Raw genomic sequence first — 72089 nt, forward strand, 5'->3', positions numbered from 1 at the left:
TTGTTTGTCAACATTTTGTTGAGGATTTTGGCATCTATATTAATCATGAGTGTCGGCTGGAAGTTTTCTTTTTTCGTTATGTCTTTACTTGATTTTGGGATTAGGATGATGTTGGCTTCATAAAAAGAGTTTGAAGTCTTCTGTTTTCTTGGCATTTCTGGAATAGTCTGTGAAGGATAGGGATTAGTTCTTCCTTAAATGATTCTCCACTGTGAAACTGTGAGACAGTAAGTGAAACTGTCTGGTCTAAAGCTTATGTGTGTCAGGAGTTTTTTGATTACTGCTTCAATTTCATCAGCTGTCATTGGTCTGTTCAGGCTTCCTGCTTCTTCTTCATTGAGTTTTGGAAGATTACATTTCTCTAGAAATTTGTCCATTTCATGTAGGTTTTCAAATTTCCTGGCATATAGTTCTCTGTAGTAATTTTTTACAATCCTTTGTATTTCTGTGGTATCAGTTGCAATGTCTTATCTTTCATTTCTGACTGTGTTTATTTAGATTATCTATCTTTTTTCTTTATTTTATTTTATTTCCTTTCATTTTTTATTATTTTAAGCATATTTTATTAATTATGCCATTACACTTGTTCTATTTCCCCCCTTCATTCCCCTCCACCCTGCACACCCTGTCCCCCACCGTTCCCCCCTTTAGTTTATGTCCACGTGTCTCAAGTTCTTTAGATTCTATATTTTCCATGCTATTCTTGCCTTCCCCCTGTCTATTTTCTACCTACAGTCTATGCTACTTATTCTCTGTACCTTCTCCCCCATTCTCCTTCTCCCACTCCCCTGTTGCTAACCATCCATGTCATCTCCATTTCTATGGTTCCGCTCCTTATATCTAGCTGTCCTCTTAGTTTGCTTTCGTTTTAGGTGTGGTTCTTAATAACTGTGAGTTTGCTGTCCTTTCACTGTTCACCTTTTTTATCTTCTTTTTCTTAGATAAGTCCCTTTAACATTTCATATCATAAGGGCTTGGTGATGATGAACTCCTTGAATTTGATCTTATCTGAGAAGCACTTTATCTGCCCTTCCATTCTGAATTAAAGCTTTGCTGGATAGAGCCATCTTGGTTGTAGGTCTTTGGTTTTCATGACTTGGAATACTTCTTCTCAGCCCCTTCTTGCCTGTAAGGTTTCTTTTGAGAAATCCGCTGACAGTCTGATGGGGACTCCTTTGTAGATGACCGTCCCCTTATCTCTTGCTGCTTCTATGATTCCCTCCTTCATTTTAATCTTGGCTAATATAATGATGATGTGCCTTGGTGTGTTCCTTCTTAGGTCCAACTTCTTTGGGACTCTCTGAGCTTCCTGGATTTTCTGGAAGTCTATTTCCTTTCCCACATTGGGGAAGTTCTCCTTTATTATTTGCTCAAATAAGTTTTCCACTGGTGGCTGTTCCCTTCCCCCTTCTGGTACACCTATAATTCGGATGTTGGAGCATTTAAAGATGTCCTGGAGGTTCCTAAGCATCTCCTAATTTTTTTTGAATTCTTGTTTCTTCATCCTTTCCTGTTTGGTTATTTTTTTCCTCTTTCTGGTCCACTCCTTTGATTTGAGTTTGTTTTCTTTCAATTAATATTGTTTTTTTGTGTATTTTCCTTCATTTCAATTAGTTTAGCCTTCATATGTTCCTCTAATTTGTGGCTAAAATCAACCAGTTCTGTGAGCATCCTGATCACTAGTGTTTTGAACTGTGCATTTGAAAATTTGGCTATTTCTTCATCACTTAGATTTATCGGCTTAGGGGCTCTGAGTTGTTCTTGAGCCATGTTTTGATCTGTTTGTGCCTGTTACATATGAGGAGTGGAGCCTTAGTTGTTCACCAGGGTAGGGCCACCCAGGTCGCTGGTTTGTGATGCTGTATATGGGGGTGGGGTCAGAGAGGGACAATGCTGGTTCCCTCTGCCACTTCCTGCCAATGTGGCCTGCACAGTCTGTCTCACTGCTAGCTTCTTCACTGGCTTATCTGTGTGCAAATGTGTGACTGTGATCAGCCTTCAGTGGGTTCATCACCTTGTGCCCTCAGTGGGCCCAATGCCTTGAGCCCTCAGTGGGTCCGCTTGCTTCTCCACACCTGGGATCCACCCATGGCTGCTGGCACACCTGAGTTGCGAGCCCAGGTTGGTTCAGTGGATCATTCCTGCCCAACCCTGCTCTGCTGCTGGCTCTGCCCCTCTTACCGGTTTGGCTGAAGGGTTCGTTGTTGTCTGACTTCCATGTAGTTCAATTTTCTGCGGTTTTGGCTGCATTTTTGTTGCTAAAACTTTGTTGTTTTTAAACTTGGTTGTGGGAGAAGGTGTAGTGCTTCCCCCTACACCTCCGTCTTTACGGAAGTCCTCTCTTTTTTCTTTATGAGCCTGTTTAAAGGCTTGTCAATTTATTTATCTTTTCCAAACACCAGCTCTGGATTCATTCATTCTTAGAATTGTGCTTTGAGTCTCTATGTCATTTAATTTTGCTCTGGTCTTGGCTATTTTTTTTCTCCTGCTTGCTCTGGGCTATCTTTGTTTTTGTTTCTCTGATTTCTGTAGGGTTATGGTTAGATTGTTCATTTGAAATGTTTCTATATTTTTAGGTAGTCCTTTATCACTATGAACTTTACTATCACAGCTCACTTTGCTGTGTCCCATAAGTTTTGGATTATTGTGAATTTATTTGCATTTGTTTCCAGAAAAATTTTCATTTCTCTCTTGATCTCATTCTTGAAACATTCATTGTTTAATGGCACACGATTCAATCTCCATGACTTTGAGCATCTTGAGTTTTTTCCCTTGAGGTTTGTTTCTAGTTTCAGTCCCTTGTGGTCAGAGAAAGTGCTTGATATAATTTCAATTTTTTAAAATTTGTTGAGGCTTGTTTTGTGTCTTATCATGCAGTCTATCTTAAATGTTCTATATGTATTTGAAAATAATGTATATTTTGCTTCTTTGGGATGTTAGGCTCTATATGTAACAGTTAAGTTGATTTGATTTAGGACATTGTTTAATGCCACAATGTGTTTGTTCATATTTTATTTGTAAGATCTATCCATTTTTGGCAGTGGGGTGTTAAAATCCCATATTATAATAGTGTTGATCTCTATCTTTCTTGAAGTCCTCTGAGATTTTCCTTGTGTATTTGGGTACTTGTATGTTGGTTGCATATATGTTTATCATGTTTATGTCTTCTTCATGGATTTGTTCCTTGAGTTTTATGGAATAATCTTCTAGGTATCTTTTTATGGCCTTTGTTTTGAAGTCTATTTTGTCAGATATAAGTATTTCTGCCCTGGCTTTTCTTTCCTGTACATTTGCTTGTAATATTTTTCCCAGCCCTTCATTTTCAGTCTGTGTAGGTATTTTGTTCTCAGATGGGTCTCTTGTCGGCAGGATATGTGTGGGTTATGTTTTTTTTTAATTTTTTTATTGATTATGCTGTAACAGTTGTTCTATTCCTCCCTTCATTCCCTGCCACCCTACCGCCCGTACCCACCATTACCCCACCTTTAGTTTATGACCATGTGTCTCAAGTCCTTTAGATTCTATATTTCCCATGCTATTCTTGCCTCCCGTCTATTTTCTATCTACTGTCTACGCTACTTATTTTCTGTACCTTCTCCCCCTTTCTCCTCCTCCCACTCCCCTGTTGCTAACCCTTCTTGAGATCTTTATTTCTATGTTTCCACTCCTGACCTAGCTGTCCTTTTAGTTTGCTTTTGTTTTAGGTGTGATTGCTAATAACTGTGAGTTTGTTGTCCTTTCACTGTTCATGTTTCTTTAACTTCTTTTTCTTAGATAAGTCCCTTTAACATTTCATATAATAAGGGCTTGGTGATGATGAACTCCTTGAATTTGATCTTATCTGAGAAGCACTTTATCTGTCCTTCCATTCTAAATGAAAGTTTTGCTGGATAGAGCAATCTTGGTTGTAGGTCTTTGGATTTCATGACTTGGAATACCTCTTTCCAGCCCCTTCTTGCCTGTAAGGTCTCTTTTGAGAAATCTGCTAACAGTCTGATGGGGACTGCTTTGTAGGTGACTGTCCCCTTAGCTCTTGCTGCTTCTAGGATTCTCTCCTTCATTTTAATTTTGGCTAATATAATGATGATGTGCCTTGGTGTGTTTCTTCTTGTGTCCAACTTCTTTGGTACTCTCTGAGCTTCCTGGATTTCCTGGAAGTCTATTTCCTTTGGCAGATTGGGGAAATTCTCCTTTATTATTTGTTCAAATAAGTTTTCCACTGGTGGCTGTTCCTTTCCCCCTTCTGGTACCCCTATAATTCGGATGTTGGAGCATTTAAAGATGTCCTGGAGGTTCCTAAGACTCTCCTCATTTCTTTGAATTCTTGCTTCTTGACTCTTTTCTGTTTGGCCATTATTTGCTTTTTTCTGGTCCACTCCATTGATTTGAGTCCCAGTTTCCTTTTCATTGCTATTGGTGCCCTGTGCAATTCCATTCATTTCAATTAGTTTTGCCTTCATATATTTGTTTAATTTGTGGATATAATCAACCAGTTCTGTGAGGATCCTGATCACCAGTGTTTTAAACTGTGTGTATGAGAGTTTTGCTATTTCTCCATCGCCTGGATTTATGGGCTCTGGGGCTTTGAGATCTTCTTGAGCTATTTTTGGTCTGTTCGCGCCTTTTAAGTGTGAGGAATGGAGCCTTGGACTCCCAGGTCACTGGGTTGTGATGCTGTATGTGCGGGCGTGGTCAAAGCAGGGAAATGGCGGCACCCTCTGCTGTTTTGCATGGCTGGGTGAAGAGCAGAGCCTTAGGTGGTTCACCAGGGCCGGGCCACTCAGAGTCGCTGGGTTATGAAGCTGTATGTGGAGGTGGGGTCAGAGCAGGGAAATGGCAGCGCCCTCCCTGCCGCTTGCTGCGGGGACCTGCTGGGTCCCGGTCAAATCGCCCACTCCCTCACTTGTCTCTCCGCAGAAATGCACCACCACAGTCAACCTGCAGCCCTGCTCCCTTGCTGTTTCCCCGAGGTGGCTCACTTGGTCGCTTGCTCGGTCTCTCACTAGGTCCAACCCTGCGCCTGGATTCCGCGCACCTGAGTCCGTCTGACCGAGTTTTTCTGTGCAACCCTGCTCCACCAGCTGCTGGTTTCGCCCCTTACCGGTCAGACTGAAGAATTTGTTGTTAACAGAATTCCGAAAAGTTCAATTTTCTGTGTTCTGGCTGTGTTTTCTGTTGCTAATATTTAGTTGTCTCTAAACTTGGTTGTGTGAAAAGGCACGGATATCCACCTATGCCTCCATCTTGGCGGAAGTTGGGTTATGTTTTCTTATACAATCAGCTACTCTATATATTTTGACTGGAACATTTAATCCATTAACATTTGGTAGGTTCCCCCCCCCCTTTGTTCCTTTTTTTCACTTTTGTACCTGTCTTTCTCTCTCTTTCACTTCTTTCATTTTTCTTATTATGGTAGTCCCTTTAGCAAATCTTGTAGGACTGGCTTGGTGCAGATGTATTCTTTCAGACTTCTTTTGTCTGTGAAACTCCTTATTTCACTTTCCACTGTAATTGAGAGCCTCCCTGGGTAGAGTAATCTTGCTCGCAGTGTTTTGTTTTTCATCACTTGGTGTATTTCTTGTCATTCTCTCCTGCAATGGAGTGTTTTTGTTGAGAAATCAGCTTCTAGGTTTATTGGAGACCCTTTGTATGTCACTTCTTGTTTCTCTCTTGTTGCTTTTATAATTCTTTCTTTGTTCTTAATACTTGGCATTTTAATTATGATTTGTCTTGGAGTTGGTGTCTTTGGGTTCATTTTGATTCGGATTCTCTGTGCTTCCCAAAATTGCATACTTTTTTCCATCTCCAGGTTTGGAAAGTTTTCTGTCATTACTTTACAAAGAGGGTTTCTGTTCCTTGTTCCTTTTCTGATACTTCTATAATTCAAATGCTGTTACATTTCATGTTGTCTTGGAGTTCCCTTATAATATCTTCATATTTTTTAGTCTTTTTTTGTGCAGCTTCTCTACCTGGGTGTTTCTTTCCACCTTGTCTTTCAGCTCACTAATTTGGTTCTCTGCTTCATCCAGATTGCTTGTAATTTCTTCTAGTGTGTTTTTTTTATTTCCAAGATTTTATTGTTCATTTCTTTCTGGTTTTTGTTTGTAGTTCCTATTTTCTTTTTCATAATGTTGTAATTGAGAGCCTCACTGGGTAGAGTAATCTAGTTCTCACTCAGTTTCTTATAGTTGTATGTGAGCTACTTGAGCATCCTTATAACCATTGTTTTGAATTCTATATCTGATAGTTTGCTTACCTCCATTTCATTAGCTCTTTTAGTGGGGAGTCATTTATTCCTTTTGATTCCATGTTCTGTTTTTGTCTTTCCATTTTAGGTGACTATTTTTATTTGTTTCTGCACTTCCTGATGTTTCACTTTGCTAGCTGTCTTTGTAGGGTGAATTTCTATGGTAGGAATATGGGATTCAGTGGTGTGGTCTTTTTGATCTTGTCTGGAAGCTCTAGGTTTGCCTTTTCTTCTTTTTGTGTGGGCTTTCTTGTTGTACTTGGGTTTTTAACTTTTGGTGGTTCCTTTGTTGGTGGGTGCTTTCTTCCAGTGGATATGCTGGTGTTCATAGCTCCCATCTATTCTTGCATGTGATCAGTGGTGTTCACAGCTCCCATCTATTCTTGTATGTGATCAGTAGCAGGATGTAGGCAAAATGGATTAAGACAGCAGGAGAGTATTCAATGGGACTGAAAGTACCAAGAAGTAGAGAAGAGACAGGAGATCCTTTGGATAAGTATAGCATTAACCATGTTTTTTCACCCAACTGGCCACTTTTTATAAAAGATCAAAGAGATGTAAGACTCTTATTAGAGGGAAGGAGGATTATGAGCTGAATCCAGAAAATGGAGTGTTTGTGTAAGGTATGATGATGATACATAGTGAGAGTAAAGGATAGAAAGTAGGCATAGTGTGAGAGAGAATAGTAATAACACTACAACAGTAATAAAGCTCAATTAACCGCAACAGTAATAAAGCTCAGGAATAAAGTGAAATGGGCTAAGATCAGGGAGGGGGTGCTGTGTAGTGTTTACAATTGTAGGAAACAACAATTATTTACAATAGTACTGTAACAACAAAATTATGACAAGACATATATGATTTGGATAACAAGAATAGAAAATATACAAGGAAGTGTAGTGTGTTATTGGAACATAAGTAAGCTGAAAGAAAAAAAATTAAAATACAATATGAAAGAGAGAATAAGGTAAACCAATCAAACAATGCAATTAAACAGTGAAATAAAATGAAGAAAACTAAACAGAAAGAAGAGAAATAATAAAAATACCAATTAAATAAAAGACGTAAAAATAGTGAAAACATGGTAATACAAATAAACAACAAAATGCTAGTTCTATGGGATAGCCAAGTGAAATTTGTCTCAATGTCTCAGTTTTGGGAGTGAGCCTCATGATTCCCCCCTTTGGGCCTGTCTCTTACCCTTTCACAGCTGCAGGTCTTATTGTCTCACTTGGGGGAAGAAAAAAAAAAGAGAGAGGAAAGAAAAAATAAGCCCCCTGCTGACTTTAAACCCATTGAACATGTTCTGCTTGTCTTCCTGGATGTCACATGAAGAGGGGAGCTGGGCTTCATTTTTCTCTCTTCCTATGATTTTTTGAGGATGGGGGCCTGTGCATTTAATCTACTAGTTGCATTGATATCCCTGTGGTACCCCTCCTCCTTGCTCTTTTCAAGCCCATTGTGGCCAGAGCATACTGCTGGGCAAGCAGCTCCAGTCAGCTTCCAGGTATGTGGCCCCACTCAGTCTCTTGGCAAGTGGTGCTGTGGACAAGCACAGGCAAGTGACTCAAATCAGCCTCAGTGCAAGTGCAGTGAATCAGCTGCCTGGCAAGCTGCCCAAGTCAAATGGGGATTCATGGCTCAAATTCTGCTGTCACGTGAGTGGCCCAAGCCAAGTGCATGGGCACAGCTTGCATCACCCTCAGGGGCAAGCCAGCCACTGTGTAAGATTTGCTTCCAAAGCACTTGCGAGCCCCCCCTTTTTTTTCTCGAGTAAAAGCCTTTTGTTTAAGCCCACCATTCTTAACAAGTATTCAGCTCTTCACACAGCCCAACTTTCTAACCAAACTAGAGACTATACAGGTTATGGTTCAACGCAGCATAACTCTTCTCCCTTCTCCAGATGTCACCTGGCTCCCCAATTTTCTGGTAATGACCTAACCAGTGTCTATAGTTCCAGCGGGTGTACACTTCTTCTGTGTGTCTCCCAATTCATCTCTATTTCCCCAGCAACTTCCAGCATCCAGGTCCCTCCTGGTACCAGGCTTCCCTCCCTGCTCTGGTAGTGGGGTCCTGGTGATCTAGCTTTCCTCCAAGTATCCTGTGGTGCCGGGCAGGGGGCCATGGCAACCTAGGACCCTGAGCAGATCCCAGGCACCTTAGCATCCCAACACAATCTCCTCACTATTTTTCAATGTTCTCTACAATTTTTGCCCTCCAAACTTCATATAAGCTGGGATTCTGTTGGCTGTTCACTCTGTTCCTCAGAAGATTGGCTAGGTGTTCAAGCTGGGTACAGGGAGAACTGGACTCTGCTCTCTCCTACCTCACCACCATCTTCCCAGAATTGGTTAATGATTCTTTTCTTATTTTTGGTGTTAGTTCTAGTTTTTTTTTTAATTCTTAATTTTATTCATTTGTGTTCTTCTTTTGGCCAGATGAATCTTATTAAAGGTTTGTCAGTTGTATTTATAATTGGATATAACCATCCTTTCTAGTTATTGTTTTTTCTATTTTTAAATTTTATTAATTTTATCACAGATTTTTTAAATGATTTTTCTTTTTTTTATTTTTATTGATCATGCCATTACAGTTGTTCTATCCCCCTTCATTCCCCTCCACCCTGCAAACCCCCTCCCCCACCATTCCCCCCCTTTTGTTTATGTATATGTGTCACAAGTTCTTTAGATTCTATATTTCCCATACTATTCTTGCCCTACCCCTGTCTATTTTCTACCTACTGTCTGTGCTACTTATTCTCTGTACCTTCTCCCCTCTTCTCCTCCTCCCACTCCCCTGTTGCTAACCCTCCTTGAGATCTTCATTTCATGGTTCCACTCCTTGGATTTAGCTGTCCTCTTAGTTTGCTTTTGTTTTAGGTGTGGTTCTTAATAACTTTGAGTTTGCTGTCCTTTCACTGTTCACCTTTTTTATCTTCTTTTTCTTAGATAAGTTCCTTTAACATTTCATATAATAAGGGCTCGGTGATGATGAATTACTTGAATTTGATCTTATCTTAGAAGCACTTTATCTGCCCTTCCATTCTAAATGAAAGCTTTGCTGGATAGAGCAATCTTGGATGTAGGTCTTTGGATTTAAGGACTTGGAATACTTCTTTCCAGCCCCTTCTTGCTTGTAAGGGTTTTTTTTGAGAAAGAAGCTGACAGTCTGATGGGAACTCCTTTGTAGGTGACTGTCTCCTTGTCTCTTGCTGCTTCTAGGATTCTCTCCTTCATTTTAATCTTGGCTAAGGTAATTATATGTGCCTCGGTGTGTTCTTTCTTGGGTCCAACTTCTTTGGGACTCTCTGAGCTTCCTGGATTTCCTGGAAGTCTATCCTTTGCCAGATTCAGGAAGTTCTCCTGTGTTATTTGTTCAAATAAGTTTTCTACTTGCTCTTCCTTTTCCCCTTATGGTACCCCAATAATTCGGATGTTGGAACATTTAAAGATGTTCTGGAGATTCCTAAGTCTCTCCTCATTTTTTGACTTCTTGTTTCTTCATCCTTTTCTGCTTCGTCATTTTTTCTTCCTTCTTGTCCACTCCCTTGATTTGATTCTCAGTTTTCTTTCCATCAGTATTGGTTTCCTGTGCATTTCCATTCATTTAAATTAGTTTAGCCTTCATTTGTTCCTCTAATTTGTGACTAAACCCAACCAGTTCTGTGAGCATCCTGATCACCAGTGTTTTGAACTGTGCATCTGATAGGTTGGCTATCTCTTTATTGCTTAGAAGTATTGGATCTGGGGATTTTAGCTGTTCTTCATCTTGAGCCATAATATTTTGGCCTGATCACATCTGTTATGTATGAGGGGTGGAGCCTTAGGTGTTCCCCAGGGTGGGGCAACCCAGTTGCTGAGTTGTGACACTGTATGTGGAGGTGTGGGCAGGGGGGCAATGACATTTGTTTCACCCTCTATCTCAGATTTCTGTCCCCTCTTGCTGGGGTTCAACCTCATCAGGGTTCAGGGTCCCTGAAGGATGGACAGCGCAGACGAATGAAGAGTCAGACACCCGATTGGATGCTGAAGAACAGCTAGCCTCTGTGGGACTGACTGAATTCATAGAGTTTGAGTTAGGCTTTTTTTAAAATAGAAATTGTTATATAACATTAAAGGAACAGGTGCATGTCATGATTAGTTAAGCAGAAAAAAACAATACAGAGGTAACCAGGGAAAGTACAAGAATTTCCATAGTTTCAGTTATGTTAAACAAAAGTTGTTTTGACCAGGAGAGCCATTAATTAGACCATTTGAAATAGCTCTACGTACAGAGTTTGAATGTCTCATTGTTTATTAAAGGTCTTAGAATTTGGCATGGGGCAAAAAGTACGCTAGATTGAGCAGAGGTTAGAAAATTCATTATAAGGCCTTTGTGATGTCTAACTTAGCTATCTATCTTTCTGTTCAAAATGTTTCTCTATGTACTATGGACTCTAACTCCTTGGTAATTGTTTCTACATATTTAGTTTGTGGTATCTAACAAGTTTTTTCTGTTTCTTTGCCTGCTTAATTCTGATTAATATATATTCCTGTTCAAGGTAAAGGAGGAGCTATTACTCCAACACCTTTTAGACATTTAGAGGCTATTTCATTAGAGGAAACTTTGTTCTCTGGTCAAGAAATTATTTTGTACAACTTCATTGAAATTATGCTAATCAATGAACCTGAAATACAAGAGTCTAACAATTTCACCACCTTTTGATCAGCAAAACAAACTTGTAAGGAGAGATAGACAGGAAATCCAGCCACAGTTGCCTCTGCCTTGCAGATGCATCTCAACAGTCCTGACCTTGTCAAGGGACGGTTGCTGGCCAGCTCCCAACACCCTCTGCTGCTTCCTGCAAGCAAACCAGGCCCCCCTGTTGCCAGCTCCCAGGTGTGTGGGCCTGTGCACCTTCCAGTACCCTGTGGGTCTCTCCAACAAACTCTGTGTGAGCCTGGGAGCTTCTCCCGGCACCTCAACTCTGAAATTCTTTTCAATTAGTGCCTTTAGGCTTTAATTTCCATTGCCGGGGCCCTAGTTTGCGTGGTCTGTCTCACTGCTCACTCCTTCACCTGGTTTATCTGAGTGTGAATGTATGACCACGGTCAGCAGCCACCTTGTACCCCCACTGGGTCTGCCTGTTGCCACCCCATGCCTGGGATCTGCCATCTGCCGCCTGTGTTCCTGGGATGGTCCAGCCACCACCACTTTTTCTTGCTGGGACCCCTCTCCACTGGCCACTGACTCAGCCCCTCTTACTGGTCTGAATGAATGGTTCTTTTTTTTTTTGGACTTCCGTACAGTTTAATTTTCTGTGTTTTGGCTGCATTTTTGTTTCCAAAACTTTGTTGTCTTTAAACTTGGTTGTGCAAGGAGGCACAATGTTTCCACCTATTCCTCCATCTTGGCTGGAAGTCTCATCACTGATTTTTAATGTTTCTTCTTCTTTTTTTAGTTTTTGTTTGCTTTTCTTAGTCTGTTTTTCTTTTTTATTGTATTTTTTATTAATTTTATTTAGTTATTTTTCAAGTACAGTTTTTGTCTATTTCTCCCATCCCAGCCCCTCCCCCCCCACCAGGTGTTAGTCTGTTTTTCTTACTGGTACATTTAAATTGTTTCACTGGGATTTTTAAAAATCTCGTGATAGGCCTGTATAGCTGTAATGATTTTTTTTTTGATGACTGTATGTTGCATTTCATGTTTAGTAGTGTTATCTTTACATTCTTTTGTCTCAAGAAAAAAATTTAAAGTTTTTCTCGTCTTTGATATATTGGTTGTTTAGAAGAGAGATTTATAAATTTTCTCATAATTTTTGTTTGTTTTACTTATAGTTGAATTTTAGTTACTTAACACTTTTCAAAAACAAGATTTATATAATTTTAAATTTTTGGGTCTTGTTTTCTGATGTTGTAAGTCATCTACTTTGAAAAGATTCCATGTGCACTAGGGAAAACATTAAAAGTGCAGTTTGCGGATGAAGTGTTCTAAAAATATCTATCAAGGCAAACTGATTTAACATGGCTGTTAAGGTCAGTATTTTCATATTAACTTTTTTAAACACAATATTTTAAAATAAAAATACTTTTTCCATACTTAACTACAAAAATATCACTTTATGATAATTGCTGTGTAACTCTCAATATTACTGATAAGGAATCGAAAAGGAAAGTTTTCTGCTTAAATGTCACATCACTTATTTGTGGCAATTTCAGATTTGAACCTGAAACTCTCTGTTCCTTATGCATCCACATCATCAGAAAGAAAATTCAGTGAGGGGGAGAGGAAGCTGAAGAAAATGGGGAGCGTTTATCATGTGTTCTCATCAGTTTTTACAACAGAACTCCCACAGAGCCTGGCCTTGTGTCCTCTGTATCACATGGGTTAGTGATGGTGAATTTGAGGGTGAAGGGCACCAGGACAGGGCAGGCAGTTTTACTGGAAAGAACAGAAGGTCCATACTTTAAGGCAGGATTGAGTTACAGTTAAGTTTATTCCGGTATCTCCACACTGAGAACTCTGGGTAATTCACCCATAACAATGCTTTTGGAAATATGATGCCTTCCTATTGGGCACACATATCACACACTTTTTATGTTCCTATGATTTATCATTCTCGTCAGCATTTAAAAATGTTTACAGATGCAGAGAAGACTATGACAATAACATGTGTGACATGTGCAAAAGAGACTTCAAGTAATTTCTAATATGACTAACATTCTGACTAAAACTTAGGTTCACGTTTGTGTCTGCATCTTTCACTGTGTTATGCTAAGTGTTATAGAAAGATCTCTCAGATAGCAGGTGTATTAAATGCACAGTTGTATGAATGAAATTCATTCAAAATGATTTCACGTATCTGAGTGGGCCTGAAATTTCTCTGATGCTGCCAGAGTTCTCTCTCTAGTCTGACACACCAAGAACAAAAACCAATACCTGATATATAGGACCTCACATTTTGACAGATTTATTTCCATGAGCTTCTCCAAAATCAAAATGGCCATAGGCCAGTGAGAAAGAACAAGAGGACTTGTCATAGGGCAGTGGAAATTCACAAGATGAGCAAACACAGCAGGTCCAGCAGTATAGTTTTCAAGTCTAAAAATCAAGGAACCATCTGCTATGAACAATCCAATTAAATTTACAAAATCTATACAAGGTTTATTTTCTACCATCCACTTTATTGAAGCCCAGAGAGGTGAGGGGATATTCCAAAGACAGAAGCTTGAGGTTGACAGTGTCACTTATGTTCAGGAGAGAAACAGTACTCACCTAGTGACAAGTGTGTCCAAATTATTTTAGGAAGTTTTGAATGTCGGATAAGGGAACAGGTAGGTAGTCATGGAAATAATGGTTCTGTATGGGAGGATCTTATTGTAGACACTACAGAAAACTTTGTTTTATGCTTTCTGGTTGGGCTTCCAAATGTCAGCCTCCTCCAGGGACAAGCTGGCATTGTCTTTACAATAAGAGAAACAAGATGAAACATAATATTGGTAATATCACCAGGAATCACCTAGAGAACCAAGATCGAGTGCTCATCTACAAATATCCAATTGTGGTGGGATAGGAAAGTCCAAGTTAAAAACAAAAAAAAATCTGACTTTTAAAAGAACAATTTGAAATTACTTAGTTGGGTGTATTATTCAATTGTTCCCTTCAAGGCATTTTGTTACCTGAAGAAAACACACCTAGCTGTGACATTTTCATTACCACTATCTGACAGTGGCCAATTTCTTACATCCAGCCTGACTTTCAATGTATCATTCTATTAAATTTAAACCATCCTATACTGGATGGTGTGGCTCAGTGGATTGAGTGCTGGCCTGTAGACTAAAAGGTCACTGGATCAATTCCCAGTAAGGGCACATGCTTGGGTTGCAGGTCAGGTCCCCAGTTGGGGGCATGCAAGAGGCTACAGATCTATATATCTCTCTCACATTGATATTTCTCTTCCACTTTCTCCCTTTATTTTTTTTCTTTCTAAAAATAAAATATTTAAAAATACATTTAAATTTAAAAAATAAAATTAATTTAAACCAACCTTGTGTTCAGGCCATTCAGTTCTATCACAGTGGTTCTTGAAGTGCACTTGTTTCAGTGATACTTTGTTACCTGTTGGATATTTAACAGAAAAACCAATTTCCTCTTTCATGGGTCATCATTTTAGATTTTTCCCTAAAAATGGGTTATCTCTCTTCCTGAAATCTTTAAGTATGTCACTTTTCTAAATTTGAAATCTCCATAATTAGAGAATCAAAATTCAGTTTAAAGTAAAACAATAAACAAGCAGTTTATTCATTTAAAATCAACAAGATTCTCACTGTGTATGTTGTCCCTGTGTACTCTCTCCAAATTGGGGACAATGACATTCACCATATTCTTTCCCTCCATGTTAGAGCTAGATCAAGCTTCAGACCTTAAAGGGAATATTGTTCATCCAGACTTTAGAGGGTTCCCAATTCTGGCATGTAAAATGACAAGAAGCCAAATGAAATCTCTATAGAAATATTTTTATTTCTATAATTAGGTTGACTTCCATTATTTTTCAAAGTTGGGGGGGATACTCAGATTTGGTAGCATGTGGAAAAATCCATCAACTATTTATTTTATGTAATGGGAAATTTTGAAACCATAGAGAGGAAGAAAGCACTGATACTTGTAAAAATGTGGGTGGATCTGGAGAACCCTGTGCTACACAAAATGTGCCCAGTCATTGAAGATGATGGAAAGTACATTTCCATTTTTATGAAATATCAAGTAATATCAAAACATGGATGGAGACAGAGGATTGGGTGGTCTGAAGATGGGTGCTGGGGAGAGAGTGGTGATGGTGGTGAGGTCTAGGGTGGGGTAGAATGGGTTGGGGTGGGATGCAAGGGAAGAAGAAGAGAATAAGGGAAAGAGAACATCAAAGAAGCTACTTAATTAATAACATTGGGTATGGTATTATTCTCAGTGTTTTGTTGTTGTTTTAAATTTGTTTTCTCTTCCTGGAACACACAAAAAATAACCTGTGTGACCCTGGCTGGTGTAGCTCAGTGGATTGAACATGGGTCTGTGAACCAAAGGATCGTGGTTCAATTTCCTGTAACAGCACATGCCTGAGTTGCAGGCCAGTTCCCAGCAGGGGATGCACAAGAGACAAGCATACATTGATATTCCTCTCCCTCTCTCTTTTCCTTCCCCTATAAAAAGATAAATAAATAAAATCTTTAAAAAACTAAAAAAATAACCTGTGTGGAGTTAAACAAGTATCAGCTGCCACTTCAACACTGGCATTTGGCAGAAAATATAAATAAAGGCAGGAGAAGGAATGGGAAGAAATCATGTATTTACATTTCTGCCTCGATATTCTGAAAGTGATGTCACCTCAATTTTCATGTACATGAAATTTATATTTATAATATTTCTGCATTAATTTAAATAATGTGCATAAATGAAAACAATGACAACTGCTCTTATGAGCACCTACTATAAACCTCTAAACTGCCTGCCACTCATAGCTGCATATTGCACACTCTCATCACCCCTCCTTCCATATGTCCTTTCCCTGCTTGTCTTTATCCTCACCCCTCCATATCTCCTGCCATTCTCAGCCCAGCCATGTATATAGGGAAGTGATCCACGTTGCAATGGCAAATGTAGCTCAACCCTGGTTGAGAAAACCAACAGGTATGGGGTGGCACACAGGAGCCAGGCCCACAGATTGGATTTCCTGTGGGGAACCAGGCCTACATTATATCCAGGCTGCTTTTAGGCTTACTTTTGCTAAAACCCCATCACCCTACATTAAGGCAGAAAGTGTTTAATGTATATCTTTGAGGTAACTTCCTAAAATCTGTGCTAAACAGTTCCAAGGATGGAGTGTAATCAGTTCAACCACTTTTTTCTTGCATTTGTAATATCATTTTCTTTGTTATCTGTAAAAAGTAATCCCCTAAAGAAAATCTCAGCATAATTAATGAGGACCTTCCTTGATGTAATGCTCCCAGAAAGCAATACATGCCTGTCCAGGCAAGGGTTGGGGCTCTTTCTCTCTCAGAGTGGTTGTGCTGTCTCTTTTCTTCATAGGACTTTTGCATTCCATGTGAATTTGTTCATCACTTCCACAACACCACAGACACTGCTGGTTGGAGTCCACATCACATGTGGTCGATCCTTTTTTTTCTGTAGAAGCTATAAAATTGGCCTCCTGTTGATGGGGACTGACTACCAAGCTGCATACTGAGCCCTCCAGGTTGGACACATGGCCAACCACTCAGCACCTAGGTTTCCTTGCATGCAGTGCAGCAAACGGTGGCTTTAGAAACTTTATTCACTCTTTTCCTCTCTCTTCCTTCCTCTCTCTGTTCTCTCTCCTTTCTCCCTTTATTTTCTGTTCCAAACCCCCTGGGACTAAGATGTTCACCAAGTTAAGAAATGACTCCTCCTAAGTGCTTCTACACTGTGAACATAAGGCCATCTGGTGAACTTGGAAATGTTACAAATGGCTCTCACCAAGGGCAGGCAGTTCCCAGGCCAATTTAGAAATATCCTTGAAGGAACAAGACAAGGATGTCCACTTTCATCACTTCTATTCAATATAGTTTTGGAAGTTTTAGCCACAATGATCAGGCAAGAAAAGGAAATAAAAGGCATCCAAATAGGAAAGGAGAAAACAAAACTGTCATTGTTTGCAGATAACATGATAGTGTACATGGAAAATCCTATAGACTCTACCCAAAAATTGCTCAAACTAATTAATGAAGTTTATAAAACAGTTGGGTACAAAGTCAATATCCAGAAATCAAAGGCATTTTTGTATACCAACAATGAAACAGTAGAAGCAGAAATCAAGAAAAAAAGTCCCATTTGATATAACAAAAGAAAAATAAAATACCTAGGGATAAACCTAACTGAGGAGGTAAAAGACTTGAACTTAGAAAGCTACACAACACTGAAGAAAGAAATCAAGGAAGACACAAACAAATGAAAACATATACCTTGTTCATGGATTGGAAGAACTAACATCATCAAAATGTCCATACTACCCAAAGAAATATACAGATTCAATGCAATACCTATTAAAGTACCAATGGCATATTTCACAGACATAGAAGAAACACTTCAAAAATTTGTACGAAATCATAAATGACCCTGAATAGCACCTGCTATTTTGAGAAAGAACAAAGTAGGAGGAATCACAATAACTGATATCAAATTGTATTACAAGGTCACTGTAATCAAAACAGCCTTGTACTGGCGAGCCCAGAAATCAACCCAACTGTCTACAGTCAATTAATATTCAACAAAAGGGGCAGTAACATAAAATGAAGTAAAGAAAGCCTCTTCAACAAATGGTCTTGGGAGACCTAGACAGCTACGTGCAAAAAAAAATGATACTTGAGCACCAACTTACACCATACACCAAAATAAATTCAAGATGGATAAAAGACTTAAATATAAGCCATGACACCATTAAAGTCCAAGAGGAGAATATTGGCAAGAAAATGTCAAATATTCCATGCAGCAACATTTTTTACTGATATGTCCCCTAGAGCAAGGAATATAAAGGAAGGAATAAACAAATGGGATCTCATCAAAATAAAAAGCTTCTGCATGGCTAAAGAAAACAGTATTAAATTAAAAAGACAACCAACTGCATGGGAAAACATATTTGCCAATGATACCTCAGACAAAGGTTTAATCTCCAAAATATACAAAGAACTTACATGGCTCCACTCTAAGAAGATAAATAACCCAATTAAAAAATGGGAAACGGGCTCGAATAGAAACTTCTCCAAAGAGGACATACAGAGGATCCAGAGACACATGAAAAGATGCTCAGTATCGCTAGCTATCAGAGAGATGCAAATTAGAACCACAACGAGATACCAGTTTACACTGGTCAGAATGCCCATCATAAACAAAGCAACAAACAACAAATGTTGGAGAGGGTGTGGGGAAAAGGGGTCCTTAGTTCACTGTTGGTGGGACTGCAGACTGGTACAACCATTATGGAAAACAGTATGAAATTTTCTCAGAAAAAGAAAAATCGACCTGCCTTTTTTTTTTAAGATTTTTATTTATTTATCTTTAGAGGGGAAGGGAAGGAGAGAGGGAGAGAAACATCAATGTATGGTTGCCTTTCGTGCATCCCCTGCTGGGAACTGGCCTGCAACCCAGGTATGTGCCCTGACTGGGAATCGAACCGCGATTGTCTGGTTCACAGGCCCATGCTCAATCCAGCGAGCTACACCAGCTAAGGCTTTGACCTGTCTTTTGACCCAGCAATTCCACTGCTAGGATTATATCCCAAGAATCCTAAAACATCAATTTCAAAGAACCTATGCACCACAATGTTCATAGCAGCACAATTTACAATAGCCAAGAGTTGGAAGCAACCTAGGTGCCCATCAATAAATGAATGGATCAAAAAATTGTGGTACATATACACAATGGAATTCTATGCAGCAGAGAGAAAGAAGGAGCTACTACCCTTTGCAACAACATGAATGGAACTGGAAAGCATTATGCTGAGTGAAATAGGCCCGGTGGTGAAAGACAAATACCATATGATCTCACCTTTAACAGGAAGCTAAACAATAAAACAAACAAGCAAGCAGAAAAAAAAAGACACTGCAATAGAGAACAAGGGGGCAGTGACCAGAGGGGAGAGGGAAGGAAGTTAAGGGGGAGGGATTTGGAGGAACAAATAGGAAGGACACAGGGACGAGAACTAAGGGGGGTGGAAATGGGAGGGAGGTGGGGAGCAAGGGGAGGCTGGGATGGGAAAATAGACAAAAAACTGTACTTGAAAAATAACTAAATAAAATTTTTTAAAAAAGGAAAAAATAAAATAAAATAAATAATGGCTATCTACATGCGGTTGATAAAAAATTTATATGTAGAAAATGTATTTTAATACATAAATAAAGTCATTTCACTGGTTTGTGCAGGGTCCAAGGAATGCAACAGTGGACGAGCCAGTGTTCATCAAGTATCTAAAAAATAAATAAATAAATAAATAAATAAATAAATAAATATCTTTGATGGAAAGCTCTCCTCTCTATGTGTCATCTAGGGTTAAGAGGGTACCCTTTGGGGCAGGAAAACTTGACTGGGGTCTTTGTTTTGTAGTTGATGATGGCACCACCAAACATCCCTGAGATGAATCGTAATAGGAACAGTAATCATTGCAATGATGACATGAAAATTAGTCATGTGTTTTCACTTTTTTATAAAGAGAGGTATACATTTATAATATTGTCATAAGTTTGCATGGTGGCAGGGACTAAATAGTTTTTGTGGAATAATTGCATTGTAAGCAAGGTAAATGTCGAATAGCTGCATTGTACACCTGAAAGTAACAGGCTCTTGATACCAAAGGTACTTAGAAAAAATTTAAAAAGTAATGTTTAATATTTAGTTCCTGTGACTCCACCCTGCACAATACCTCTGTTTTTCTTCCCCCTCCATGTTTATGAAAGCATTGCTTGCTAGTTTGTGAAAACTTTCGGTGAGGAAATTGGGAAGTGGGGACTGACCAGTTATCTGGTCAACCCACATACTATTGAAGTCCAGGGCCAGTCGACTGGTCAGCTTCAGTACCCAGGCAACCATATTCCAGGAAGCCAGAGTTCCCACACTATGACACCAGTAGCTGTGGATGGCAGATGCCAGAAACCCCAGTTCATGGGCTGATGGTTGACTGGGATGGGTATGGAACAGGAAGAAGAGGAGGAGGTAGCAAGTTAAGACAGGAACTGTACCCAGCCTACCTCATCTGAGGGACAGCTCCCCATGCTCCCCAAAGTGTTATCAGGACTTCATAGAAAACAATGGAGAAAAATCAAGTTCAACTGCTCATACCCAGATGTGCCCATGTTCCACCACCCTCACCTTTAGTGGGTCTCCATTCGTAGCCAGTGCCGGTCCCCAGTTCTGGAGTATGACTCAGAAAACTTGGCAAAACACTCTCCTCCGGTGACCAAGAGCCAGGCACACAGGCATCTGGGCCAGGGAGACTGTAGCTGACCACCTGGTGGGCAGAGGGGGTCCTGTCTCTTTACATCTCATGATCAAGACTTAGAAAATTTTTGCTGAGAACTAACAGAACCCAGGATCAATCATGCCCAGGTCTGGGCACTATCCGCTTACCCCATTTGCTTGGGCAGGTCTGCACCTCTGCAAGGGTATGAGCCTCTACCTCTCCCATTCCCCTGCAGGGGCACAGTTCAGTTTGTGGGTTGGTTCCCACAGGTGGAGGGGCAGCACTAGAGAGTGCTGGTCAGCTTTTCCAGGCAGGCCCAGGACAAGCAGCAGCAAGTCCCTCAAGAGTCCTGCAGGTCAAATCTCCAGAGAGCTGGCCCAGCACCGATGTCTACACTGTCGGTTCCATCCTTTCAGAGCCGCCACCCTGATGGAAGTCTCCTGCCTGCACCACAGCCAAATCACCTCCCTCACTGCTACAGAAGAAAAAAATTATATAAAAGTGGCCACCAGGTTACACTGAAAACCGGCATGAATGTCAGCGATCTGAATTGTGGGCGTGCTATGGACCTCAACCACCCTTCTGGTAAAATGATCTCATCCCTGCACACCTGGGACCCCCTCTCAGCCCACAGTGTGCAGTAGGGTATCCATCTCAGAGTTCCCTGCAGGCAGGACACATCAATGGCCTTGGAAGGAGGATTTGAAAAATCCTAGGCATTCATGCCTTAGGTGGCTGGATCAGGGCACCTGCTTCTATGACATATTTGAAAGAGGCCTCCAAAGCCTCTCGCATGTAGACCCAAGCTTCCTAGGAGACACTAGCCATTCTGAAAGAACCTAGAAATGTTTTTGTGGCTGGGGACTGTAAAACCTAAATGAGGTGAGTATTTATGGGACAACAAAGGATGAATCTTTTTAATTTTGGTTTTACTTTTTTCAATATTGACTTTATTTGGGTCACATTGATAAACAAAACTATACAGGTTTTAAAGTAAAATAAAATATAAAATAAAAATAAAATAGAATAGAATAGGATAATAAAACAAAACAAAACAAAACAAAACAAAATAAAATAAAATAAAATAAAATAAAATAAAATAAAATAAAATAAAATAAAATAAAACAGGATCCTTGTATGGAAATCCCCAAAATGAAAACAAACAAAAAAACCTGTACAGGTTTTTAAGTCTGGAATTCAAAGAAACATCATCCATATAGTGCATCTAGCACTTACTGCACAAAATATAAGGTCTCTTTTCCTCCTCATTAAACCTACCTTTTGTTGTTGTTGTTGTCTTTGGTTTCCTCCACCCCACCATAAATCTACCATTTCCAACACAGAAAGGAGGTCTTTCCAAGGTGTAAAACAAAACAAACAAACAAACAAACAAACAAACACCTGGAAGGCATAAAGGTGAAGAACAATAACTAGGCCATATGAAAGTTTGAGAGAAGTCTTTCTCTGCATATACCGCAACAAAACCCAAAGACAGCAGTGGGTGGATGCTGGGAACATTGCTGCAATCTTGGTTGGTTGTGGATTTCAGGGTGACTTAACAATAGCTATAAAAATATGAGGGGAATGAGGAGATTATGAGGGTTTGAAATGGAGTAAATATTAATGATAAAGTATTCCATGAAACTTAAAAATCAATCAGTCTGGCCCAGGGTGGGTAGTTCAGTTGGTTACAGCATCGCCCCTATGCACCAAGGTTTCAGGTTTGATCCACAGTCAGTTCATAAGACACAAACAAAAATCGACCAAAGAATGCCTAAATAAGTGGAACAGTAAATTGATGTTGCTCTTTCACTCTTTCTTTCTTCATTTTTGTCTTCAAAGTCAATAAATGCATAAGTAATGTTTTAGAAATTTATAAATCAAGTGACATGTTTAAAAACACAGAAGTGAAAATGAAACATGGCCTTTGACCTAGTCCCAGTAGGCCTGGGGTGACCAACCCCCATCTGCTTTCTCCTAACTTGCACTGTCTATAATGGACTGTGACAGAGTGGAGAGAGTGTATGAGGGCATCATCATGGTGAGTTTGGGGGTAAACAAGTGAGAAGGTATGAGGGCCAATTTTTAGGGGAACCCTGCATAATTCTTCCCTACCACTGCTTTGATCCCCAATCTTACATGTTATGTCCTCAAGATCACTTCCCTGAATGGCATGCAGGTGTGGACCAACTCACAGGCCAAATGGTAGGTGTGCACCTATGTTTTCATCCTGTCTGGGAAGAGAATCCACCAAAGGGGTGGGAACAGCAGATGTGTAAGAGATCACCAGAGGCTTTGATGAGAAATAATTCAGTCTCTCAGAGAAACGTGATAACTCTGGAGGATAAAGGGAGGCCAGCCAGCTTTGCCACTCCCACACCCTTTATACACTATCCCTCCAGGGACTGGCTGTCAATTAGGTGACTATGAAAATTCACTCGGGGTTCCATCAAGAGGGTAGAAAAATGGAAAATAATAAAATTTGCCAATATATCTGGTAAGGGTTTGATATCCAAAATTTATGAAGAACAGAAAACTCAACACCAAAAAAATTCAATTTAAAAAATAGACAAAGAATCTGAATAGTCACTTCTCCAAAGAGAGCATACATGGTTAAATAAACATATGAAAAGATGCTCAATGTCACTAATCATCAGAAGAATGCAAATTAAAACATATTGAAAGTGAACTGCCAGGTGTTCTGAAGTTGTTTTTAAATTTTAGGCAATGAAACTTATACAGAAAATAATATAGTAAATCATTAATAAATTATATTAAAATATTTATGATGGCAAAGAGTTTTAATGTGAGGTACAACCACTATTTATTAATCTGTTAAAATATCATTATAAATTAAAATTACTGCTCTTTAAAGAGTTCAATCATAATTAAAGCATCAAGAGGATATTTTGAGTCAAGTCATTTTTTTAATGTCAGTATTTCAGATAAAAACAAAAGGTAAGTTTCTTTTAAATATATTTTATTGATTATGGTATTACAGTTGTCCCATTTTTTATCCCCTTTATTCCCCTCTGACTTGTACATCCTCTCACCATCATTTACTCACCTTAGTTCATGTCCATGATCATACGTATAAGTTCTCTGGCTTCTCCATTTTCCATACTATTCTTAACCTCCCCCTGGCTATTTTTTACCTATCACTTATTCTTCTTATTCCCTGTACTTTTCTCCCCATTGTCCTTCCTCCCCCTTCCTGCTGATAACCCTCCCTGTGCTCTCTATTTCTGTGAATCTCTTCCTGTTCTAGTTGTTCGCTTAGTTTGTATTTATTTTTGTTTTTGTTTCTTAAGGTTTGGTTGTTGAGAGTTGTGAGTTTATTGTCATTTCACTGTTCAAACTGTTGATCTTCTTTTTCTTAAATAAGTCCCTTTAACAGTTTATATAAGGGCTTGGTGAGGATGAACTCCTTTAACTTTACCTTATCTGGGAAGCACTTTATCTGCCCTTCCATTCTAAATGATAGCTTTGCTGGATAGAGTAATCTTGGATGTAGGTCCTTGCTTTTCATGACTTCAAATACTTCTTTCTGCCTCTTCTTGCCTGCAAGTTTTCTTTTGAGGAATCAGGTGATAGTCTTATGAGAACACCTTTGTAGGTAAATATCTCATTTTCTCTCACTGCTTTTAAAATTCTCTCCTTATCTTTAATCTTGGCTAATAAAATCTTGATGTGCTTTGGTATGTGCTTCCTTATGTGCAACTTCTTTGGGAGTCTCTGAGCTTCCTGGACTTACTGAACGTCTATTTTCTTTGCCAGATTGGGGAAGTTCTCCTTCATTATATTTTCAAATAAGTTTTTAATTTCCTCCTTTTCTTCTCCTTCTGGCACCTCTATGACTCAGATGTTGGAACATTTAAAGTTGTCCTGGAGGTTCATAAGCCTCTCCTCATTTTTTTTTTTGAATTCTTGTTTCTCCATTCTTTTCTGTTTAGTTTTTTTTTTTTTTCTTGCTTCTGGTCCACTCCCTTGATTTGAGTCCCAGTTTCCTTTCCATCACTATTGGTTTCCTGTGCATTTCCCTTCATTTAAATTAGTTTAGCCTTCATTTGTTCCTCTAATTTGTGACTAAACCCAACCAGTTCTGTGAGCATCCTGATCACCAGTGTTTTGAACTGTGCATCTGATAAGTTGGCTATCTCTTGATTGCTTAGAAGTATTGGCTCTGGGGATTTGAGCTGTTCTTATTGAGCCATAATGTTTTTGTCTGTTCATGCCTGTTACGTGCAAGGGGTGGAGCCTTAGATGTTCAGCAGGTTGGGGCGACCCTGTTGCTGGGTTGTGACACTGTATGTGGGGGCAGGGTCAGAGAGGGGCAATGGCATTTTCTCTGTTCTCTCTCAGATTTTGGTTTCCTCTACTGCTTCCCGTAAGCGAATTGGGCCCTTCTGGTGCTGGTTCCCAGTTGTGTGGGCTTTTGCACCCTCCAGGACCATGTGGGTCTCTCCAACAAACTGTCTGTGAGCCTGGGAGCCCCTATGGTCCCAGCACCTGGACTCCTCAAATTTTTCCAATAGGTGCTTCTAGGCTTTATTTCTTGGTGCTGGGGCCCTGGTTTGTGCTGTCTGTCTCATTGCTCACTCCTCTGTCTGGTTTATTGGTCTGGCTGAATGATTCATTGTCAGACTTCCATACAGTTCAATTTTCTGTGTTTTGATTGCATTTTTGTTACTAAAACTTTGTTTTCTTTAAACTTGGTTGTGCGAGGAGGCACAATGTTTCCATCTATGCTTCCATCTTAGCTGGAAGTCTTCCATTATGTAAATTGTACTAATTATTTTTAAATATTTGTTAGAACTTCCCTATAAAGGCATCTGGTCCTGTGCTTTTGTTTGTTGGGTGTTTTCATTGCTGCTTCAATTTCATTACTAGTAATTTGTCTGGTCACATTATGTGACTCTTTCTGGTTTCACTTTCAAAAGGCGTATGACCTAAACTTTTTTCATTTCTTTAAATTGTCAAATTTGTTGTATATAAGTGTTGATGGTATTCAATTATTTTTTGTGTTTTTGTAGTACCAATTGTAGTTTCTCTTTTTCTTCTAATTTTATTTATTCGTGTTTTCTCTCTTTCCAGCTTTATGGGTCTTACTAGAAGCCTTTCCAATTTATTTTTTATTTCAAAGCAGGAATCATTGCTTTTTTTAGTCTCTAATATTGGTTTTCTACTTTTTAAACTATGGCACTGATCTTTGTTTTATGTATTTTAACTTACTTTTGGTTTTGTTTCTTCTTTTTCTAATGTACTTACAAATAAATTCAAATACTTTTGTTGAAATTTTTCTGCTCTTTAGTCAGAACTGTGTAGCACAGTTCTGTTTTCTGCTCTTTAGTTAGAACTTTATAACTGTAGTTATAAAGTTTCCTTTTATAACAGCTTTTTCCATGTTTGTACTAAACCCATGGTTTTTTCTTTACTGTGTTTGTACTTTTATTTGTCTCAATGTAGTTGTTGATCTATTTGCATTTTTTTAATTTATTTATTGGGTGTTTGGTAGCATGTTGGTTAATCTCCAAATACTTGTGTTTGTTTAATGTATTTTTCCCCTGTGTTTGATTTCTCACTTCTTACTATTATGGTCAGAATATATGGTTGATATAAATTTAAACATTTCACATTTATTGAGGATTGCTTTTTCTCCTAGTACAAGATCTTTCTTGGAAAATTTTTCATGTATGTGGTGGACCCTGTCCAGTAGAGTCCACCTGTTGTGGCTGATGGCGAGAATGAATGCACAGGTGACAACAATACTGTGGAGAAAAAGGGAATAGGCACAACTACTCTCTCAAGGGGAGAGTGCCTATGGGTGCTTCAGCCACTCCATCAAGAGGGGAGCAGGAGCACCCCGATCCTTGCCTAGACAGGCTTTTATTGTTTTCCTGGCGTCTTAGAGAAAGATTTATTATCTATTACATAGAATATTATTTTCTACATTTTAGGTAAAATCAAGAAAATTAAAATAGCATGCAGAGGGGAATTGCAATGAGCTCATTAGCTCTGTCCTTAGAGGAGAACTCATACAGGCTTTGGAAATTACCTTGAGGATAGACAATACACATTTGTTATTTTAGACCAGGGTGATGGAGTTTTAGCAAGAGCAAGTCAAAACAATCTGTATGCACTTTCTAGGCCTGATTCCCACAGGGAACTTGATTTGAAGGTCTGGCTCCCGCCCACCACTTTGCTTCTGTAGGTTTTTCATACGGAGCTGAGTCACATTTGTCAGGCCCAAACAAACTGGTCCCCTATACATGTAAACTAGAGAAAAATGTGTGCTGTTTTAAATACAATGATTTATAAATATCTATCAATTAAACCTTGTTTGCTGTTAAATCTAATTTTAATTATCTAAAACACAGTATTAAAATGTGTTTTAGTTGCTTTATTAACTCATACTACATTTAACTATCAAAAGGACCTTTTGAAATAAATGCCTTTTTCATGTCAGCATTAGAGATGAAGAAAGTAAAAGGCATTTTAACTACTTTAAAGTCACAACACTTATCTGTGACATTTCCATTGCTTCAATTGGTTAGTGTCTATTTCTGCAGCCATTCATATACTCTAATAGTACAGAAAATAAATTTTAAAGGATTAAGGACAAAGCTGGAAAAGAGAAGTAGGGAGCTCTCATCAAGTGGTGCTCTCTACTGTTTGTAGAACAGACTCTGTGGGTCTAAACTTCACTAAGTCCAGCTGCAGATCCTCTGTGTGACACTGGATGAAGATGGTAAAATGGACAGTGAAAAGTGGAAGGAAAAAGCCAGTAGTTGAAATGAAAAAGAATCAAGTGGCAACAGTTTTACAAAGGGGTGGGACAAATCCAGGGTACTTCTGGGCCCTTCTCACATATAATGACATTCTCTTCCTTCAGCACATGTACTGTAAAAACAGGAGGCCAATTCTCTGGACTCAAAGGTCACTAATCTATAATTATTATCTTGTAATTATCATTGAAGTTCATATTTGAAAAATGCCTCCAGATACACTGAATGCTAAGAAATTACCATGTATGACATATGTGGAGGAGACCTCAAATGATGTGTAGTTTGACTGCCTGATTCTCTGACCAAAACTGATAATCAATAATTGTGTCTTCTTTTTTTACTGAGTTATGCTAAGTGTTTCAATGAGGTGTATCAGATACAGAGCTGAATGAATGAGCCATATCCAATCATATCTGAGTGGGCCTGGGGTATTCCTGTTGCCTCCATGATCCCTGAATGAGCCACACCTAAAACAGAAACCAGGAGCATATAAATGGCATTTGAAATTCCTTGGCAATTTCCTTTCCAGGTATTTATTTTTCAAACTTTTAATGGCCTCAGGCAAATGAAAATGGAGGCAGAAGTCTCTTCATGAATGATTGGCACTTTATAAAGCTGAACTCCACAGCAGATTAAGCATATATTCTGAAAAACCATGTACTAGGTAAGCACCTGCCATGGCTGAAGCAATCAATTCATCCAAATCCATGTGAAAATCCATGTGATTTTCTACCACCAACACACCAGAGAAATAAACTTCTCAAAGAGAAGCTGGATTAACTCCAAGACACCCTCTAGAAATGGGCAGAGTCATGATGTGACAAGGAGTAGGCCAGTGCTCACCTAGTGAAACACTAATCCAGGATAGTTGGGTGCTGTTGAATGTCATAAAGGTAGAAAGGTTGGTAGTCCTGTAAACAATGTTTGCCTACATGAATGTTGCTACCTTTGGACACTACAAGCCCCTTCAGCATTATACCCTCTGGAGAGCCCACATTGTGCAAGCCTCATATGGATAGAAGTAGACATCATTTCTGTTATGTGTGAGACAGAAAGGTACATAATGTAAGCCACATCACAATGAAAAACCACAATAATAAAGATATGGAACTCACCCTGCAACACCCAACCTTTCAGGGGCATGTTTGGAAAAAAGGTGTGCTGAAATGGACAAAAATCTAAGCTACAAGTGTATAATTTGAGTTTACTAGTTGGGGAAAATTATTTAATTATTGTTTTCCTCCAGGAGCTACGGAGGAAGAAAGAGTTGGATGTGATGTGCTTCCTTCCTAGGGTGCGCTGCTGGCAGTACTGCCACTTCTCTGCACTCCACAGGGTCCCCAACTCCACCAGACTCCATAAAGTCTGGGATACAAGGCCAAGCAATATTATGTCATGAATCAGGTTTGTGTGCACCATGGTGGCCACAAATACCCTGTTCCTAAGGGTGTGACCTATAGCAAGCCTGTCCATTACAGTGTTAACCAGCTGAAGTTTGCCCAAAGCATTGTCTGTTGTTGAGAGGAGAGCTGGGAGCCACTGTGAGGCTCTGAGAGTCTCGGATTCTTACTGGGCTGGTGAAGATTCCACATACAAATTCTTCAAGGTTACCCCCATTGATCCATTCCACAAGGCTATTAGAAGGAATCCTGACACCCAATGGATCACCAAACTAGTCCACAAGCACAGGGAGGTAGATGCAAGGACTGGCACCTGCAAGCTGCCAAGAGCCGTGGCCTTGGAAAGAGCCATAAGTTCGACCACACTATCATTGGTTCTTGCCATGCAGTTTGAAGAAGGCGCAGTATTCTCTAACTCCATCCTCACTGCTAATATGCATCATTTTTGTAAAATTCCTACCTAATAAACAATTTAGGAAAGTAAAAAAAAAGTAGCAAACTTGCCATTGGGATTCCTCATCAGTAATAGTGAGAGTTAGAAAGAAAAAAATTACCTTCAAGTGTTATTTTTATATGTAGTTAAATGTGGACAGAGTATTTTTATTTTAAAATACTGTGTTTTAGAAAATATATAAGAATATAATGGCTCAACTACCACTTTAGATCATTTTGTCTTGACAGCCATTTATAGAACACTTCATCTGAAAAGTGAACTTCACACATTTTTGCCTAATGTGCCTGTAGCATTTCCAAAACAGGTCAGTTACTAGGTAGCAAACAAGTCTCAAAATATTCAATAAATTTTAAATTGTATTAAACTTATTTTCTGATCACAATGGTATCTAAAATTCAGTGATAAGTAAAACTATCACATACAATCAAAAACAATTATGTGAGGATTAAAAACAATGCTCCTAAACAGCCAATATATTTTGAAGAGAGAAAAATTTTAAAAAAATACCTCGAGGCAATTCAAAGTGAAAACAACTTTACTAATGCAATGAAACAGTTATCAAGGGAAATAGAGCTATATAGGCCTACCACAAAGGCAAAAAATTCTTGAAACAATTTAAATTTACCAATAAAAAAGCATAATAATAATAACAAAGGAAAGGTAAAAGTACAATAAAAATCAGTGTAGAGATAAATAAGAAAACAGTTAAATAGGCATTTAGTAAGACCCATCAAGCCAAAAAGAACGAGAACAAAATAAGTAAAATCAGAAATTAAAGAGGACAACTACAACCAACACCACTGATATAAAAAATAATCATTACAGAAAGCTGTGAACAATTATATATCAAAAGTTTTACAAACTGGAAATGGATAAATTTCAGAAACATTTAACCTTTCAAGGCTAAGCTAGGAAGAAGCATAGAATCTGAATGGATCAGTTACTAGTAATAGAAATGAAGCATATTGTAGTTGAAAAATAATTTTAAAAATAAGCAAATTAATTAAAAAATAAAATCACCTTCATTTTTATAAAAAAAAGACGAAATAAAGCATTAATCTATACGGCCAACAACAACAATAAAAAAAAGCCCAGGAGTTCATGTTATTACAGGTAGCTCTACCAAAAAATTAAAAAGTAAGTAGTACTTTCTCTTCTCAAAATTCTCTAGGAAATGAACAAATAATTCCAAACTCATCTTAAAAGGCCAGCATTACTCTGACACCAAAAAGATAGAATCACAGGCCGATCAATATTCCTAATTAACATAGATTCCAGGATGCTGAAAGAAATACTAGTGAAAGTAATTCAATAGCATATTAGAAGGATTATACTGTTGTAGACCTCTCTGCCTGGTTCTAGGAATTGTATCTCAACCCCTGTAGCTAAGGGCAAGGAGCCACCTCTTGAATTTGAGCTGAAGGAGACAAAGCTTGTCTCTGGTAGCAAATGCTGCCTCAGTTTCCTCTCCCTGCCCCCAAAGCTTGGTTGGAAGTCAATGACCTGTAAGACCCTTCACAGCAGGGGGCAACCTAAGCCAGACTTGATCACTTGGGAAGCCTTCATGGAAGGACTGGGGGGGGCTGCAACAAAGAGGGAGCAATGGACTCTCACCCCTCGACTTTGACAAAGTCCCAGTCCCCATGTTCTCTGGGAGAAGCACTTCCTGGCTCTAATCCCCTTAAGCCTGAATACCTGTTGGGGAGGGGTGCAGCTCCTTGCATTGCTAGAGCATGTCCTGGGGAACAATCTGGCACCACAAAGACTTCCTGATAAACCTGTGAAATCTGCTCTGCTAAGAGTGCTTTCATTCATATGTTAAGGGTTCGAGGAGGAAACCCTAAAACTCTGTTTCTGACAGACTCTGACTCATACTAAGTCCTCAGATTTCTATGAAATGTTATCTACTGTTTGATCCTTGCCTCCCTGTATTCCTGTGTATTATAACCCAATAAAATCCCTAGAGGAGGGGGCTCAAGGCATTTTTCCCCTGAGAAAATGGCCACTGCTCATGGCCTTTTTCCTCTGGGAAAATGGCCATTTCTTCTTCCCAAGCAGATCACATCATGTCTCAGTCATATTTACTCTCATCTGTGGCAGCTCGGAGGACCTGCAAGGAAAGTCGCCCCAATATTATACATTATACATTATGATTAATTGAAAATCAGGCTAGGGATGCAAGTGTACTTCAACATTGAGAAAACAGTTGACATTCATCAAATCAACAAAAACAAACAAAACAATCATGTAATCATGAGAAATATGCAGAAAAACACTAGACAAAACTTAACATCTACTTATGATTAAAACTTTTTAAAAAGCTCATAGTAGGAATTTACCTCAAGTTGATAAAGGTTATATAGAACAACCACAATGCCAACATTATACTCAATCATGAGAAAATGAAAGGTTTTCCTCTAAGATTATGAGCAAAATAATTATGCCCACTCTCACAATTATTATTCAACATAGTACTGGTTTTTCTAGTCATAGCAGTCAAACAAGAAAAAGAAACGAAACATGACAAAATAGGGGGAAACCTGTCACATTTTGGAGGTGACATTATGTCATGTATAAAAAACCTTAGATGATCCAAAAACTGATAGAATTAATAATAAAAATTCCATAAAGTAGCAAATACAAGATTAATATGTAGGTATTTGTTACACTTGTATACATCAATAACAAACTAACATAAGAAGAAATGAATGAACTAATTCCATTTACAACTGCATAAAAAAGAAGTAAATATCTCTAATCAGTGTCACTCATTTGGTCGGTCACCGTCCTGCAAAGCAAAATGTCGCTGCTTTGACTCCCAGTCATAACACATGCCTGGGTTGCATGTTTGGTCCCTAGTCATGGCACGTATTAGAGGCAACAGATACAACTGATGTGTCTCCAAAGAATGTTTCTCTCCCACTCTCTTTCTCTCCCTGTGCCATAAACAAACAAACAAACAAATAAATAACTTTTCTTTGTATAAATTTAATATTTAAGAATTAATGTATCCTGCCCTGGCTGGTGTAGCTCAGTGGATTGAGTGCAGGCCTATGAACCAAAGGATCATGGTTCCATTCCCAGTCAGGGCACATGCCTGGGTTGCAGGCCAATTTCCAGTGGGGAAAACATGAGAGGCAATCATACATTGATATTTCTCTCCCTTTCTCCTTCCCTTCACCTCTAAAGATAAATGAACAAAATCTTAAAAAAAGAATTAATGCATCTGAAGAGGTAAAAAACAAATATTTAAAAATATATAAGATGATATAATATTATAGAGAAGAAAAAATAAAAATAAAGTGTACAAAATGGTTGGAAGAATAAAATCATTAAAATAATCACACTCCCCAAAGCAATTTACAGTTTCATGAAGGTGTGCCCTATTTCTATAAGATTATTCACTCACCTCCTTTTTCTTCAAAAGCTCAGAACCTGAACACACTAGAGTGCAAGAACAACAGTGCTGGTTCCCCTTTATTCTGTCTGAAGACTGAGCTTTCTCAGCACAGACAATCTGAGAAGACACCCAAGTGAGACTTATTGGAGACTTTTACACCCAGTTCTATAAAACTGGGTCTGTTTTTTTACTTCAGCTCTTTCTACCTTTCCACCAAGGATGTATATTTGTTTATAGGCCCCAAGGCTTCCTTCCGAATGCTTCTGACCTCCTGTGTCTCACACAACCCATGCAATATTTATTATATATGATATGACAAAAGGAAGCAAATCAAATTGTTTTTACCAAATACCTGACAATGGACACACCTTTGGTACATGGCAGAGGCCACATGTATGCTTAGAGTGTCTCAAACCCCACACCACATACAAATATTTTTGGAAACTGACACATAACAAGCACAGGAATTGCATCTATACTGAGGACCTTGATGTGTGCAAACTATAGACATTTTAGGTCAAATAATTCACTTTTGGGTAGCTTTTTTTTACATCATGATGTATTTGGTAGCACCTTGGCCCCTGTGCAATGAATGCCTGTAAAAAGTCAACCCCACAAAGAGATATGTAAGAGAAAGACACAGATAAATAGAGAGGGCAAGAGAATAAGAGGAAAAAGAAAATGAGCAAAACCCAGACTGGTGTGGCCCAGTGGGTGTCATCTCAGTAACAAAAAGGTCACTTGTTTAATTCCCACTCAGGGCACAGGCTTGGGTTGCAGAACAAGCCCCTGGTTGGGGTATGTGAGGCACAGTAGATTGGTGTTTCTCTTGCACATCAATGTTTCTCTTCTCTCCTTTCTTCTTTCTCTAAAAACAAATAATATATTTCTAAAGATAAGAACAGAAACCCAATTAAAAAATGGGAAAAGGACTTGAACAGACACTTCTCCAAAGAAGACATACAGAATATCCAGAGACACATAAAGAGATGCTCAATATCATTAGCTATCAGAGAGATGCAAATTAAAACCACAATGAGATACCACTTTACACCAGTCAGGATGGCTATCATAAACAAAGCAACAAACAACAAATGTTGGAGAGGTTGTGGGGGAAAGGGGTCCTTAGTTCAATGTTGGTGGGATTGCAGACTGGTACAACCATTATGAAAAACAGTATGGAATTTTCTCAGAAAAATGAAAATCGACCTGCCTTTTGACCCAGCAATTCCACTGCTAGGATTATATCCCAAGAATCCTAAAACATCAATTTCAAAGAACCTATGCACCACAATGTTCATAGCAGCACAATTTACAATAGCCAAGAGTTGGAAGCAACCTAGGTGCCTGTCAGTAAATGAATGGATCAAAAAATTGTGGTACATATACACAATGGAAATCTATGCAGCAGAGAGAAAGAAGGAGCTACTACCCTTTGCAACAACATGGATGGAACTGGAAAGCATTATGCTGAGTGAAATAGGCCAGGCATTGAAGGACAAATACCATATGATCTCACCATTAACAGGAAGTTAAACAACAAAACGAACAAGCAAACAGAATAAAAACAAAGACACTGAAATAGAGAACAAGTGGGCAGCGACCAGAGGAGAGAGGGAAGGGAATTTAAGGGGAAAAACGGGGAGGGATTTTGAGGAACAAGTATGAAAGACACAGGGATGAGGACTGGGGGGGGGGAAATGGGAGAGAGGTGGGGAGACAGGGCCGACAGGGCTGGGATGGGAGAAATTGACAAAAAAAAAACTGTACTTGAAAAATAACTAAATTAATAAAAAAAACAGAAAGAGATTTTAGTTTTTGTTCATTGAGTATAATGTTGTCTGTAGGTCTCTCATATATGGCCTTTATTATATTGAGGAATGCTCCCTCTATTCTCACTTTGCTGAGTGTTTTTTTTTATCATAAATGGGTGTTGTACCTTATCAAAAGATTTTTCTGCATCCATTAATATTATCATGTGGTTTTTGTCTTTGCTTTTGTTTATGTGATGTATTACATTTACTGATTGGCAAATATTGAACTCAAACAAAAGTTTAATCTCCAAAATATACAAAGAACTCACACGACCACTTTAAAAAGACAAATAACCCAATTAAAAAATGGGAAAAGGGCTCGAATAGACACTTCTCCAAAGAGGACATACAGAGGATCCAGAGACACATGGAAAGATGCTCAGTATCGCTAGCTATCAGAGATGCAAATTAGAACCACAATGAGATACCACTTTACACTGGTCAGAATGCCCATCATAAACAAAGCAACAAACAACAAATGTTGAAGAGGTTTTGAGGAAAAGGGGTCCCTAGTTCACTGTTGGTGGGATTGCAGACTGGTACAACCATTATGGAAAACAGTATGGAATTCCCTCAGAAAACTAAAAATGGACCCGCTTTTTGACCCAGCAATTCCACTGCTGGGATTATATTCTAAGAACCCTAAAACACTAATCCAAAAGAACCTATGCACCCCAATGTTCATAGCAGCACAATTTACAATAGCCAAGAGTTGGAAGCAACCTAGGTGCCCATCAGTAAATGAATGGATCCAAAAATTGTGGTACATATACACAATGGAATTCTATGCAGCAGAGAGAAAGAAGGAGCTACTACCCTTTGCAACAGCATGGATGGAACTGGAAAGCATTATGCTGAGTGAAGTAAGCCAGTTGGTAAAAGACAAATACCATATGATCTCACCTTTAACAGGAAGCTAAACAACAAAACAAACTAGCAAGCAATCAAAATAAAAACAAAGACACTGAAATAGAGAACAGGGGGACAGCAACCAGAGGGGAGAGGGGAGGTAATTTCAGGGGAAAAGTGGGAGGGATTTAGAGGAAGTAGTATAAAGGACCCATGGACAACAGCTAAGGGGGGTGGAAATGGGAGGGAGGTGGGAAGGGCTGGGGGTAGGCTGGGATGGGAGTAAAAGACAGAAAACTGTACTTTGAACCCAGAGGTCGATGGATTGAAAAATAATTAAATAAAAATAGGAAAAGGGGGAAATTAAAAAATATAAAGGGGAAACATCATTTTTTTTTATCGAAACTTGTATGTGATGTCACATCACTTTGACTGTAGTTTGCTGTTGAGAAGCTAGTTTGTAAAGGCTTACTGGTGACACAATATTGTATATATCAGCAGGCAGAATCTACCTGCAGATGTTGAGGGGCTACCAAAAACAGGCCCGCATGAGGCAAAGGTCTGATTCTAAATATAATAGGACACCATTGAAGATTATATGGCATAGGTGGTAATATTTTAATTGGCTTAATTTAAATACCATAAAATTAAAAACCTAAACATGTGGCCCAGAGCAGTATGACATTCTGAAGATCACATTCGGTAAACCCAGCTTTTTTAAAAAGTGGTTGTAGGGTAAAGGGAAGCAGTCCAGCTTCCTCACCCTGGTGTATGGGGAACTAAGGAAAGCAGTTTCCCATAACCTTGAACTGGCCTGAAAAGTAGCGTTCTCATAGCCTTGATACTGGGTCAGATAAACTGTTTCCATAGCTTTGAGTGGGCTTGTATGCTTAACATGTTTTGGCACCCAGCTGTCTTTGTTTGTCTGTAGTACTTAAGCAGCTAGGGATTCCCTGCTGGGTGCCACGCAAGTGCCACACAAGGGGACAGGTGACATGCAGTGTGCTATGCAGAAACATGCAAGGAGACACACAACTTGCAGTATGCATGGCTTGCCCAACTATGAATAAAGGCATGCCAAGCATTCCCATGGCTCCATGCACTTTCTCCCATCTCCTGAATCTGGAGTGGACCTGCTAGGCCTTGACAGGCTGCAATGCCTGTGGCATTTGAAGCTTTATCAAACCATTTCTTACAGTTTGTGATCTCTGACATTTTCATCAGACACATGTAACACCAACCCACAAATTTTCTACATTTGATATGCTATCCACATCTAGTGATGTCTCTAGAAAGTAGTTTATTCCCATCATTTACATGGTGTAGTTATAGTAACTGGTGGCACAGAGAGACATAATAGAATTTCCAGGACACTAAACTGATCAGAAAACAAGGACTTGAGCACAGCTATCTCTCCTAAGTGCTAGGACCCTAGTAAATTTCCAGGGACCTGTAAGGTAGCCTGTGTTTGATATCTTGGTATATTTATGGACATGTTGTGTGTAAACAGTAAACAGTGGTGAGGAGTATTCAAAAGAGTCTGATTAAAGAAATTTCCCAGATTGTGAAACCTTGAATAATTACTTTAGCTTTCTGTGACTGAACAAAAAATAGAGCAAGAACTCTGGTAACAAGCCACCCACATTCTAAAGGTTGCCCCTGTCTAGCCCACTTGACTGCAGACAGGTGAGAGAGCAGAATATTCTCCTCTTGTTTCCACATTTTATTAGGCTGTGTCTTTTGGAAAGCTCTTAACCAAACTCCTTCACTCAGTGCACACAGTGGATCCATCTGGCCTCCTCTCTAACACCTATAGCATTCAGCAGTGTGTAGCCTCAGGTGACTTATGGCAGCTTAGGTCAGACCATCTGAGGTAAGACCACAACTGTGATTTCTTATTCTTTCAAGTTCTCTCAAAACTTGCCACATCTTGTGTTTGTGTGTCAGGATAAGGAAAATGATAAAAGGAGAGGGTGTAAAATGACCCAAAGTATAAGAATTAATTGTGGCATTTTTACTACTTTTTCCTGTGTTTTCTTTTGGGTTCCCCTTCACCCCAACCCCAAATCTGCCATTGCCAAAACTGGGAGTAGGTCCTTTTAAGGTGTACAAACAAAGCCCTGGAGCCACTCAGGCAAATAAATGATAAACCTGACCACATAAAATTCTAAGATAAATTGTCACTGAATATATGAGAACAAAACCCAGAGGCAAAGCAAAGGATGGTGTGGGGAAATCAGTGCATTATCAGTTGAGTGTGCATTTCAGCATTACTTACCTGAACAACAGAAAACGCATTAGGGGATTGTGGGATTAGGGGATTTTCAAGTATGTGTGCTTGAAAAGAAGTAAATGTAAATGAAGTATTTCATAAAACTCATTCCAGTACTGACCAGTAACTCAGTTGGTTAGAGACTTTTTTTTATACACCAAGGTTGCAGGTTCAATCCCCTGTGAAGGAACATACATGAATCAACCAATGAATGCCTAAACAAGTAGAACAACAAATTGATGTGTCTTTCTTTCACTATCTCTCTTCATTTCCCTCTTCAAAAATAATAAATTTATAAAATTAAAAAAACAAATAAAAGCAAGTGGCTTTCTTAAAAGCAGACAGCAGTAAGAATCAAGCATATAGCCTGTGGTCCAGTCCCACAGGCCTGGGGTGACACATTCACATCTGCTTTATTCTATCCCACACTGCCTCTACTAGACTATGACAGAGTGAAGAGAGTGTATGAGGGCATCCTCACAGTGGATTTCAGGGAAAAGCAGTGAGAAGGTTCTAGGGCCACCTTCTTTTGGGATCCTTGCAACACTCTTCCCCACCACTGTTCTCTGATCACCTACCTCATAGGCTCTGTTCCTGGGATCACTTCCCTTCATGGCATGTAGGTGTGGACTGAGTTACAGGTCAGATAGAAGGTATGTATCCACGTTCTCATCCTATCTGGGCAGGGAATACCACCAAGGAGTGGAAACAGTGTGTAAGAGATCCCCAGAGGCTTTGATGAGAGGGGATTAGAGTCTCTGAGAGAAATGGGATGCCTCAGGGGGAGGAGGAGAAACCAGTCACCTCTTCCCTCCCTCATGCTTTTTCCCTTATTCCCCAGCAACTGTGTGTCCATGTGGTGACTGTGTAAAATAGCCCATGATTACATCACAATGATGTGAAAATGAAGGAAGTGAAATTAAACTGAAATTTGCCAATGCATCTGATAAGGATTTAATATCCAATATTTATTAGGAACTTATAAAATTCAACACCAAAATACAAGCAATCTGATTAAAAATGAAAAAGGATTTTAGTAGACACCTCCAAATAACACATATAAATGGTTAGTAAACATGAAAAGATGCTCAATGTCACTAATCATCAAAGAAATGCAAATTAAAAACCCACTATTTTAAAAGTTAGTCGCAAAGTGTTTTAAGGTGTTTTGTAAGGCAATGGGAAAATACACAAATTCACACAGTAAATTGTAGATAAAATTGCTTAGTAAATATCTATCATGTTAAAGTGTTTTAGTGTTAAAGTTAAGATCATTATTCTTATTAATTTATTAAAATATAGTATTATCAATTAAAACGACTGTTTTTAAATATTTTATTTCACATTTAACTACGAAATAGATCCTTTGAGGTAAGTTCTTTTTAATCTTGGTGTTTCAGATTAAAAAATATGTTTTTTACTTTAAAATGGCATCACTTATCTCCATCAATCCTAAAATGTAAACCTGAAACTCTGTGCCCTTGTTGCCTGTCATGTCCTCTATGAGTGGAACAAAACTCAAAGAGAATAAGGAAAAAACCTGGGAAAGAAATGGGGTTTCTTGCCAGGGCTTCTTACCAGGTTTTATACTAGTGACTCTGTGGAACTTGACTTTACAGGGTCTAGCTGCATGCCCTGTTTATGTCACAAAACAATGAATATAAAGGTAATGGTGACAGACACCAGAGTGGGGCCACAACCTACAGCGAGAAAAAATAGAAGATACAAATTAGGACAGATGTGGAACAAATCCAGGATTCATCCAGGCCTTCCTCACCCACAAATCAATGCTCTCAAATTTAACCTATGTTCTGTAGAAACACGAGGTTTCCTTTTGGACACAAAAATCACTCCTTTTGCCCTGTCTGGTGTAGCTCAGTGGGCTGAGCATGGGCCTGCAAATCAAAGGATTGCGGTTCGATTCCCAGTCAGGGCACATGCCTGTGTTGTAGGCCAGTTCCCAGAAGGGGACACATGAAAGGCAACCATACATTGATGTTTCCTTCTCTCCTTCCCTTCCCCTCTAAAAATTAATAAATATATATTTAAAAAAATCACTCCTTTTTTGTATGGTCCCATGATTCATCCTGATCCATCCTTCTAGTCACCATTTGAAAAATGCCACCAGGTGCAACAAAAGCTATGAAAATACCATTAGTGACATATGGCAAAGAGACTTCAAATCATATCTTCTACGGCTATCTGGCTCTCTTAGTAAAACTGAAGTTAGATTTTGCCTGCATCCTTCACTGAGTGTTGCTAGCTGTCTCAGAATGTGTCTACATTAGTGGTTTTTCTCTGTGTGTGTGTGTGCATGTGTGTGTAAATGAATGGATGAATAAAATCCATTCAAAATCATCTCAAAAATCTGAGTGGGCTTTGCATTTCTTGCTGCCTGCAGAATGCCTAAACTGGCCACTTAAGAAAAATACCCACAAACCAGGGCCACATAAATGGCATAACAAACTTTTTTGAAGGTTGCGTTCTGTGTACTTTTTAAAACTCAGAATGGCCACAGGCTAGTAAGGAAAAGGAGTGATTTTACAGAGAGTGGAATCTTATAAAATTGAACAACCACAGCAGGTCCAGCAGTATATATTCTGCAGAACCAAGCACAAGGAGAAAACCTGCCATGGCTGATTCAATAAATCCATGTAAAATTATACATTGCTTATTTTATGCCACCACTTTTCAGAGATGCAAACTGAGTCTCATACAGACAAGAGGATATTCCCATGATACAAACTGGATGTTGGCAGAGACACCTTGAGCTGAGGAGGTGGCACCTTTTGAAAAACTATTCCAGCATGTGTTGGGTAGTGTTGAATGCCAGAGAACCGGATGGGTAACTAGTCATGTGAATGATGGTTCTACACTGGAATACTGGTACCATAGACACTAGGGAACACTTTTCACTGTTAATATCTTTATAGGGCTGTCAAGGTGCCGCTCCAATGTCCCTTCAGAATTTCTCCACAGTTTATTCAATATCACATTTAATAGGATGGTTTATATAGAAAAGGAAAGATAAGATTAAGCTATTCCACCATTTCTGTGCAACATGTCATCTCAAGGCCAAAGTTGGTAGGTCAGGAAGTGGGTTCTCGCTTATTTTCATAATGGCCCATAAGGGAGGCCATTTGCCACAGTGGTGCAATCATACAGTGCCATTGGAGATCCACACATTTCAACTCAATTCAATTCTTGTAATGTGTTACTCTTTAACTCAATAGATTCACTGGTAAATGAGGCTTCTGATAGAAAGATAGTCATATAAAATATTTTTTATATTTTATAGCTACAGCCTGATTCCAAACTGAATAGTCTGTAGTTGTCACATTGTCATGAGCTATCTCTTGTGGTGGCTATTTTCTTGCATCCAGCCTGACATGAACTTATCATTCCTTTCAATGTAAAACAATCATTGTGTTCAGGCCATCCCATGCTATCACAGTGGTCCTGATGAGTACTTGTAGTATTGATACCTTCAGTCACCTGTTAGATCTTTAATAACAACATTGATTTTTTCCTTCCTAAGTCAGCACACAGGTTCTTTCTTTGAATGGGCTGCCCTCCTGAAGTCTTCAAGTATTTGCAATGTTTTAAAGTCTGAATTATCCAAAATGACTATGAAAATGTAATTTACAGCAAAATTTTAAAAGATCATTAGCTTTTCTTTGAACTCATGAAGGCTGTCATCATGTGTATTGATCATGTATACTGTCTCCAAATCAGGAAATAAGATATTCCCCAGATTTTCTCCTCCATGTCAGAGGCAGATGAAGCCTCAGAGCTTAAACAAAACTTTATTCATTCAAACTTCAGGATGTTTTCAGTTCTAGCCTGTGGGTCCTTGAGTAGCCACATTAAATCTCCAGGCCTCTCTTTTCTTATTTAAATAAGTTCCAAGCCTTGCTTTTCTTAATTCTATAATCAGGTTATAGGTTGTGGACTCACTGGGACAATGCTCTTAATTCAGACTACTCTTTTTAAAAATATTTTTTAATTTACTTATTGTTCAAGTACAGTTTTCTGTCTTTCACTCCCATCCCAGCCCACACCCAGTGCTCCCCACATCCTTCTCATTTCCACCACCTTAGTTTTTGTCCATGTGTACTTTATACTTGTTCCTGTGAATCCTTCCCCTTTTCCCCTGAAATTTCCTCCCCTCTTCCCTTTGGTCCCTGTCTGCCTGTTCTCTAGTTCAGTGTCTTTGGTAATCTTTTGCTTGCTTGTTTGCTTTATTGTTTAACTTCCTGTTAAGGTGAGATCATATGGTATTTGTCTTTCACCACCTGGCTTATTTCACTCAGCATAATGCTTTCCAGTTCCATCCATGCTGTTGCAAAGGGTAGGAACTCCTTCTTTCTTTCTGCTGCATAGGATTCCATTGTCTAAATGTACCATTTTTTTGATCCATTCATTTACTGATAAGCACCTACATTGATTCCAACTCTTGGCTATTGTAAATTGTGCTTCTATAAACATTGGGGTGCATAGGTTCTTTAGAATTAGTGTTTCAGGGTTCTTAAGATACAATCCCAGCAGTGGGATTGCTGGGTCAAAAACACATATTAATTTTTAGTTTTCTGAGATAATTCCATACTGTTTTCCATAATGGTTGTACCAGTCTGCAATCCCACCAACAGTGAATTAGGGTTCCCTTTTCCTCACAACCTCTCTAAAAATTTTTTGTCACTTTGTTTATGATGGGCATTCTGACCAGTGTAAAGTGGTATCTCATTGTGGTTCTAATTTGCATCTCTCTGATAGCTAGCGATATGAGCATCTTTTCATGTGTCTCTGGATCCTCCGTATGTCCTCCTTGGAGAAGTGTCTGTTCAAGTCCTTTGCCCATTTTTTTTAATTGGGTTGCTAGTCTTCTTAAAGTGGAGTCATGTGAGTTATTTTTATATTTTGTAGATTAAACCTTTGTCTGAGGTATCATTGGCAAATATGTTTTCACATACAGTTGGTTCTCTTTTCATTTTAATTGTGTTTTCTTTAGCCATGCAGAAGTTTCTTATTTTGATGAGATCCCATTTGTTTATTCTTTTCTTTATGTCCCTTGCTCTAGGGGACATATCAGTAGAAATGTTGCTGCGTGAAATATCTGAGATTTTCCTGCCAATTTTCTCCTCTAGGACTTTAATGGTGTCACGGCTTATATTTAAGTCTTTTATCCACCTTGAATTTATTTTGGTGTATGGTGTAAGTTGGTGCTCAAGTTTCATTTTTTTGCATGTAACTGTCTAGTTCTCCAAACATCATTTGTTGAAGACGCTATTTTTACTCCATTTTATGTTGCTGCCCACTTTGTCAAATATTCATTGATGGTAGAGACTTGGGATTATTTCTGGGCTCTCTGTTCTGTTTCATTGGTTTATGCGCCGGTTTTTATGCTAGTACAAGGCTGTTTTGACTACAGTGGCCTTGTAATACAGTTTGATATCAGGTATTGTGATTCCTCCTACTTTGTTCCTCATTTTTAAAATAGCAGACACTATTTGGGACTGTTTATGGTTCCATATAAATTTTTGAAGTTTTGTTCTATGTCTATGAAATATGCCATTGGTACTTTGATAGGTATTGCATTGAATCTGTAAATTGCTTTGGGTAGTATGGACATTTTGATGATGTTAATTCTTCCAATTCATGAACACAATATATGTTTCTATTTTTTGTGTCTTCCTTGATTTCTTTCTTCAGTATTATGTAGTTTTCTGCCTACAGGTCTTTTTCCTCTTTGGTTAGGTTTATTCCCAGATATTTTATTTTTGTTTTTGCTATATCAAATAGGATTTTTTCCTTGATTTCTGCTTCTGCTGTTTCATTGATAGTATATAAAAATGCTTTTGATTTCTGGATATTGACCTTGTATCCTGTTGTTTTGCCAAATTCATTTGTTAGGACATGCAATTTTTGGGTAGAGTCTATAGGATTTTCCATGTATACTGTCATGTCATCTGCAAACAATGCCAGTTTTGTTTCCGCCTTTCTGATTTTGATGCCATTTATTTTTTTTTTCTTGTTTGATTGCTGTGGCTAAAACTTCTAATACTATATTGAGTAGAAGAGGTGAAAGTGGACAACCTTGTCTTGTTCCTGATCTTAGTGGAAAAGCTTTTAGCTTTTGCCCATTGAGTATGATATTGGCTGTAGGTCTCTCATATATGGCCTTTATTCTATTGAGGAATGCTCCCTCTATTCCTACTTTGCTGAGTGTTTGTACCATAAATGGGTATTGTACCTTATCAAAAGCTTTTTCTGCATCTATTTATATGACCATGTAGTTTCTGTCTTTGGTTCTGTTTATGTGATGTATTACATTTACTGATTTGTGAATATTGTACCATCCTTCCATCTGTGGGATGAATCCCACTTGGTCAGGTTGTATGATCTTTTTAATGTATTGTTGGATGTGATTTGCCAATATTTTGTTGAGGATTTTAGTGTCTATTTTCATCAGTGATATTGGCCTAAAGTTTCCTTTCTTTTTTGTGTCTCTATCTGGTTTTGGAATTAGGATGATGCTGGCTTCATAAAAAGAGTTTGGGAGTCTTCTGTCATTTTGGATTTTTTGGAATAGTTTGTGAAAAATAGGGGTTAGGACTTCTGCCAATGTGGAAGCATAGGTGGAGATGCTGTGCCTTCTCACACAACCAAGTTTAGAGATAACAAAATTTTAGCAACAGAAAACATAGCCAAAACAAAGAAAATTGAACTTTTTGGAAGTCTGATAACAAGGAATTCTTCAGCTGGACCAGTAAGAGGGGTGAAGCCAGCAGCTGGCAGAGCAGGGTTACACAGGAAAACTTGGTCAGATGGACTCAGAAGCGCAGATCCCAGGCATGGGGTTGCAACGGGTGGACCCAGTAAGTGACAGGCGGACCCAGTGAGGGCACAGGGTGGCAGGCTGAACGTGGTCACACGTTGGCACACAGATAGACCTGGGATGGAGTGAGCAGTGAGACAGACTGAGCAGACCCCAGGGGCGGGAAGCAGCAGAGGGGGCTGCTATTGCCCCTCTCTGACCCCACCCCCACATACAGCATCACAAATGAGCAACCTGGCGGCCTTGCACTGGTGAACACCTAAGGCCCGCTCCTCATACTTAATGGGCATGAACAGACCAAAAATGGCTCAAGAAGATCTCAAATCCCCAGAGCCCATAAATCTAAGTGATGAAGAAATAGCAAAACTTTCAGATGCATAGTTGAAAACATTGGTGATTAGGGTGCTCACAGAACTGGTTGATTTTAGTCACAAATTAGAGGAACATATGAAGGCTAAACTAATTGAAATGAAGGGAATTGAATAGGAAACCAATAGTGATGGAAAGGAAACTGGGACTCAAATCAAGGGAGGAAACCAGAAGGAAGAATAATAAGACCAAACAGAAAAATATAAAGAAACAAGAATTTAAAAAAATGAGGAGAAACTTAGGAACCTCCAGGACATCTTTAAACGCTCCAACATCCGAATTATCGGGGTGCCAGAAGGAGAAGAGAAACAGCCACCAGTGGAAAACTTATTTGAGCAAATAATAAAGGAGACTTTCCCCAATCTGGCAAAGGAAATAGACTTCCAGGAAATCCAGGAAGCTCAGAGAGCCCCAAAGAACTTGGACCCAAGAAGGAACACACCAAGGCACATCATCATTATATTAGCCAAGATTCAAATGAAGGAGAGAATGCTAGAAGCAGCAAGAGCTAAGGGGAGAGTCACCTACAAAGGAGTTCCCATCAGACTGTCAGCTGATTTCTCAAAAGAGACCTTGCAGGCAAGAAGGGGCTGGAAAGATATTCCAAGTCATGGAATCCAAAGACCTACAACCAAGATGGCTCTATCTAGCTAAACTTTCATTTAGAGTGGAAGGACAGATAAAGTGCTTCTCAGATAAGATCAAATTCAAGGAGTTCATCATCACCAAGCCCTTATTATATGAAATGTTAAAGGAACTTTCTAAGAAAAAAAAAGATAAAAAGATGAACAGTAAAAGGACAGCAAACTCAGAGTTATTAACAACCACACCTAAAACAAAAGCAAAATAAAAGGTTAGCTAGATCAGGAGCAGAACCATAGAAATGAAGATCTCATGGAGGGGTAGCAACAGGGGAGTGGGAGGAGTAGAAGGGGGGAGAAGGTACAGAAAATAAGTAGCATGGACAGTAGGTAGAAAATAGATAAGGGGAGGGCAAGGATAGTATGGGAAATATAGAATCTAAAGAACTTGAGACCCGTGGTCATAAACTAAAGATGGGGTATGTTGAGGGCGGGGGGCACAGGGTCGAGGGGTATGAAGTGGAGAAATAGAACAACTGTAATGGCATAATCAATAAAATTTAAAAAAATAGGGGTTAGCTCTTCCTTAAATGCTTTGTAGAATTCTCCTGTGAAATCATCTGGTCCAAGGCTTTTGTGTGATGGGATTTTTTTGATTACTGCTTCAGTTTAATCTGCTGTTATTGGTCTGTTCACGCTTTCTGTTTCTTCTTCATTGAGTTTTGGAAGATTATATTTTGTAGAAATTTGTCCATTTCACCTAGGTTTTCAAATTTCTTGGCATACAGTTCTTCATAGTAATTTCTTACAATCCTTTCTATTTCTGTGGTGTCAGTTGTAATCTCTTATTTTTCATTTCTGATTGTGTTTATTTGAGTCCTCTCTCTTCTTTTCTTGATGAGCCTACTTAAAGGCTTGTCAATTTTATTTATCTTTTCAAAAAACCAGCTCCTGGATTCATTGATCCTTAGAATTGTGCTTTTAGTCTGTGTGTCATTTAGTTCTGCTCTAATCTTGGTTATTTCCTTCCTTCTACTTGCTCTGGGCTGTTTTTGTTGTTGTTCCTCGAGTTCTTGTAGGCGTAGGATAAGGTTGTTTGTTTGAAATGTTTCTACCTTCTTTAGGTAAGCCTGTATTGCTATGAGCTTCTCTCTCAGGACTGCCTTCTCTGTGTTCCATAAGTTTTGTGTTGTTTTGAGTTTATTTTCATTTGTTTCCAGAAACTTTTTGATTTCTTCCCTAATTTCATTCTTGACCCATTTGTTATTTAATAGCATGCCATTCAATGTCCATGATTTTTACTCTTTTTTTTTTTTTTTTTTTACTTTTGGGTTGGTTTCCAGTTTCAGTCCTTTGTGGTCAGAGAAAATGCTTGGTATGATTTCAATTTTTTTTTAAATTTGTTGAGGCTCGTTTTGTGTCCTATCATGTGGTCTATCTTTGAGAATATTCCATGTGCATTTGAAAAGAATGTGTAGTTAGCTTCTTTGGAATGAAGGGCTCTATATATATCAGTTAAGTCCATTTCATGTAAGGCATTGTTCAATGCCACAATATCTTTGTTAATATTTTGTTTGGAAGATCTCTCTATTTTTGACAGTGGGGTGTTAAAATCCCCTACTATGATTGTGTTGCTGTAAATATCTTTCTTGAAGTCCTCCAAGATTTTCTTTATATATTTGGGTGCTCCTCTGTTGGGTACATATATATTTACAATGTTATTTTCTCCTTGGTGGATTCTTTCCTTGAGTATTATGAAGTGACATTCTGTGTCTCTCTTTATGGCCCCTTTTTGAATTCTGTTTCATCTGATATAAGTCTTGCTACCCCAGCTTTTTTTTTTCTTGTCTCTTTGCTTGGAAAATTTGTTTCCAGCCTTTCACTTTTAGTCTGTGATGGTCTTTTGTCCTGACGTTGTTCTCTTGTAGGCAGCATATGTGTGGATCATGCTTTTCTATCCATTCAGCTATTCTATGCCTTTTGATTGGGGGCATTAATTCATTTATGTTTAATGTCATTATTGATAGGTACTTATTCTTTGCCATTTTTGTAACCCTCTCTGCCTCTCTCTTTTACTTCCTTTCCTTAAAGCAGTCCTTTTAGCATCTCTTGTAGAGCTGGTTTGGTGGGTGTATTCTTGTAGACTTCTTTTGAATACAGATTACTCTTAAGAGTAGTCTGTTGTTCCTCAGCTAATAAAATGCCTGGAAGGGAATAATTGAATAATATTCCCACCCACTAAACTAAAATTGTACATTTATAACTTATAATTCTTTTAAAGATTTTATTTATTTATCTTTAGAGGGGAAGGGAAGGACAGAGGGAGAGAAACATCAATGCATGGTTGCCTTTCCTGTGTCCCCTGCTGGGGACTGGCCTGCAGGGAACCGGCTGCAACCCAGGCATGTGCCCTGACTGGGAATCGAACTGCGATTGTCTGGTTCATAGGCCCGCCTCAATCCACTGAGCTACACCAGCCAGGGGTATAACTTATAATTTGTTTTAGCTTGTGTATACCTCTCCCTGCAAACACATCCCCAAAGGGTTGGGTCTTGCTGTGTGAGCTCCAGGCATTTATTTGTCTTGTTGTTCATTGTGATTTGACTTTCACCATATTTGTTTTTTTTTTATCATGTATTGTGAAGATGACATCAGGTTGTCCCTGGATGAGGCTTGCACACTGAAGGCTCTTCAGAAGGCATAATGCAGAAATGACCATATTGTACATTGTACCAACCATCACATAAAGAAACATTTTTTTACATGACTATCTCTTCCTTTTCCCTTTTCTGGCACTCAACAGCACCCAAAATATTCTGGATCCGTTTTTAACTATGTGATCACTGGCCAAATCCTTGTCACATGGTGACTGTGCTTATTTCTAGATTGTATCTTAGGGTCAACCTCTTATCTCTTTGAGCCTCAATTTTTTCTATAAAGAGTTGGGGGCAAATATATTCTGCTTGTATATCTTGGATGGGTTAATTGGATCAGCTGTGAATGGCAGACTCTTATGTGGTACTTGTTTTTCATCAGATAATGCTGATCCAGCTGTGCTTGTTCATCTTTATAAATTTCTACTTACTCCTAAAAAGCTTTCTGCATCCATCTTCACTTGTCTGTGGCCATTCAAAATTTGAATAAAACACCTGGAAAGAAAGCTGCCAAGGATTTGGAGATGCCATTTATCTGGCCCTAGTTTTTGTTTTTGGCATGGCCCATTTAGGGATTTCTGGGGGCATCAGAAAAGCCCCAGGCCCACTTAGATATTTGGAATGATTTTGGATGCAGTTTGCTCATTCAACTATATATCTCATACACCTACATCATGCAGGTCCTCCTTGAAACATTTGCCATAAGTCAGTAAAATAAGCAAACACAATTATTGATTTTTCAGTTTTAATCATAGAATTAGGTTAAACTATACATCATTTGAAGTCTCCTCCGTGTCTCTTTACAGAAGGTATTTTCATAGCATTCTTGCAGCTGCTGGCATTTTAAAATATGGGCCTAAATGATGAATCACAAGACCATTTGAAAAGATTAGTCATCTTTGAGTCTAGAGGAAGGGCCTTCTGCTTTTACAGTACATGTGTTGTAAAGGACAAAATAGGATAATGTGTGAGAAAGGCCTGGCTATAACCTGAATTTGATGCAGCCCTGTCTAAGATTGTTGCAAATTCTCTTTTTCCACTTGAATCACTGGCATTTCTTGTTTCTCTTCACCATCAACTTTACCCTCTTCATCCTGTGCCATAAGGAATACCAATGGCTAGACTCTGAAGTTCAGACCCGCAGATTCAGTTACACAAACACTGCTGGGAGCCACTATTTCTCTTCTCCACCTTTTTTCTTAATCTCCTTGAGATTACTTTCTATACTTTTAGAGGGTATGGATGGCTGGGGAAATGGACAGATCCAGGTGGGAAACTTAAAAATGCCTGAGATAAGAATTCTGACATTCCAGCAGTTAAAATACCCTTTACTCTCCTCATCTGTAATGCTGAGATGAAAAAAGAAAACACTTATTACAAAGGACCCTTTTAAGGGTTAAATGTGGTACGAAATCATTTTAAAATAGCATTACTTTCAAATACTGTGTTTTATGGCTGTAAAAATAATACTAGAATTAACAGCAATATGATAACAGTTTACTTTATAGATATTTATAGAGCATTGTATCTGAAAACTGCAGGTCACATATTTTCCGTAGTTTACATGGGATACTTTCCCATATAGGTCTTGCACTATAACAGAAAATAGTTCTCAATAAATTTAATAAATTTCAAATGATATCAACTGTATTTTTACAATTATGAGAAATTAGAGATCAAATATAAGAAAATAAAAATGATGAACAAACACAAGTATTTGGGTATTAACGCTCAATAGGTCACAAAAGAAAAGAACCAGAAAACCAACAACTACATGAAGATTTTTAAAAATGCAAACACATTGGTAGAAAACCTAAAGTTAGCAAAATCTGTTATGAGGAAAATTAATAATTATATAGCTCTTAAAAACCCCAAAATTAATAAAACCATTTGAATTTATTTCTAAGTATAGTAAAAAGGAAGTAAAAAAGTTGAAGTAAAATAAAACAAAGACCACTGAGCTAATAAAAGAAGTAGAAAAATTATAAAAGGGACTAATAAAACTAATGGCTGGTTTTTGAAGATGAGTAAATTTGAAAAGATTCATCAAGCAGTAAAGAGAGAAAACAAGATGGGCAGTTGGGATAGAGAGGACAAACAGCAAGGCAGTGGCTGGAGGATTAGGTGGGAAAGGTGACAGTTGGTGGACTGGTGGTCCCACATTTGCATAAGGATAAACCAGAAGGAACAACTTGGGAGCAAGACAGACCACATAACCCAGGCTTCCAGCAGGAAAATAAAGCCTAAAAACCTCTGCTTGAACAAACCTGTGGGGATTGTGGTGTCAGGAGAAACTCTCAGTCTCACAGGAGAGTGCATTGGAGAAGCCCACAGGGTCCTAGATTATACACAAACCCACCAACATGGAAATCAGCACCAGAATGGCCCAATTTGCTGTGGGTATCAGGGTAAGTGACTGAAAGCCATTGGAGAGCCAAGAAAGTGGTAATGTTACCTCTTTGACCCCTACCACACACACAGCACCACAATGAAACAACATGGGTTGCCCCACCCTGGTGAATATTTAAGGCTCTACCTTTTACTATGTAACAAGTCTGCTGAAACAAAGAAATATAGTCCAAATGAAAGAAAAGATCAAAATTCCAAAAGTAGAACTAAGCAATGAAGGGGTAGCCAACCTATCAGATGTAGAGTTTAAAACACTGGTAATCAGGATGCTCACAGAAATGATTGAGCTCAGTCAGCATAATGAAGGAATAAATGAAAGCAACCCAAAATAAAATAAAGAAAAATGTACAGGGAACCATTAGTAAATAGAAGGAAGTGGGGACTTAAATCAATGGTTTGGAGCAGAAGCAAAACGTAAATATTCATCCAGAACAGAATAAAGAAACAAGAATTCAAAAAAAAAAAAAACGAGGAGAAGCTTAGGAAAATTCTGGGACAACTTTAAACACTTCAACATCCAAATCATAGGGGTGCCAGAAGGAGAAGAGGAAAAGCAAGGAATTAAAAACTTATCTGGCAAAATAATGAAGGAGAACTTTCCCATTCTGGCAAAGGAAATAGAATTTCAGGAAGTCTAGGAAGCTTAGAGAGTCCCAAAGAAGTTGGACCCAAGGAAACATACACCAAAGTACATTATAATTACATTACTTAAGATTAAAGATAGTGAGAGAATCTTAAAAACAGCAAGAAAAAAGGAGATAGCTACCTATAAAGGAGTTCTCATTAGACTATCAGCTGATTTCTCAAAAGAGACCTTACAGGCAAGAAGGGGCTGGAAAGAAGCATTCAAAGTCATGAAGAGCAAGGACCTACATCCAAGATTAGTCTATCCAGCAAAGCTATCATTTAGAATGGGAGGTCAGATAAAGTGTTTCCCAGATAAGGTAAAATTAAAGGAGTTCATCATCACCAAGCCCTTATTACATGAAATGTTAAAGGGACTTATCTAAAAAAAGATCAAAACTCTGAACAGTAAAATGACAACAAACTCACAACTATCAGTAACTGAATCTAAAAAAAAAAAACAAAAACAAGCAAACATCTAGAACAGGAAGACAATCAAGAAAATGGAGATCACATGGGGGTTATCAACAGGGAGGGGGCAGGGAAAGAATGGAGAAAAGGTACAAGGAATAAGAAGCATAACTGGTAGATACAAAATAGACAGGGGAAGGTTAAGAATTGTGTAGGAAATGGAGAAGCAAAAGAACTTATATGTCCAACCTACAGACATGAAGGTGGGATGGGGGAATCCTGATGGCATGAGGAGTGCAAGTAATCCATTTCCGAATAATGAGTATGGACATATATTGTGTTTGAGAAAATAATTCAGCTCAGTGAGTTTAGTGCTGCAGCTAAGAAAAAACATTTTGTAATGCAGCTTATTTGTGGACTTATATTTAAAATATGCCTTTTGAATTGTGGCAGCATCTTGCTGTCAAAGCATGGAACAAGGGAAATAAATATAGTTTTCTAAGAATATCATTGAATGTAACAAAATTGCATGGAGGATTTAAACATCTTTGTTCTAAACCACAAATACCCATATAAGCTATTCCAATTAACCAAAAAAAAAAAAAATGCGGCCCTGTGCGTGTGTGTGTGTGTGTGTGTGTGTGTGTGTGTGTGTGTGTTTGGATAACCAGTACTTTCTATCCAACAGATTTAAATGCAGTACCTGTTAGATAGCATTGAAAGCAGCTGCAGTGTGTGAATTAAATGCTTCTATCTGTTCTATTTTCCTGTCAACTTCCCAACAAAGCAGTCTTCTTAGCATCTTTTCTACTTTTCCTATTTTTAGACTAACATATAACATGTGAAAAAGCTACTCTCAGATTAGATGTTCTTCTTTGTGTTTAGAAGGGATAATTGTTAATCTTGTGTCATTTTTGTTCCAATCTTGTCCTGTTTATTTAACATCAAATAGGAATGAAAGGTGTTAAAAAAGTTATCCTAATCAGAATATTTTTCTTAACAAGTTTTATTTATTTACATTTAGAGAGAGGGGAAGGGAGGGAGAAAGAGGGGGAGAGAAACATTAATGTGTGGTTGCTTCTCATGTGCCCCCTACTGGGGACCTTGTCTGAAACCTAGAAATGTACTCCTACCGAGAATTGAACTGACAACTTCTTGGTTTTCAGGCCAGCACTCAATTTACTCAACCTCACCAGCCAGGGCAGAATTCTTATTAAAATTATTTTTAGGCTCCTGCAATTAAAAATAAATTATTTCCCTCTGAAGTTATAGAAACTGTCTAAAATTTACCCTAAAAATTAATCTACTTATAATGAACATATCTAGATCCTCCAACTGAAACTTTTTAAACTTAATACAAAAACGTATTATTTACTTTTTAATATTTGATATATATATATATATATATATATATATATGTATTCATAAGATACTGCATATTAAAGTTACTACATATATGAAGAATGAGAATAGAGTTTTAGTCAAGATGGTGGCATAGGCAGAGATGCCTGATCTCTTCACACAACCACAAGAAAATTGCAACTAAAATATAGAATAACGATCACTCATGAACATCAGAAATTGAGCTGAATGGAAGTTAAACAACTACAGAATTAAAGAAACCACATTCATCCAGACTGGTATGGGGAGTGGGGGAGTACAGATGTGGAGCAGGCTGTTCTCACATTCACATCAATCAAAATTAGGGAGGGATATCTCAGAAGCCATAAGTCCCAGACCCAACCAGCCCCCCAGCCCAGGGTTCCAGTGCTAGGAAAATAAGTCCCCACAACTTCTGGCTGCAAAAACTGGGGGTGGGTGAGTTGGTGGTAGAAATGGCTAGATCCCTAAGCAGTTCCTCTTAAAGAACCCCCACACAGACTCACCTACTCAGATTCACTCCTTCTGAGCTCCAGCACCTGGGGAGCAGCTTGAAAGGTGCCAGTTGTATACAGGGAGAAACTGAAGTGTCTGGCCTCAAAGAGAGTCAGAGGCCATCGTCCCTTTGCTAAACCCTCACCCCACAGAGCTGCTGCTATATATGAGACTCCATCGACCTGGCCAACACTGTTTGAGCTGCCTTGGAGATCCCCAGAGGGTATACCCCACCCAACTTATGGCCCCACCAAAGTTTCTTTTCCATCAAAATGGCTGGTTTTGGCTCCTGAATCCTATCAAACAAGCAACAGCTGGCTTCAGTGAACCCTAACACAGCCATATTAGATTTCCAGGTTGGCTTCTCCTGGGAATCTCTGAGCCCAGCACAAGTAGCAGCCATCTCAGATAGCTTTACAGCTCAGTGAGTTTGCCCCCAGGGAAGCACAGGTAGGGCAGACCTTGGCCTGAACCTCGCAGGGAACCCCAGGACCAGCACTCCCAGTTGACATCTACCTATCGTATCAGAGCACCACCAGCCTGCCCCTGCATAGCTGATCCTCCACAGAGGACAAAGGTTGATGGTCTGTGATCAGATGCAGTCCTTTCAGCTGATTGGCCTGGGTAAACCCATCCCATTGATCTGCCATCAGCAATTAAGTCTCACCTACAACAGGAGAGTATACTCAGCCCTCATTAAGGGTGCACCTTGAATATCCAGCTTAGGTGATAGGGGAGGCTGTGCCACTGGACCCTACAGGACATCTACTACATTAAGCCATACTACCAGGGCACAGAGTCAAAGCATCTCTACCTAATGCATAGAAACAAATACCGGGAGTCTTCCAGAATAAGAAGACAAAGAAACAGGGCCCAAATGAAAGAATGGATCAAAACTCCAAGAAGAGAGCTAAAGGAAATGGACATAAGCAATATATCAGATGCAGAGTTCAAAACAGGGTGTTATAAGGATGCTCAAGGAACTTAGTGAGGATTTTAGCAGCATAAAAAATACCCAGAGATGAGGTATACCCTAATTGAAAGAGAGACTGTTAAAAGCAGCAAGCAAAAAAAAGTTAGTTAACCAGATGGTTTCCAGATGGGAGGGGGGAGGGGGAGAAAGGTAAAAGAGGGGTGGAGATTAAGAAGTAAAAATAGGTAGAGAATATCCATGGGGATGTAAAGTACAGTATAGGAAACAAAGTAGTCAAAGAAATTATACCCATGATGCATGGACATGAACAATGGTGGGGGATTGCCTGAGGGAGGACAGGGATGCTGGATGGTAATGGCAAACAGGGGAAAATAATAAAATATAAAATGATTACATATGAATATATAATGTGATATTTACATTATTTTATTTAATGATATGTTCCATTAGTTATGCCATTTCAAGGTCATGTTACTAAATATTTAAAATCTGAAACATTTCATTTTCTAAACTGTTATAAAAACATCTTTATTACAGAACAAACATGGGGGGTGTCAAATGATACACTATTACCAAATGGAACTACCTTGTGCTTCAGGGGGTCCCCCACCCCGTACTAGGTTCACCTTGGCCGCCACCAGGGAAACATGTCTCTCAATGCCAGAGAGTAAAAAAGAAAATGGATTATTTATTTATAGAGTTATACAAACTTAAGAGTAAGGACAATGCCTCCCAAAGTCCTTTAGAATACCCACAAACACATAGTCCTTCCTTCCCCTCTGACAGGGGCACACTGATTGAGCTGAGAGTCCCCTGGTACTCAGTCCAGAGTACCATATCTCAGCAAAAGAAGTAGAAGTCCATGTTTCAGGCAGCCCTTTGGTTCCAGTGCCATGAGCTGTGTTGCTGCCTTGATCTCCAGTTAATCCAAAACCGTGTGGCACCTTCTCATGACCCATTACCAAGAGTCCCCTCACCCCTTTTCTTCCAGGCAAAGTCTATCCTGCTTCCTAAGCTGTGTAGCAAAAAGGGAGCACCCTAAAGCTGTGTGGCTCACCCCTGCTAAAGAGTGTGGTTCTCTGCCCACATGGTGCCCATAATGATACAGGGTGCAGCCAAGGGGGGGTGGCAAAAAAGATTTGGAATGGTGTCCAGAATTCAAAGTGTATAGGAATATTGGAGAGACATATAAGATGTCCTTACCCATTCCCACCACAGGTGTGAGTTAGGGGAAGAAACACATGGAGCAGGAACATGCAGGGCTGTTTTGTACAGCCACAGCCTTGCAGCTAATCCATGGCATTGTCATTTAATATATCTATAGCCTTTGGCGGGTCACTTGGATATGTTAAATGGCTGTAGCCAGGCTTGGAGCTAGGGGGATGAAGTCACTTCCCCCAAGATGTAACTGGGGGCAGGTCCCCCAAGTTACAGCGCCTGCATGGGAGCTTGGAGAAGATTGGCTCTAGGACATGGGATGATAACTGCCCAGACTAACGATGTCAGCCCAGTAAACTTATAATAATACAGAAATACTGGAAGGTGTAACTGATCTTGGGAGAAGTCGGAAATAGGGGTACAGAGGAAGTTGGGTGTGAGGATTCAAAAGCCAGACACAGCAGCCATTAAGAAGAGAGCCACATGGTTTCAGCAGAGTGAGGACCCCCTCTTGGTGAGGTGAAAGAGGGAGCCACGTGGTTTTGGCAGAGTGCAGACCCCCTCTTTCCCAGTTGAAAGGGAAAACCAGACAGTTTTGCCAGAATGAAGATCCCTGTAGCCAGGTGAAGAAGAAAGCCACATGCTTTTGGTGGAGTGAGAACCCCTGAAGCTTTGGTAGAAGAGGCCCACACGCCTTTGGGGTGCCCCCTTTGGCTGAGTGGCCTGGGAAGCAGGAGAGACTTTGACTGGAACTGGGTACAAAGAACTCTTGCCATTGGACCATGAGAGGGTCCCACAGTACTTTGGATTAACTAGAGATCCTGCCTGACACAGCTGATGATTCCAGCGGCTTGAAAAACAGATGTGTGCTCTTTTCCTGATTTACGATACCCGGAGTTGGGACAGTGGGAGAAGAGAGTGCTGTGTGGGTGTAGTTGTATACCCTAAAGGGCTTTGATAATTTAGTGGAGGCGTTAAGCCTAATAGCATTAAATAAACATTTTGTTTCCTTTTCAAGAATCTCTGGCATTGAGAGATGTCTTTCCAATTGGCGGCAGACAGAAGAGCCCAGTAGATATTAGTATTCTGTCCTTGGGAGAGGGCCCTGTTCTGTAGCAGTTTTTGGCATCCCTAGGTGGGCCAAATATTGCCTCCCCCTTGGACCTCTTGTTCGGTAACAATAAGATCTCACCATTTGGCTGCCAAGCCTAGGCTTAAGTCCCAGCACCCATCTTCCTCTCCCTCACCATTTCCAACTCCTCCAACAATTGGCCACAGCTGCCAGCATTCCTGTATTTTTTCCAGCTTTACTGGGCTGCCAAAGTAAGTCTGGGCAGATGTGGCCATGTGGTGTGTAGCCAATCATCTTCAAGCTGTTACACAGGCTCTGTAACCAGGGGGAGTTGCCTCCCAGTTAGATCATAGGTTGAAATAAATCCTCCCCCTGGCTCATAGCATGGCCACAGCCATTTAACATATCCATGAAACCAGTTAAAGGTTATACATAAGTTAAAGGACTGTTCTAGGGGTTATCTGCAAAACTGTTGCTATGCAAAACAGCTCTCAAAGGTCCTGTTGCATGCGTCCCATCCCCCATCTCAGACTTGTGTGGGTGAGGATATTATGTATATATATATATTATATATATATATATATATATATATATATATATATATATATTCCTAATATTTCCTGGACACCGAGTTTGGACCCCATTACGCATTCCTATTTGGAGCCTCCCCTTGGCTGCTCCCTGTTACATTTTTATTTATTTTATATTTTTCTGTTAAAACAATGCTTGAATGAGTATCTTGCCATCGGGATAGCAAAAATCTACATATCGTTAGTGATTTATTTGCACATTATTTCTGTGATTGAACAGTTTTTTATAATACTGGCTATTTCTATTATTTGTATTTTCTATGCATTTTCAACATTGCCTGGGGTGTTAGTTTTGCTGTTTTGTTTGTTGTTGAAGCTGCTCATATATTAAGTTCACCAAACCCCATTTTGAGGACAAAATAGAGTATATATTAAAACATAAAACAAGTAAAAGCTTACATTATAAATTGTTAACCTTTTGTCTCTTAATGTATTGCAAATATTCTTAGTTTATCATTATACACTTCAGTTTTGTTGTTCTGTTAACTGATGTGAAGTTCCTTTTTATTTATATATTCATGGCCAACAGGATATATATTTTTAATGATTTTTTCCTTTGATTGTGTTTATATGGCATAGTGTATCTGAAATCAGTGCCAATGTACTAATAGTTTTATTTATTTATTTGTTTGTTTGTTTATTTTCAAAGATGGGAAAAGGAGGGAGAAAGAAGAGGAGAGGAGGATGGATGTGTGAGAGATACATCCATCCATTGCCTCTAACATGTCCACATCCGGTGAACCTGGCCCACAACCCAAGCATTTGCCCTGACCAGGAAACAAATTGACAACCTTTCTGTTCTCAGGCAGGTGCTCAATCAACTGAACAACACCAGCCAGGGCTATTGCCTTTCTTATGTGTTAGATTTCAGTAGGATCATTTATATATAGTTCTTACTTTTTTTTAAGATTTTTTTATTTATTTATCTTTAGAGGGGAAGGGAAGGAGAGAGGGAGTGAAACATCAATGTATGGTTGCCTTTCGTGCATCCCCTGCTGGGAAGTGGCCTGCAGGGAACCAGCCTGCAACCCCGGCATGTGCCCTGACTGGGAATTGAACCGCGATTGTCTGGTTCGCAGGCCCGTGCTCAATCCACTGAGCTACACCAGCCAGGGCTTAGTTCTTACGTTTTAATTATTTCATATTATACCTTCATTGGATTAGCCATAGTTACAGCACATTCTGTTTTTTTTAAATCTCATTTCCATGATATTTTTAAACAATGGACCTGTCGGGGGCCAGGATACTGGTACTAAATGAACACTCCCTCCCCCAGGGTTCCTCTGTACTATATTCACCTTGACCACTGCCCTTAGGAATTGGAATTATGTCTCTCAATGCCAGAGTTTGGTAAAAAGGAACTATTAAAATGTTATACAGGTTTAGGGTAATGGCAGAATATCACCATTAAATACTCAAAGTCACTTAAAACACCCACCTACACACACACACAGTCTTTCCTTCCTCCCTTTTCCCAGTCAGGGTTATTCCCAGTCAGGGGTACTCTATCACAGGGAAAAATAGGAGTTTATAGCTCAGCTAGACTCTTGGTTCTTCCCAGTAATCTGTGCTCTGCTGGCAGGCCTCCTGCAGTTTCCAGCACCATGAGCTGTGTTACTGCCATAATCTCCAGTTCTTAATCTAAACCCATGGGGCACCTTCTCATGGCCCACCAGCAAGAGCCCTTTCATCCCTTCCTTCCCACATCTCTCCTGCATTCTTCCAAACCATTAAGAGAGAGCTCTGCATGGATACTACATATTTTTAAAAGATTTTATTTATTTATCTTTAGAGGGGAAGGGAAGAAGAAAGGGAGAGAAATGTCAGTGTATGGTTGCCTCTTATGAGTCCCTTTCTGGGAACTGGCCTGAAACCCAGGCATGTGCCCTGACTGGGAATCGAACCGCAATACTCTGGTTCACAGGCCCATGCTCAATCCATTGAGCTACACCAGTCAGGGCATACTACATCTTGATTTCCTGTTTCCTAAGCCTTGTGGTTAAGGGAGCCCCAAAACTTTGTGGTTTCCTTTACATTGATGCCATGTTTGAGTTTAAAGCCTGGCACGAATCTTCCTCTGCATCCTCATTCCTGACTTCTTCCACAATTGGCTACACCTTCCAGCAGTCCCGTATTTTTCCAGCCTTTCTGGGCTTCCATAGTAAGTCCAGGCAGGCGTGGCCGCATGGCATGGAGTCAACCATCTCCAAGCTCTCATGCAGGTGATGTAATGAGGAAGAGCTTCCTCCCGGTTATGTCATAGGTGGAAGTCACTCCCACCACCCTGGCTCAAAGCAGGTCCACAACTACTAAACATATTTATGAAGCTAGCCAGTAGTTATAGATATGTAAAGTAACCATTTTTGCAGAGTTATGGAGATGTGGAGATAAGGTATGAAGATAGCTAACTGTTGGTATGTAAAATAGCTCTCAATGGCCCTGGTCCATTGTCCCATCCCCTAGCTCACACTTGTGGAGGTGAGGTAATCCTATATTTTATAATTCTTGGACACTCTGAGTTCTAGATTCCAATAAAATTTCTCTTTTGAGGGGGAGGGGCTCTGGCTGCACCCCATTGCAATATCCCAGAGAGAAAAATGGCAGGTAATTAGTTGTAAAAGCTTTCTTGGGGGTCATTAATTAAAACTTAACTGGTTAATTAAACAAACAATGTGTTTAAAGTGCTTTTTAAACTTCAGTGTACTCTTTAAATGTTAGTTGTTATTGTTGATTCTAGTAAATAATCTTTCTTTTTTCTCATATTACTGATAATGAATGACTGCAACACTGTATTATAATTCCTGCTATGTAATTAGATCTAATGGATACATTAACTGAAGACTAATGAAAAGGAATCAGTCACTTGCTGTAGAGTTTATATTATTTATTCTATTGGAATATATATTTGTAGTTGTAGCCCAGGCTAATGTTTTTTTTTTTTAAATGCACATTCCTTCTTTACAATTTTAGCCCCTTTCAACTTTTAAAAAAATTTATTTATTTATCTTTAGGTGGGAAGAAGAGAGGGAGAGAAACATCAATGTATGGTTGCCTCTAGTGCATCCCCTGCAGGGAACTGGCCTGTAGGGAATCTGCCTGCAACCCAGGCATGTGCCCTGACTGGGAATCAAACCGCAATCCTCTGGTTCATAGGCCCGTGCTCAATCCACTGAGCTACACCAGCTAGGCCAGGCTAATGGTTTTGCTTTCTATAGCTTAATGTCTGTTCTTCTGGGCCGTCCCAACTATAGGCAGAGCTGATTCCAGGAGGCAAACCATCAGGTAAAAATTATAGAAGGAGGAAGCTTAAAATTGAGCCAATTGCCACAAAGTTATATAAAATCAGGAGGTTGGCACCCTGGCTGGTGTAGCTCAGTGGATTGAGCACAGGCCTGCAAACCAAAAGATCGAGGTTCATTTCCCAGTCAGGGCACATGCCTGGGTTGCAGGCCAGTTCCTAGCAGGGGAGGCACAAGAGGCAACCGTACGTTGATATTTCTCTCCCTCTCTCCTTCCCTTCCCTTCTAAAAATAAATAAATAAAATATTAAACAAAACAAAACAGGAGGCTGCCAAGATGGCAGAGGACTGACTGGAAGTCACAGTAACTTTCTCCCAGGACCAATCTGTAATTACAACTAAATTGTGGAGAAATCACCCAGAACAAACAACTGAATAACATTGAGGGAGACGCCTTATAATTCTGGGCAGACAGAAGAATCAACTTCAGCACAACCTGACTGGTAAGGAATGCAATGGAGACTCGAGAGGAATGGTTGGGTGCCCACAAGTGGCAGCGCTGGTGGAATAACCAAGTGGGTGGTTGGATCCCCCTGGGAAAAGTAGGGTCTGAACCTGAAGCTGGAATTCCCAGCATAGAGTGCCAGAGCCTGAAAAGTACACAGAACAACCAGTAGCAAAAAGCAACAAGGTTGCTCTCTGCCACAGAAGATGGAGATGCAAGATCCATTTAAAGGGCCAACACACAATTTTTTTTTGCAGCCACTTACCCTGGGCTCCAGCAGTGGTGGGGTTAGAGTGAGCTAGAGAAGCCTGAAGAGAGACTCAGATGAAAGCTTTGGGGAGAGTTGAGAGAGTAGACTCTGGGATCCTGGTGCTGAGTCAACCACCACACAGCAGCAGCCCTCATTTTCAGGCAGACCACTCTCTTCTGAGCAGCAGCCTGGGGGGAAATAATAGCCACCACCCTGAAAAGGATTCTGTCCTACCCTGTGATGCTTAAGTCTGACTGCTCAGTGCAGTTACTAAATTGACAACTGAAGGAGACAGCCACAGAAAGTAGATCCCTGGAAGTCTTGAACAGGCTGCCTAAGGTAAGAATGGGTCAACATCTGACATCACTAGGGGTGGATCTGGAAAGAAGCAGTGGTAAATACTAGAGGCTGCCAAGATGAAATCCATTGTGGTCTATCCCGTGGTCTGAAATATTTTCTTTCTTAAATGAGTGTTTAACATTCACTTCTTGTCCTTCAAGTTTGTGTATATTAAGTCACTAGATTTTATACTATAGTTTATTTCAATTCACATACCCCTCCCTTCTCATACCCCATTTTACCTTCTTTTTTTTTTTGCATTATTTTCATTTAAAATTTTGTTTTCTCTCTTGCTACAACATGTTTCTATTTGGCACTCTTATTGTTTCTCTCTGGTCCAGGCTCACAAAACCAATTTTTTTTTGTCAATAGCCATCTCACATCCTTTTTCACTGCTCTTACAATGCCCGCATTCTATCTCCACCTTTATCAATCTTTGCTAGTTGGTTGGAGGTAGGGTAGCTGTTGACCCTCTCTCTGAATCTCCACCTCAGTTAGCCTTCCTCTTTCTCTCCCTATTGACTTAAATACAATCCTACTATTCAGGTAATCAACTTATCTAATTTTTTATTATTCATTCATTTATATATTTTTACTTACTGTGTCCTCTACTGGTATCATTGCATTGAAATTATTACCCAATTCTAAGATTAGACACAATTCCTTCTGTCCATTGCATATCAATTATAAAGCCAGAAAAATTTCATGTCCAAAGCAACCTAACCTACCCTCAGAGGGCTAACCACACATGCCTCTAGTCAGAGTAAACAATCATTTTCCCATAAAATTAATTTTCAGATAATTCAGATTTGTCTCTCCTTGTAAACATCCTCTCCATGACTCATCTTGACCCAGACAGATAGAAAATCTGATAAAGCCAAGCCTTTGTTGAGGCTGCTGTCCCTGCATGCCTCATTGCAGAGCTTCCTCCTTCCACACAAAGCCCTGCTGCAATGGGAGTTCTCTTTCTCTGTGTCTGGCAACCTTGTCAATTCAGAACCTCATCATTCTGAATTGACACTGTATTATAATTCACTAACCATATAACCCAGAGAACATATCCTAAATACTTTGGAAACCTGTTGAGAATAATCCAGTTAAGTGCAGCATCTAACAGAATATGTCCCCCTAATTAGGCATATCATAAAGATGCAATTAAAGTTCTCTAGTTGTCCACTTTTTTCTAAAGGTTCCTCCACGCCCCCTTAGGAAGCAAGACCAGGACACGCCCTCTTGCTGCAGAGTCTCTGTGAACAACCAAGATCCACCTGGCAGTGAGGCCTCTGGGAAAAGACAGTAACTCTGCCTTTGAGACTTGCAGAAGTGGAGCATGAAAGGAAATGTCAGTTTTCCTGAGGTGTACTGACATGATTTGCCTAATTAGGTGGGAAGTATTTTCTTAAAGAGACAGGATGCACTAGATTTATCTTGACTGGTATCCACATCATGCCGGCGGGCAGGGGGCATCCTGTGGCTTGCAGGCTTGATGAGATTATGACCGATGAGGTTACACTGTTGACATGTTGACCATGTTCTCACCTGGCCATGAAGAGAGCCAGAGCTCCAGGTAGTGCTCAGTCTATAGAGAGAAGCTCTGAGCTGCAAGGAATGGAGACAGCAACCTCAACAAGAATTGGCTTTCTGGTCTTTTCCACCTATTTGGATTCTGGTAAGTACAGAAGAGTATTTTTTTTTTTACCAGGAGGGACAAATTCCACTTACTTTGTAATTGCATAGTTATTGGAAAATGATTGTTTAAGCTGATTTCAGACATTCAGACATTCAGGTGAGTAACATGGAGACAACACACTTCATTTCCTGACATTTATACTTTCTGATAGTATTGTAACTATTTTAGGAATCATGGGATATGTGGCCCCATTTCTGCAGGTATTTTCTCAAATGTAATGGATTTAAGCAGGATAGCTAGAAGGGGACCCTGGGGTTTACCCCTGAACCGTGAGGTGCAGGTTGCATGTCCACTCTGGAGGGGGGTGCCTGAAACACCTCCATGCCCCATGTGGCACTTGGGCACCTGTACAGGGTGGTGGCAACTTGAGGACCCCTAGGAACGCTGTGTTGGGTCAGGAAGCCACCAGAGACCATTGTCCACCAGTTTATGTGGTGTCCTTTTTGCTGAGATGTTTTAAGTGGCTTCAGCAGCACCTAGGAGGGAGACATCTCCTGGGACCAGGAGGAACAAGTGAGGTGGAGGGAGTGTCAGTTTGCAGAGGACCAGCAGAGGTCTGCTCGGTGTGGAAAATTGTGGGGGTATTTTAAGCTTTTGTGTAGTGTAAGGGATAGTTTGGGTGAGGATTAGGCTGAGGGAACACAAGGTTATTTATGTCTTGCAAATGATAGAGAAACTAAGACTATTTCAGATTTTTAGTAAACATGTCTTATGGGATACTTAAAAATTTGTGCTGTGAATAACTATATTTCTAGAAGAAATTGAATATATATATATATATATATATATATATATATATATATATATATACAGAGTCCACAATTTCTTACTCTTAGTTTTCACTAGAAATTAAGTTTATTTCAAAAGGTTAAGAATTCTAATTAAATGTACATAAAACAATAGAGAATACAATGGTGTATACAAAAAAGAAACAAGATATGTTGTTATTTTTAAAAAATTACGAGTCCTGGACATGTACTTTTCAGAGAAAGGGGATTAATTTTGTCCTAAGGGAGACAGGGAAAAAGCAGGACAAAAGCCAAATGTTAAAAGGAAAGTGGTAGAATGTCTGTGAGGGAAATGCAGATAGAGGAGGTTTTATGTATGGTGAAGCTGAATTTTAGGGGAGTACATTTCAGTCAGTGAATGAGTATAAATGTGAACAGTGAGCTGACATGGAAGCAGAGTCTGGTTCTATTTCACTCTGTTAGGACAAAACTCTCATGTTGCACAGTACCAAGTGTGACAGTGTGAAATATTTTCTGCTCATAACTCAGAGATACAATTGTGTTGCAACTAGTCAATACTATTCATAGTATTCATACAGACAGAATAATATTCACAGATCCGTGGGGAAGCTTGACATACCTTTATGCTTGGATGGGTGAGCCACACATGCTACAAGCTGCATGTCTCTAGTGACAAACCCCTACTTGCTTAAATACTAGAGGTGAACAAAGCCAGCAAAATGCTAGGAAATTATATAACAGAATTCTGTGCATGGGAGCCCACTTCATGTTATGGGAACTGTTTATTGTATCCAGTGTTAAGGCTATGAGAAGACTACTTAGGAGACCTCTCCAAGGCTATGGGAACACTGCTTCCCTTAGTTACATAGACACCTGGGTGAAGAACCCAGACTGTGACTTCCACCAAAATGGAGGCATAGGTGGAGATGCTGTGCCTTCTCATACAACCAAGTTTAGAGACGACAAAATATTAGCAACAACAAACACAACCAGAACACAGAAAATTGAACATTTCGGAAGTCTGATAACAACAAATTCTGCAAGCCTGACCGATAGACCAGCGAGGAAGTGGGCAGTGAGATGGGTGGGACCAAGCGGGTCCCAGCGATGGGAGGCAGCGGAGACGACCGCCATGTCTAGGCTCTGACCCTGCCCCCAAATACAGGGTCACAACCCAGCGACCTGAGCAACCCTACCCTGGTGAACACCCAAAACTTCGCTCCTCACCCAGCAGCGGGAAGCAAAAGAGGGGAACGCCATTTCCCCACTCTGACCCCGCCACCACATACAGCGTCACAACCAAGCTACATCATCCTGGAGGGACCGCCCCACCGCTGAGGCTCCGCTCCTCATACTTAATGGGCACGAACAGACCAAAAATGGCTCAAGAAGATCTCAAAGCCCCAGAGCCCATAAATCTAAGTGATAAAGAAATAGCAAAACTTTCAGATGCACAGTTCAAAACACCGGTGATCAGGATGCTCACAGAACTGGTTGATTTTACCCACAAATTAGAGGAACATATGAAAGTTAAACTAACTGAAATGAATAGCAATGCACAGGAAACCAATAGTAATGGAAAGGAAACTGGGACTCAAATCAATGGAGTGGACCAGAAGGAGGATAAAAATGACAAACCAGAAAAGAATGAAGAGACAAGAATTCAAAAAAATGAGGAGAGTCTTAGGAACCTCCAGGACATCTTTAAATGCTCCAACATCCAAATTATAGGGGTACCAGAAGGGGGAAAGGAACAGCCACAAGTGGAAAACTTATTTGAACAAATAATAAAGGAGAATTTCCCCAATCTGGCAAAGGCAATAGACTTCCAGAAAATCCAGGAAGCTCAGAGAGTACCAAAGAAGTTGGACCCAAGAAGAAACACACCAAGGCACATCATAATTACGTTATCCAAGATTAAAATGAAAGAGAGAATCCTAGAAGCAGCAAGAGCTAAGGGGACAGTCACCTACAAAGGAGTCCCCATCAGACTGTCAGCGGATTTCTCAAAAGAGACCTTACAGGCAAGAAGGGGCTGGAAAGAGGTATTCCAAGTCATGAAAACCAAAGACCTACAACCAAGATTGCTCTATCCAGCAAAACTTTCATTTAGAATGGAAGGACAGATAAAGTGCTTCTCAGATAAGATCAAACTCAAAGAGTTCGTCATCACCAAGCCCTTATTATATGAAATGTTAAAGGGACTTATCTAAGAAAAAGAAGATAAAAAAGATGAACAGTGAAAAGACAGCAAACGCACAGTTATTAACAACCACGTCTAAAACAAAAGCAAGCTAAAAGGACAGCTAGATCAGGAGCAGAACCATAGAAATGAAGATCTCAAGGAGGGCTATCAACAGGGGAGTGGGAGGAGAAGGGGGGAGAGGGTACAGAAAATAAGTAGCATAGACGGTATGTAGAAAATAGGGGGAGGGCAAGAATAGTATGGGAAATATAGAATCAAAAGAACTTGAGGTACATGGTCATGAACTAAAGGGGGGGAATGGTAGGGGTGGGGGATGCAGGGTGGAGGGGAATGAAGGGGAGGAATAGAACAACTATAATGGCATAATCAATAAAATAAAAAATTTTAAAAAGAAGCCAGACTGCCTTTGTTCACCCTACAAGCCACCCCTTCTGGGTTCCTCAATGTACAATCTATGCAAGGATGTCTCCTGTGAGGTTCCCTTCATGCGGAGGGCAGAGCCCTGTACCCAGAGCCCACAATAGTAGTAGAGGCTATAGCAAAGAGCAAGCAAAAGAGAAGTGCTTCTCAGGGAAGCAAGAACCCACCACCATTCAGTAGTCAGGGATGCCAACCATTTCGGAAAAGGATCGCCTGTCAGATATTCAATGGCATGAGCCTCAGAGGCTAATATCTATAAAGCTCCACTAACACTGTGGTGGACATTGGGAGCATATACACAGCATTCTGCCCCTACTAGGGCACATACCCACCCTGTGTTTCAGTATGCATATCTAAACCCATATGATTCTGCAAGGCTACTTTTCTTAATTGATATACTTCCTCATTTAACAAGCTTAAGGGATCCTGTGTATCATTTAATCCATAAGCAATGTGCAAAGCTAAAGCAGCAATCTCAGCCTCAGTGACTATGGAAGCAGCTTGAGGAGAAAACACAGCTTATGGATAATACTACCAGGAAGTAAGCTTTACCTGGTGTCATGATTTGAATGCTTCCCAGTTTGTTGGCTGGCTTACAAGAGTTGTCTGAACTTGAGCAGGCAAATAAGACCATCCCCAAGTACAACAACCAGTCCAATTTCCAGGCAGGTAAGGCTGCCCATGTGAGCCACACACCCAGAGGCCTCCAGTAGGAAGTGCAGCCCATGCATCATCCCATGCACCCCAGAAATGCTCTAAAGTCTGAGTCTGATAAGACCTATCAGAGTCCAGCCCATCTGTGCTTGTCCTTCAGGATTCCCAATGCTAAGGGGAGTTGGTCCAGCCAGCTCCACGGCCTCAGCTGTGAGCCACCTCAAACCATCCCACACAAAGAGCCATTTAGTGGCTTGGGCTGGTCATACCGCTGCTTCACTCCAGCATAGATGTCAGTGTAGGTAACATTCCACAAGGGATGTTCACTGTTCCACTTGTTCTGAAGCCAAGCCAAATCGTAGACAGAAGCAGGAGTGATGTGCCATGGGAGGCCAGACAACATGCTCAGTGGGAGTTCAGTTCATACCCAGCATTGTGATTGGTTAGTAACTGAGGCATAGGTATGAACCCAGTCCACTAAGGTGTTACCTTGGGCAAGTATTTTGTCCAACCCCTCAGCATAGGGGTGGCAGCTGCAGTTCACAGACACTGCTTTAAGAGACCATTGTACCATTCGATCATTCCAGCAGCTTGAGAATGGTAAGCCACATGAAATTTCCAGTCAACCTGCAAGATCAGAGCCCACTGATGTACCAAGACCCCAGTAAAACGAGTCCCCTGATTACTTCCAATGATTAGGGGTCACCTGTAAGCAGCACATAACCACTCCATGGTGGCAATCATGGCTTTCTGATCTGGGTGCAGTGTGGAATAAGCAGCTAAAAGTCCTGTGGCCATGTTCACACCTGTGATAGCATACTTATATCCTTATGAACTAGGTAGGGGCCCAATAACATCCACCTGCCACTGGGTGACTAGTACCTATCCCTTCACTACCTGCCAGCAGTTCCCATAGGCCTTTGGGAATGCTCTCTTGAGCAAACAATACAAGCCTCAAAAGCTTCTTGTGCTTCTGCCAACATAACAAGTAGTTCCCGAGTTTTGATGGTGGACCACCTGGTCTTTCGCCCAGCATGTAAGCGGTGATGCTGTAGCCACTGGGCTACTTCCATTCCTGAGAAACTGGTAGGTACTGTCTCTAGCCACTACACCTTGGCTAGAGTATCATCCTCATCATTCCCAGGGGAAGCAAGAGGTGGAAGTCCAGTAACATGATATACAGTGATTTGTTTATAATGTCCTAATTCCCGTAAGTCTTGCCAAAATACTGGGCCCACAATGGTCTATGCATAACCACCCATTTATTTGTATGTCAGGTAGAGATTTATAATGTTTTTTAAATTTACATATTTTAAAATTATTTTTCAACTACAGTATTCTTTCTTTTGCTCCCTTCGCAGCCCACCCGCTGTGCCCCACACCCCCTCTAATTTCCACCCCCGTTTAGTAGTTGTCCTTGCGTCCTTCATGCTAGTTCCTGTAAATTCTTCCTTTTTATCCCCTGAAATTCCCTCCCCTCACCCCTCCAGTCGCTGTCCCCCTGTTCTCAATTTCAGTGTCATTTTCATTTTGCTTGCATGTTTGTTTTATTATTTAGATTCCTTTTAAAGGTGAGATCATATGGTATTTGTCTTTCACAGCCTGGCTTATTTGACTCAGCATAATGCTTTCCAGTTCCATCCAAGTAGTTCCAAAGGGTATGAGCTCCTTCTTTATTTCTGCTGCATAGAATTCAATTGTGTATATGTACCATAATTTTTTTAAATTTTTATTTACTTATTTTTCTTTTTTTTCCACACAAATTTAATTTTAATTTTATGTGTAAATGGATTCAGTACATCCACCTGTAGTCTTTTTTTTAAATTTCTTTTTTTTAAAATTTTATTTAGTTATTTTTCAAGTACAGTTTTTTGTCTATTTTTCCCATCCCAGCCTCCCCCGCCCCTTGCTCCCCACCTCCCTCCCATTTCCATCCCCCTTAGTTCTCGTTCCTGTGTCCTTCCTATTTGTTCCTCCAAATCCCTCCCCCTTTTTCCCCTTAACTTCCCTTCCTTCTCCCCTCTGGTCACTATCCCCTTGTTCTCTATTTCAGTGTCTTTGTTTTTTGGGTTTTTTTTTTCCTGCTTACTTGTTTGTTTTGTTGTTTAGCTTCCTGTTAAAGGTGAAATCATATGGTATTTGTCTTTCAGCACCTGGCCTATTTCACTCAGCATAATGCTTTCCAGTTCCATCCATGTTGTTGCAAAGGGTAGTAGCTCCTTCTTTCTCTCTGCAGCATAGAATTCCATTGTGTATATGTACCACAATTTTTGGATCCATTCATTTACTGATGGGCCCCTAGGTTGCTTCCAACTCTTGGCTATTGTAAATTGTGCTGCTATGAACATTGTGGTGCATAGGTTCTTTGATATTGATGTTTTAGGATTCTTAGGATATAATCCTAGCAGTGGAATTGCTGGGTCAAAAGGCAGGTCGATTTTTATTTTTCTGAGAAAAATCCATACTGTTTTCCATAATGGTTGTACCAGTCTGCACTCCCACCAACAGTGAACTAAGAACCCCGTTTCCCCACAACCCCTCCAACATTTGTTGTTTGTTGCTTTGTTTATGATAGCCATCCTGACTGGTGTAAAGTGGTATCTCATTGTGGTTTTAATTTGCATCTCTCTGATAGCTAATGATATTGAGCATCTCTTCATGTGTCTCTGAATGTTCGGTATGTCCTCCTTGGAGAAGTGTTTGTTCAAGTCCTTTTCCCATTTTCTAATTGGGTTGGGTGTCTTCTTAGAGTGGAGTCGTGTAAGTTCTTTGTATATTTTAGAGATTAAACCTTTGTCTGAGGTATCATTGGCAAATATGTTTTCCCATACAGTTGGTTGTCTAGCTAATTTAATACTGTTTTCTTTAGCCATGCAGAAGCTTTTTATTTTGATGAGATCCCATTTGTTTATTCTTTCCTTTACATTCCTTGCTCTAGGGGACATATCAGTAAAGAAGTTGCTGCGTGAAATATCTGAGATTTTCTTGCCAATGTTCTCCTCTAGGACTTTAATGGTGTCATGACTTACATTTAAGTCTTTTATCCACCTTGAATTTATTTTGGTGTATGGTGTAAATCTGTGCTCAAGTTTCATTTTTTTGCATGTAGCTGTCCAGTTCTCCCAACATCATTTGTTGAAGAGGCTATTTTTCCTCCATTTTATGTTACTGCCCCCTTTGTCGAATATTAATTGACTGTAGAGAGTTGGGTTGATTTCTGGGCTCTCTGTTCTGTTCCATTGGTCTATGTGCCTGTTTTTATGCCAGTACCAGGCTGTTTTGATTACAGTGGCCTTGTAATACAGTTTGATATCAGGTATTGTGATCCCCCCCTACTTTGTTCTTCTTTCTCAAAAAGAGCAGCTGCTATTCGAGCTCGTTTATGGTTCCATATAAATTTTCGAAGTGTTTGTTCTATGTCTGTGAAATATGCCATTGGTACTTTAATAGGTATTGCATTAAATCTGTATATTGCTTTGGGTAGTATGGACATTTTGATAATGTTAATTCTTCCAATCCATGAACAAGGTATATGTTTCCATTTGTTTGTGTCTTCCTTGATTTCGTTCTTCAGGGCTGTGTAGTTTTCTGCATACAGGTTTTTTACCTCCTTGGTTAGGTTTATTCCCAGATATTTTATTTTTCTTTTTGCTATATCAAATGGGATTTTTCTCTTTATTTCTGCTTCTGCTGATTCACTGTTGGTATACAAAAATGCCTTTGATTTCTGGATATTGACTTTATAACCAGCTGTTTTGCCAAACTCATCAATTAGTTGGAGGAGTTTTTGGGTAGAGTCTATAGGATTTTCCATGTACACTATCATGTCATCTGCAAACAGTGACAGTTTTGTTTCCTCCTTTCCTATTTGGATGCCTTTTATTTCCTTTTCTTGCCTGATCGCTGTGGCTAAAACTTCCAATACTATATTGAATAGAAATGGTGAAAGTGGACACCCTTGTCTTGTTCCTGATCTTAGTGGAAAAGCTTTTAATTTTTTCCCGTTGAGTATGATATTGGCTGTAGGTCTCTCATATATGGCCTTTATTATTTTGAGAAATGCTCCTTGTATTCCCACTTTGCTGAGTGTTTTTATCATAAATGGGTGTTGTACCTTATCGAAAGCTTTTTCTGCATCTATTGATATGATCATGTGATTTTTGTCTTTGCTTTTGTTTATATGATGTATTACATTTACTGATTTGCGAATATTGAACCATCCTTGCATTCCTGGGATGAATCCTACTTGATCATGGTGTATGATCTTTTTGATATGTTGTTGGATGCGATTTGCCAATATTTTGTTGAGGATTTTAGCATCTATGTTCATCAGCGATATTGGCCTGAAGTTTTCTTTCTTTGTTGTGTCTCTATCTGGTTTTGGAATTAAGATGATGCTGGCTTCATAAAAAGAATTTGGGAGTTTTCCATTCTTCTGAATGTTTTTGAAATAGTCTGTGGAGAATAGGGGTTAGCTCTTCCTTAAATGCTTTGTAGAATTCTCCTGTGAAACCATCTGGTCCGGGGCTTTTGTGTGATGGGAGTTTTTTGATTACTGCTTCAATTTCTTTTGCTGTTATTGGTGAATTTAGATTTTCTGCTTCTTTTTCACTGAGTTTTGGAAGATTTTATTTTTCTAGAAATGTGTCCATTTCCCCTAGGTTTTCAAATTTTTTGGCATAGTTCTTCATAGTAATTTCTTACAATCTCTTCTATTTCTGTGGTATTAGTTGTAATCTCTCCTTTTTCATTTCTGATTGTGTTTATTTGTGTCCTCTCTCTTCTTTTCTTGATGAGCCTACTTTAAGGCTTGTCTATTTTGTTTATCTTCTCAAAGAACCAACTCCTGGATTCATTGATCCTTAAAATTGTGCTTTTAGTTTCTATGTCATTTAATTCTGCTCTAATCTTGGTTATTTCCTTCCTTCTGCTTGCTCTGGGCTGTCTTTGTTGTTGTTCCTCAAGGTCTTGCAGGCGTATGGTTAGGTTGTTTGTTTGAAATGTTTCTATATTCTTTAGGTAGGCCTGCATTGCTATAAACTTCCCTCTCAGGACTGCCTTCGCTGTGTCCCATAAGTTTTGGGTTGTTGTGCGATCATTTTCATTTGTTTCCAGAAATGTTTTGATTTCTTCCCTAATTTCATTCTTGACCCATTCATTGTTTAATAGCATACCATTCAGTCTCCATGTTTTTGGGTGCTTTGGGTTTTTTTCTTTGGGGTTGGTTTCTAATTCCAGTGCCTTGTGGTCAGAGAAGATGCTTGGTATGATTTCAATTTTCTTGAATTTGTTGAGGCTCCTTTTGTGTCCTATCATGTGGTCTATCTTTGAGAATGTTCCATGTACA

At 39.5% G+C, this 72089-nt stretch overlaps 1 pseudogene; it reads left to right on the top strand.

The window, feature by feature from the left end:
* Nucleotides 1-20734: 20734 nt before the first annotated feature.
* On the top strand, nt 20735-28822 carry LOC119050961 (60S ribosomal protein L15-like; annotated as a pseudogene).
* The last annotated feature ends 43267 nt before the right edge of the window (nt 28823-72089 follow it).

This window comes from Artibeus jamaicensis, unplaced genomic scaffold (assembly GCF_021234435.1).
Source record: "Artibeus jamaicensis isolate MK-2021 breed Jamaican fruit bat unplaced genomic scaffold, CSHL_Jam_final contig_801, whole genome shotgun sequence".
Classification (NCBI taxonomy): Eukaryota; Metazoa; Chordata; class Mammalia; order Chiroptera; family Phyllostomidae; genus Artibeus; species Artibeus jamaicensis.